Source organism: Cyanistes caeruleus, chromosome 3, assembly GCF_971803275.1.
Source record: "Cyanistes caeruleus chromosome 3, bCyaCae1.hap1.1, whole genome shotgun sequence".
Taxonomy (NCBI): Eukaryota; Metazoa; Chordata; class Aves; order Passeriformes; family Paridae; genus Cyanistes; species Cyanistes caeruleus.
Window position 1 is genome coordinate 74,270,603 of NC_141703.1, and position 72,089 is coordinate 74,342,691.

The 72,089-nt window shown below is 36.6% G+C and overlaps 2 long non-coding RNA genes across 4 annotated transcripts in view; both read left to right on the forward strand.

The window, feature by feature from the left end:
- LOC147654256 (uncharacterized) overlaps positions 1–18,990 on the forward strand; it is a 26,953-nt gene extending 7,963 nt beyond the window's left edge. The window contains exons 2-6 of one of the 2 annotated variants that reach the window (XR_015284794.1): positions 365–436; positions 2,090–2,133; positions 4,954–5,059; positions 17,339–17,393; positions 18,381–18,990. This is a non-coding gene — a long non-coding RNA (uncharacterized LOC147654256). The remainder of the gene's footprint in view (positions 1–364; positions 437–2,089; positions 2,134–4,953; positions 5,060–17,338; positions 17,394–18,380) is intronic. The other variant, XR_015284795.1, reaches the window with a different exon arrangement.
- A 30,446-nt stretch (positions 18,991–49,436) lies between these two features.
- Positions 49,437–57,800, forward strand: LOC147654257 (uncharacterized). 2 transcript variants are annotated; one of them, XR_015284797.1, is made up of 3 exons: positions 49,437–49,519; positions 53,400–55,240; positions 56,607–57,800. It is a non-coding gene; the product is annotated as an uncharacterized LOC147654257 (long non-coding RNA). The 2 variants fall into 2 exon arrangements; XR_015284796.1 differs by having other exon boundaries at positions 49,445–49,519; positions 52,708–55,240.
- The last annotated feature ends 14,289 nt before the right edge of the window (positions 57,801–72,089 follow it).

A 72,089-nucleotide genomic window follows, 5' to 3' on the forward strand; every position in this document is an offset into this window, starting at 1 on the left:
AGTGTCAAACACTCATTTGAAAGAGACTCCAGAGGAACATTTTATTCTCAGAGAAAAATAATTGGAGGGCATTAATTGATTCAAAAATTGGTCAAAATAATGACACAGACAGAAGGATTGTGGAGATCTCATGAAATACCTGTATGGATCTAGTAGCAGAGTTGCCTTGGTGAATTACGCTTAGTGAATAAGGAGTAATAAACCAAAGGATGTCTATCAGTTTTGATCATAGATATTGTTCTAAACTTTTGCTGTTAGAAATAAATGTTTACCAAAAGGGCTTTGGAACCTCTCTGCAATTGCTGTGGTTGTTATGCTGGTGCATCTAAACACAGAAGTGAGAAGTGCATTTTTTTCTACACAGGGAAACAAGAATCTATAAAAGAATGAACTGATGACCAGATGACCAATTGACTGAAAAAGTAACATTCACAGGGTATGTTCCAAATCCCTTGTTCTAATAAAAATATTGTATTATGGATTAGAAACGAATGTTATGAAATGAATAGTCTGTTAAATATTTTTGTGTGCAAATGTGGGGTGAAGAGAGGGATCTTCGCTGAACAAGTTTTACATCCTGGGAAAGAAAGAAGAACTTTATAACACTGACCTTTCTCTATGTGCATTCTTTATAGATAAAGGAAAATATATTACTTAAGTTACTAACATAATCTTTAGAAAAGTAATATATAATAAAAGAAGGTAAAGAAAGGTATGTTCAACCGAGGAGGGATTTGTGAACAAATAGTCAAAAAATGAATCAGAGGGGAAAATAATTGGCTATTGAGGAAATAGCCCAGTTATTACAGTTATTGAGGAAACAGTTACTAATTCCATAAAGAAATGCTTTTGCCTAAAATTTTGACCTTTATTTATCATAGTGTAATTATTTTTTTTTAATTGTTCAGTCATTTGCTATTTTTAAAGTTAAATTTATAGAATTAAGACAAGAGAGGGGAAAAAAATCACAGCAAGAGGTCTTTCTGTTGTTGTTCTCATTTTATCTTTTTCTCCATGTATTTTGTGGGGTATTTTTTTGTATCACTGAAGCAGTTCTGAATTCTAATGATAAAGCACTTGGCTCGAACCCCATATCTGCAATAATAGGCTTAGTTACTCAGTACTTGTCCAGAGTCTTGAAGAATTTCAAACCTTCACATATTTGGAAGCAGTGCATATCAAATCCATGGTTTAAAACAATAAGGAATATAGTGCATGCCAGAACATGGAAGTTTTAACTTGATTTCCAAACACTTAAAGCAGGAGAGACTGATTCATTTATTTATTTATTTTTTAAAAAACAGAATGAAAATAAGTTGGAAAGTAAAACAAGGAGAAAAGAACCTTTATCAGAAGGAATATGTCTGGCTAATACACTCGATGGGTGTGCTGCTGTTCAAAGGGACATCAAGAAGCTGGATAAATGGGCTGGCAGGAACACTGTGAAGTTCAATACAGGGAGATGCTGAGTCCTGCCCCTAGGGAGGAATAAGCCCAGGCTCCAGCACAAGCTAGAGGCAGCTGGCTAGATATCAGCTCTGCAGTGAAGGGCCCTAAGGGGTCATGGTGGAAAAGCTGAACATGATCCAGCAGTGTGTCCTTGCTTTAAAGAAGGGAAATGGCATCCTGTCCCCAGCATATGTTGGTGTCCAGGGCTGTTCCTGTCCTCACTCAGGACATAGCATTTTCCTTAGTTAGACTTGACGGGGTTCTGTCTGCTCATTTCTCCAGCCTGACCAGGTCACCACGGGAGGCAGCACAAGCCTCTGGTGTATAGTTTCTCCCAGTAACCAAAGTAGGGAGCTGCATTCTGAAATCTTGCCAGATTCTGAATCTTGGGGAGCTTAAGGCACCTGAGGTGACAAACAGCACTCTGCATAACACTCTCCTCTGGCTAGCTCTGAAAGAAGATTGTTCTCACACAATATGTCAGACATGATCTCTGGCATGCTAGATTATATGCAAAGGTTAGATATTTTCCCATTCAGTTGGAGAGGTCACACTTACAAAAGCTAGGACTAACTGCGTTTTATCTGTAGGAGATTAAGTTCCTTTTAGTCACTGGAAATGACTTTTTTATCTGAAGCAGAAAAGAAGTTTCTATGACTGGAGGCAAAAGGTGAACCAGTTCAGGTAAGTCTCTTCTCCTCCATCTGTTGGCTGAGCAGCTTTTTTAAAAAACTCTTCCAGCCCACAAAGCAAAGCCGGTGGAATTGAGAAATTCACCTGGAGGCAATCCCACCTGCCCACACCCAGGCCATTACCTTCCATAACCTCCACCTGGTTAAAGGTGGACAGGTAGCCAAGGTGTGGGACTCAGCCACCATCTCTCCCCAGCAATTTAAAGTCAAGTATCCTCAGTAGTAAGGTGCTCCTGGTCCTCTGCACAATAAGCAGAACCTTTCATAACTAAGTTACTAAAACAATGTTGTAGAAAAAACAGTGCAAAGATTACAAACAACAGTGCCAATGCTAATTAGGGTTAGCCAAGGTTTTCTCATTCATACAACTAAGGGAACATATGGGAAATGTCATGTTGTCAAAGCAGATTCTTTGCTTCTAAAAGTTGTGTGAAACATCAAAGCCAAGTAAAATAATAGCTGCATGCAACAAATGTGAAGTACAAGAGCTTCAGATAGCATATCTTTTTCTTTGCTGCCTGACAGGAGCTGCAGTAAGAATGCGTGCAAAAATTAAATCTACTGTGATGTCTATTGTCAAGCTGTTAGTCTGACTCTTCTTCTGAGACATTTCTCTAATTTTTTTGTGAAAGCATTTAAAATATGATTTTTAAATAAAAGTACTTTTATTCAAGCAGCACAGAAAGTCCTAGAATTGAAAATATTATTAACTGAAAAAAATGATGCCTCATAAAAGCTTAAGACACTTCCTCTTCTTACAGATGTAGCTCATCTCCCTTCCTGTAGTCTGCAGGTTTGAATTAGAAGAGTCAACAATTCTGATTGTTAATTACTATTTGTACATAGCCATCTCTTTAATGTGATGATTCTGTAGAAATAATAAAGAGGCATTCCACCTTCTGTGTTAGGACTCACACAAGAAAGAAATATTTTCAGATGTTGCTCCAAGTGGTCATGTGTATAAATATAACACTAATATGATTATAACTTACATAACATGAATATAACACTCATGTAATTTCAGTGGCTCCTGGCCTCTCTGAAGAACACTTTTCAGGAGACCAAGGGAAACTGGTGGGAGGAACCCACACAGACTGAGATGGACATCTGCTTACCAGAAGCAGATTGGTTTTTATTCCAATAAAAGAAGCAAGACACTGAAAAGTGTGTTAGATACAAAATGTGAATGAGCTAAATCTGTAGTCTTGAATTTCTTGGTATATTTTGCATTAACAAAGTTTCTGGATTCACTGTTCACAGATCCTCTGTGAAGGGAAACACAAGTAGCTGAAATGTAGACAAAGCCAGCCATTTCTCTCAATTTCTGATTTTCTACCTCTAAAACATGAAAAAGTCACATTTGCAAGGGCAAAGGTTTTCTCTTTGTATTCTGGATTACCTCATGCCATATGACCCATCCCTTTGGGCTGTGGTTTCTGTTTTTCAGCCATTTTTTTTCTTCCTTTTGCTTGGTGTGTGTATTTTGGTGAGGTTTTTTTCATTTGTTTCCCATTTAACCTGACAGAATAGAGTCAAAAACATCAGTCAACTTTAACAATGTCTGTGGTTGTACAAAATCCTATCTGCTGGCAAACCTAACAGGATGGCAAAGATGGGTCTTAAGATGTGTGTGTACCTTCAGAAGTTCAAGCCGTACGTGAGATTGTGCCGAATGATTATCAGGGAAGCTGAGCTGGTGTGGGAACTTCTGGGTAGTCTGAATATCTGAATTTGAGGGAGTAAATCAGCAGGCTGTGTTGAGACAATACCCCAGTGAAGCAGTGGGACCCCTTGGGAGCTGTTGTCATGTTTTGTGAACCACAGTTGGAGCTCTCTTCTTCCCTCAGCTCCCTAGGATATGTGATGCCTGTCCTGTGGCACTTGGGTACTTGAAGGTTTGCTGGCTGGTGTTCAGGATCAGAAAGGTTGGATGTATCTATATTGCAGGAATATCAACCACTGTAGATCATCATCCTAGCAGTGATTTTAAGGATTGAAAATAATGCAACTTCAATGTGACATTCAGGACAGCTCACTTGTTTATATATTATCTTACTTCTTAACTGAGGCCATGGTTTAGAGTTGATAAATACTACATGAAAAGCTATGTCTGCATTGTTCCAGGCAGAAATTACTAGAAGGATGGTGGGAAAACTCATTATTAATAATTCTAATATAGAAATTTGTTTGAATTACTTATGATTTGACTCACAGTTGGAAGGGTTTGTTATGATTTCTTTTTCTACCAACCCTTTCTTTTAGTTGTCTGGTGGAATATGGAAGGCAGGGTCATCGAGTGAAACTGGGACTGTTTAGGGCCTGTAGATGGCATTATGACATTACTACATTTCTGTTGACTAGCTCTGAACACATTAAAAATTATAAAATACCAAGGGGTCATAAAGGTGTACAGCAGCTGTGTCACAGCTGATGAAGTTACATGACTGCCAACCAGCATCATTTAAATCCCTTAAAATATATCAGGTGCAATGCTTAGCTGCAGTTCAGTGTAATAAGTGAATGTCATATAAACTATGAGTAATGTACTGAGTAATGCAATCTAACTGTTTCTCAGGAGAATTTGGCTGTGGTTTTAGTCAACTAAGATTAGCAAGTGGCAGATCAAAACTGGAAGCCTTTGTGTAGCCAACAGTGGAAAAGGCCAAGACGTGCCTTAGGGCCTTCACTGTAGTGGCATATAGAAAGCAAAATGACCTGGTTACATTATGCTACTGATATTATGTCCTGGAAGTACCAAAGACATGTCACTAGAATGTTATTGCTCTCTTATTTATTTTTTTTTTCTTCTCAGAATGCAGGACAGAAAATGAAGATCAAGCTAAAAATGGAAATATATACTTAAAGGAGTGTGGGATTCAGCTAGCATGCTCTCCTTCCTTCTGTGAATTAAGTTTCAGGTCAGTAGTCTGTAACAAATCCTCTGTTCCAGCGGGAGACAAGCTAGTACATTACAACACAGAAACCAGACTACCTTTTAAAATGCTTGTAAAAATGAGATTATATCTACCAGGATACATGAAGGTATTTAGCACATTAAATCAATAATATTATTCTGACATTAATCTATCCTTTCTTATTTAAAGGACATACCCTTTCAGCAGAGATCAGCTACCCTGAAATTACCCTCAGCAAGCACAGTAAACACTGAAATAACCATTATGATCTGAGATGAAAATTGTACAGTAGAGCTTATTTAAATCATAAAGCTTTCTTTTATGGTACAAATATGTTTATAGTTTGCTAGTTAATAGTTGAAATTTTAGGCAGAATTATGTATGTCAAGTATGGCTTACTATGGGGAGAAATGGAATTGCTTACCATAGGGAATTAAAAGCAGGATATCAAACTGACTGTTCTTCATCTGTAACTTGGGGGTTATACACATTTTTCATTGATCACAGGCATATTTACATAATGCAGACCTGCACCTGTGGTCTAGTTTTCTACCAGAAAAAAATTCTATCCTTATGCTTTTTGATAAGGTCAGTGATAATGTGTCAGAGGAATTAAATGGTCCTGTTGAGCCAGAACCTGAGCAAAATACAGCTGTTATCAAAATACATCTAAGAGCAGAATCATTAGTGTCCTGCTGTGGGAAAAAAAAACCCAGAAAAAACATTTTTCATACTGTTAGGTGACTGTTAAGCAGAAGTTGTATTCATATTGCATATAGACATTTGTCTATATGAAACATTTATATTTTCAGAGTTTCCACACAAGATTTTGACAAGATTAGGTTTACCTCAGATGATTTTTTTCCTGGTGTCCTTTGAGCCATGTCTCCCAGCTGACAAGATGCTCTTGAAACTGTTAGAGCTTTCTGCCTTTGAAACATGGAACTGCATTCCTGGTTAACACACAGAGAACTGGAGCAATGAACTCTGTAGGGGCATGAATCCATAAGAATGAGCAAATTGCTGTTAGGAGAGACCTCAGAAACACATCTCTGTACAACAGTAAGCACAATCCATCCTCCATTCACTACAGCGGCTCCCTATGGAGTGCTGAATAGGTGGAGCAGAACTTGCATCTGCCTGTCATAGCAGCTCTGTTGGCTTTTTCATATTCAGCTGTCTGTCTTGCATTTGTGGTGAAACATTGCTTCCTATGAACAAAGTCTGGAATCCTGGACAGCATTATCTTGCTTAAGTTCAATGTGGATTCTTTTGCCAGCTAATAGGTTATCAATATATATTCATTAAAAGTATGGGATATAACTAGAGTGAAGAAAAATGAATACTCAAAATAATTGTATTTGATTTTGCTTGTATTGGTACTATATATGACTATACCCATTAAAAGCCTGTTTTGGCTATTACTCATTTTATGCATTTTAGAAAAACTGTTTTGAAATGTACAGTGCAATATTCTTCTCAGAAAGAAGGTTAGTAAATGTTTTGCTGTGAGAAAGGGAGTTTGTCTGCAAGATAGATAGTGACTTTGTGCCTGAGCATGGTGATTGTGTCTTAATGCTGTTTCTTGTGGTGCTACTTATCTGAAATGCAGCTGATTTTTTGTGATCCAGATCTGACACTGAACAACACTGCTTCTCTGCTGTCTATCAATCTGTGCAATTTAATCAGTGGAGGATGAGCCTTGCAAGTTCAAAACTATTTAGATCAAGAAGTCATTTTCCTATGTCAAATACAACTGTAACAATTATATATATAATATATATTATATAATATATATTATATTACATATGTATATATATTATATATATATACATAGCAGTATATATAACAGTTCTTGCATACTCACATATGCTCTAGATGACTTCAGTGTTGACTGCTCTTAAATTTGTTTTGAATAAAGTCTGATGATAATTTTATTACCTCTGTAAGAGCATGTTTGTATTTAGAACAATGAAGCAGGCATTCATGAATGAGTAATAATTAGACTGAGGTATTTAGGCTCTTCTTCTAATAGAATATATAGCAAATAAGATGTGTACTAATAATGGCAGGGAAGCAATATAAACAATTCCTCTATCATATTTAAAACCATTGGGAAACTGAGGTGAACAAGGTCAATCTTTAATTATTAGTGTTACCTTTAGTGCTAAATTGCTGAAATTTCAAGCAGTATCTTAGAGGTTCTGTCCTTCTATATACTTTATCAGTTTCTTCTTCCCCTTTTTCCCCTGCTGCCTTCAGCCTAGGACTCTATGTGGTAGGGGAAGTCTTCAACTCACTTAGTGACAGCAGTCCAAATGAATGGCACTATCCCCGCTGCCTGGAATGGATGACATTTGTCTTTGGAAGTGGGTGGTTGCAAACATGCAACCATAAAACCTCCTAAGTTTTTTTTCTGAGTTTTCCCCAGTGCTGTCTTGATATCTTCCACTAATTTATTATGGCACTATGGTCATTTGAGCTCAGTCTGACCCGCTATAATATTTATTGCGTTTCTGCCGCAAAGCACTTCTCCATAACCATAGCCAGGCACTGCTGCACAGACACAGGGAACGGGGGTCCATGAAATTAAAGATGTTCTGCTGTACAGTCTCTGAAAGCAGCAGACATCACTGTCTTCTTCTCTCCCCCGCCACAGCTCACGTATGGTGTGTGGGCCTTCACAAAGCAACCAACCCTCAGATCTGCAAATCCACCAAGCAGCAAAAAATGTGAGTTACAGCAACAGTACCTAAAGAAGAGAAGTTTGAAATTTTCTGTGTAGAATAAAACAAAACTCCCTACTCTACTTACTCTACTTCTGTGTAGAGAAAAACTGGAGATATATCCACTCCACTCAGCCAGCACATGTTTTCAGGCACCTGGGGAAAGACACAAGTTTTGGGAACTACTAAACAAAACACAGAGCCTGGTGCAGCCCTTGAGCATAGTCCTATTAAAATCATGGGCTGTTGGACACAGCAAAAAAGAAGCCTGCAGGCTTTCAAAAAGAGTTAATTTTCAAGAAATTAATTGAGACTTTTCCTCTCAAAATGTTGACTTCAAACTCCGGAATTGCCTGAAACTCATTCTTAAGTGAAGTGTGGAACATTGGAAGAGGGTCAGCACAACACCTTCAGTATTCTTCTCTAGAGATCTAATTATATTCATAAAAATTTGGAACCACAAAGTGGTTGAGGTTGGCAGTAACCTCTGGATGTCATCAAGTCTACCTCCACTGTTCAAGCAGTGCCACCTAGAAGCAGGTTTCTCAGGACCATATCAGATGGCTTATGAACATCTACGAGGATGAAGAGTCTACCACCTTTCTGGCAACCTTTCTTGGTCACTCTCACAGCAAAAAAATGTTTCTGCATGTTCAGAATTTTCTCCCATATCTACTTTATTTTCTTCAGAGACATTTAATTTTTTTAACAACAGAGGCGTATTTTCTTTTGCAAATATAGATGCAAATATAGATCATGAAATGATAGGTTGATGGCTGGAGAAATGATCAAGTCTGAAAGCTCACTACAGATTGCTGTCAGATACACTCGTTACTCAAAGGAGGCCTGTCCCCTTCTCTGGATCTCCCCACAAGTCCATTCCTCAAAAAATTCAGGCAAATAGCCTCCATTTAGCTCCTTGTCTTCTTTTTCTAGCACCAAAACTATGCAGAGCTGGTTTCTCCTTGTCTTTCCTGGGGGTTTCATGGTCATTGCAATCTTCTACTTTCTTAATGGGAATGGCTAGAGAAGGAAAGGAGACCCATCTGAGGTCCTACACATACAACAGCCACTTGCCAACTTTTAACTTAAGTCGTAAAAGACAGTCACTCTCACTGACATATTATTCAGCTTCACTTCAGGCTTTATTCAGGCCTTTTTAATACAGTCTCATGACAGTACCATCCTCCTTTTGGTATTTTGTGAATTTAGTGAACCGCCTGCCAAAAAGATCCCACTTTCTTCCCCCATCAAGTTAGAAAAAGGAATGAAGCTTCTAGAGCAGATCTGTAGGCTGTTTTTCAGGCACAAGTTAAAGTACAAGACATGTTATTTGAATAGAAGAAGGAAACTTTTTCTACTGTGAGGGTGGTCAAACACTAGAAGTAGGCAGCTTTTGAGATGTTCAAAGTCTGACTGGAGGTGGTCACGGGGAGCCTGCTGTTAGTGATCCTGCCTGCAGCAGAAGTTTGACTAGTGATCTCCAGAGGTGCATCCCCAGCTCGGCTGCTCTGTATCGCTGTGATTTTCCCACACTCCAGCTGTATTTCACTTGTTTTCATTTCTACAGGAGAGTCTGGGCTTTCAGTTCTGGTTGAAAACTCTTCCAACTACTGAATTTTCCCTACAGTATTGTGCATAAACTTATACAGTACAATCTTGATTTCTTCTGGGCTTTGGCCTCTACTATGATTCCAGTGTTATTGATGGTTTAGTTTCTTAAATGCCATGTTCACTTTTAAGTGACCACTTGCATTTTTTTTGTAAGGGCAAGATAGCATGAATGATGGTGACTCCAAATTTATCCTGTTTATGTTAAATAACTGTATTAGATTATAAAATACCAAACTGCAGTTATTCTAAATGTAGTTTGTACCCTTCTTTCTAATAAGACTACTAAATTTTTTTTTACCATGATTATTTTGCCTTTAAGACTGAAAGGTGTTACATTTTTTATCAAGCCACAAGTCTTTGCTGGGGAATTTTTGGTGTGTATGTTTGTATGTGTGATTTTTAGTTTAGTTTTGTTTTACAAAAATATGTAAAAATAGAAAAAGCAAGAATAGTTTCTTTTTGATAATTTTCTTTAAAATTTGTCTTAAATTCCTGTCTTAAGAAGCACATTAAATACTAACATATATACTAAATACATAATACTAAATACATAAATACTAAATGGGGGTATATGTGTGTGTCACAGAAATTTCAGCTTCCATTGTGTAGAGAAGACCCCAGGAAGAAAGCTACCAGGGTAAAGAGATTCACATCTTTGCTTCTTTTACTGTGATGGAGTTATAAATTACTTTTAAAATTAATTTTTCTGTGTAAATTTCTCTAGGAATATTTTGCAGGATACCAAAATATCAAAATACTGTATCAAACTATGTCCTGCAGGACCAGTGCAGAGACCATCCCCCTGTACTCAGCACTTACATATTTAATATAATATGGTATGTGATAATATAATGTGATATACTCAGTATGGTGAGACAATTCTTCAAATGCTATGTTCAGTTTTGGACCCATCACTGCAAGAAAGACATTGAGGTACTGCTCTCAGTGTTGTGGTCTAGTTGCCAAAGTGGTGATGGATCAAAGTTTGGACTCAATGATCGCGGGGTCTTCTCCAACCTAAATGATTCTATGATACTGTACTTCTGTAAAACTGGGCATCCAAAAAGACTAGACTTGGATTCTAAGAAGGTGTTCTAAACTAACACTGGATACCATCAATAGGTGCTGAAGCAGGAAACTCAGTAGAATTGAAATAAACTGTTTCTGCCACATTCTGCCCATTCTGCACATAATTCCTGTTCTTCTCATTTAGTGATTATCACACTAGGAAAAAACATTTCCATATCTCAACTACCTATTGAGGCAATGGGAAGGAGACAGAAAGCAAGAAGGGATTCACATATGTTAGTCAGTCTAAACTGTTGTCATGGACTGTGAAAGGAAACTGACACTGTTATGAATTAATTTGATTTAAGTTGAGAAATTCAAATAGTTTGAACACTCCTTAGGACACATCCCAAGGATTTCAAGAATGTAGAAGAGGTTTTGCCATTCACTGATAAAATTCTAGCTGCTCTTGCAGCTGGAATAGTCTTTTAAATTAAACAAGAACAAATGCTAGAGATTTACTGTTGCAAAATAGGCAAAAATTCGTGAACAAGCAGGGAAGTATCCTAGTTTATTTCTATTGAGGTCTAGTTTTTAAAGGAAAAAAGCCAGCAAATATAAACAAAAAAGTATTAAATAATCCTAATTTTCTCTTAATATATAATAATAATGTAATATAATATAATATAATATAATATAATATAATATAATATAATATAATATAATATAATATAATATAATATAATATAATATAATATAATATAATATAATATAATATAATATAATATAATATAATATAATATAATATAATATAATATAATGTAATATAATATAATATAATATAATATAATATAATATAATATAATATAATATAATATAATATATAATAGATATAATATATAATAATCCTAGGTTTCTTTTATTTGTTTCAGCAGACCTGAGAGGTCAAAGATTCTAACAGAGATGAATACATTAGAGATCACAGTGAGGGTAGCATGGGCAATTTTTAAAAAGTGTAAATCACTTTCCATCTGATTGTTTCATTATGTATTGTATTTCATGTATCAATATGTGTTTTACTTTTCAGTTTGTAAATGGTATATATAAAAGTAGTTAGTAGGTATTCTACTGTAGTATATAGTAGTTACTACTAGTAATAGTAGTAGTTAGTAGTATAGGCTACTTATATATTACTACTATATATAAGTAGTAGGTTATATAGTATATATAACCCATAACTGGTTTTCATATACATCTTTGCTGAAATTGTCTCACTGATGGTAGCAATTTGTCAGTATTAGACAAGAGAATTAGATCTCACCCAAAAGTACTGGAAATCAAAAGCAGATTGTTACATAACACTATACTAATCTTCAGTAGTAAGGCAAAAGTTTTCCTGCCTTTATTAGCTGTAAATGAAAAATGAGAATGAAAATAAGTTCCTCTGACCATATATGAGGTTCTAGGAAGTATTTGATAACAGCAGTTAGCATTAGATTGCTCTTTCCTCCTTCTATCTAGGACAGTGAAAACCAATGTCCTTGTTATGCAAAATCTCTCAGGCTTTATTTGCAGTCCAACAGATGGTCAAGACTATTTTATCCAACCAAAAAGCAACAGAAAACAAAACTTTTTTAGAATACGGAAGAAGTACTTTCTAGCCCTCCAGAAAAATTTGCTCCCTTTACTTGGTCAGCTTTATTCACTTCCATCTTTGTTCCCTCTGATGTCACACTCCCTTTCCAAGCAGTGCCTGTCTAACCTTTTCCCTTCTTTAGGGCTGGAAATCTTCTTAAAGCCACAAGGTGACCCGATTCCCAGCACTGTATTCCTTCACAGTGAAAGAAGTTTTTCCATGTTGTGAAACGGTCCAAGTGTTTGGTTCTAGTAAAAACACTTCTGGATTCCACTAATGCAGTATTCTTTGCTATTTCAGTCATTGATATGTTACTCGATTGGATGGGCATTCCCAGAATTCCTCCCAAATCTCACCTGTTTTATGCAGTTGGACAGCATGGACCTTGGGGAGCAACAGTCCTGCTCATGATGCACAACATTTGTGCATGTCTGTTACCTCAGATGGAACTATTATGTGGGAATAAAAATCTGGGCTTTGTCTAAATTGGAAAACATGCTACAGATACAATATAGGATTACTCGATCCCTGGTTGCTCCTCAGGATCACATCAATAGCAATTATATTCAGTTAGCACAATTTTGCAAAGTAGTTTCTAATCCTAAAAATTCAACTACTTAATAAATATTTTGCTAAAAGTGTTTCAGAGTCATGTTTACTGTACATATGCATTCACAGCATAAGCATTTGCTGTTGATTTGGCAAAGCATACTCAACATACATATACATACATATTTTTGCATTATCAGCTCAAATATATATTTGTGGATATTTCATACAGTAAGAATGAGAATGTACATAATGTTTTGAAGTGTCTGTGTATTATTTTCTCCATTTATTTCACAGCTAGCGTAGCTGTTGCTTTAGCAACAGAAAATCCAGTGTAGACTCTCAAATCAGATAGAATGATTCAACCCAGTTCGACAGATATGATATCATCACTATTTCTTTCAATATTTGTAGGCTTATACAAATAGAACATTCATTTTGCTTTTGCTAATGATGTAAAAACGCAGTACTCATTGTACAGAGGTTATTGCTTTAAACCCTCACTCCCTTTCCCTGAGCACTGAAAGTCATAGTTCATGCCTTTTGAGGCTGGTAATATCTGAATACATTGTGTTCTTGCTGAGCCTTTACAGTGTTCTGCATACATTATATATCTTGTTTAGAATAATAATCTGGCACTAAACCATCTCTAGTCAGTTGGTTTCAGTGTAGTAGTCTGTCACTTCTTCACCTCAGGCCAGTGACGTCAGGTGACAAGATTATCCTGACTTACCACATTCTATTGAGTATTCTTGGGCTAATTATTCTAGTTCATACCATCTGCATCACTGTGTGACTGAAGGTACACAAATATTTTCATGTTTTTCATGTCATGATGATTAATTCCTTTAATTATATGAAAATAATGATTCCAAGGGGAAAAAATAATGCAGTGCAAATAATTCAAGGATACATTTATTATGTACCTGGGATTCAGTATTTCATTGCTTAGGTACTTACATCACTTAGGTGAACAAACTAGAAAATCAGTTCAGGGTAAAGAAATACTACATACCTCCTTCTGTGAAGGAGGCTGTATATAGTGTTTTGGTTAAAATTGATAAAAATGTACAGTAAATATTTAGAAAATATATGGATACTGAAACTTTGTTGCAATCAGTCTAGCCCTTTGATTGGCAGTAGAGTAGACAGCTAAACTAGTCACCCTAAGTGCCCTCTTTAGTAAAGAAGAAAGGAGTTTATCTATCCCTAAATAGGATATCTAAATAGGTCAATTGACTAAGTTTAGAAGACAGGAATAAAAGACTAACAATAGGGCTAAAGTGCAAAAGTTCACCACTTACTCTGAAGTTTCATGGATGAGACACTATTGCAAGGAGGGATATATCCACCTCATATCAGGTGGATCTTCCTGTGCATCAGTTTTGCCCACTTCATCTTGTTCTATTGCTTGACATCACCAAGCAGAGCCTGGCTCCTTCCTCTTGGCACCCTCCCTTTGGATACTTGTATACTTTGATGAGGTCCCCTCTCAGTGGTCTCTTCTTGAGACTGAACTGGCCCAACTCCCTCAGCCTGTACTTGTGAGATGCTCCAGACCCCTCATTCTCTTTTTCACTGTTCAAGAAAAAGTCTTCCTTCCAACATTCCTTTACCCTGTGCTCCTGAGTAAGGATCTCTGGGGTCTTGTCTTGTTAGTGAAGACCAACATGAAGAAGACATTCAGTAACTCTGACTTCTCTGTGTTCTCTATTACCAGGATGCCCCTCCATTTAGTAGTGGCCCTACATGACCTTTTGTTTTCCTTTTCCTGTTGATGTACTTGAAAAAGCCCTTTCTCTTGTCCTTGACATCCTTGGCCAGATTGAATCACAAATAGACCTTGGCCTTCCTCATCTCATTTCTACTTACTCTGACTACCTCTCTCTCTACACTAATTTCAAGTGACCTGATCCTGCTTCCATCTCCTTTATATGTCTTATTCTTCAGTAATTACAAGAGTTCTTTATTCATCCACATGGGTCTCTTGCCCCCTTTGTTTATTTTTGGCTCAAGAGAATTGTTTCTGAGATTGGATAAAGTAATTCTTGACTATCAACGAGCTTTCAGACTCCTCTACCCTGCCGAACCAGCTCCCATGGGATTCTTCCAAGAAGATCCTAGAAGAGGCAAAAGTTATTTTTTCTGAAGCCTATGATTGTATCTTGCTTGCTGCCATGCTTCCTCCTCACACAATTCTGAACTTCACAATCTCATGGTCACTCAGCTAAGGCTGCCCCCAACTTTAAATATCCAGCAAGGCCTTCACAGTTTGTTAGATAACCTTCCTACTCTTGGCAGTTCTACTCCATGCCTCTCTTTTCCCCTTATTCTCTGATGTTCAGCTTCTTTTGAATATTTTGATGACTGATTGCAGGAATCTTTTGCAATTTTATAAACAGCATTCAATTACCAGCACTTGCAGAGTATCTAAAAAATATTTCCTCTCACAACTTAATGAGCAATTTTGCAGACTTCCTCTGGTTTTGAGAAAGTCTTCATAATATTGAAATGAGAACAAAATTATAAAAAAGTCTTCATGTTCCCCCATTATTTTTGACACAGTTTGTTTGCTTTTAGTTTTGTTATCTCTATCCAACTTTCCTGTAGCCACCCCCAACTAAAAAATATCAGCCATTGGGACTAATCATTTTGTTAAGGGCTACAGATCCAGTTTAAAATCTATGACAGCTGGTATTATGTGTGTACTGCTATGAAAGTTTAAACAAAACTGATTTGCAGCTCCAGAGAATAAAATTTTAGCTTGATCTAACACAGAAACAAATTGATAAATTAGTTGTAAAGCACAGAGCCATATCTCTAAAATATCTCTAACTCCTGCCTGGAAGTGTGTTTAGTGGAAATAATTGCATAAACCATAAAATTGAAAACTTGGCTTATGTAGCTATATAATTCTGTGCAAACATTTTTTTTTTTTTTTATAATCATGTTTTATAATCATGTTCCAAAGTGCTGTACTAACTTAGATATGCCTATCTGAATATGTTTAGCAGCATTGGAATTTTGTATTACCCTCACTTGTGCGAAGAAATGTTCACAGTAGACGAAGTTCTTAGGTATAGAGATTACTATCACCTCATCAATTTACCACTGGCATAGGTATGTTGTGAAATAGCTAGAGAAGCCATCATTTATAATCACCAGGCCTGATCCTAATTGTGACTTTCCAGCTTGGCTTCATGGATTTAGTTGATGATCTGGGTTCCAGGCTGTCTCCAGCTGCCAGTCCCTATCCTGTCTCCTGGCTCCTGTTGTGCTCAGCTCCTAATTCCCTGTCCCTTAGGGAGCAGCTGGCCCTTGCTGGCTGTGTCCTGGTTTGTTCTTCATACCTAATGATCCTTTTGTTTCCCAGTCCCATAAATTGTCTCAGAAAGGTTTGGCTAATAGTGGAAAGGCGTGTTGACAGGTTGAAATAAAGCTTCACTGCTGTTCTTCCAGGCTCATTGGTCAGATCTTTGTGGGTGAAAGACTGATCTCTTTCTGGTTGGTGGTGAGTTTTTCAGCATCCCTGAGGAGACACATCATTTTCTAGTGCAGTCTCAGACATGAGCTCTCTGCAGAGGGATTTCTGAAATGTGAGTTTTCAAGAGTGCTTAACTGTAATAAGCATGTGACACTGCATGTGACACAGTCACATTTACAGCTCATAATTGCTGGCCCATTGTAGCAATTGTTATTTTCAAATCTTCTGGATGTATTCACGCCTGTATGTGCAATCCTTCCAGAGAAGGAGGATACTACAGAACTCCTTTTAGGTCTGGTTGACAGCCCTTTTTGTAAGCTCTTAATGGTGTGGCCAGGCCAGCATATACAAGTGTGGTGTTGTGAATGCCGGATTTTTGAAGGAGAATATCAAATGTAGAGGTTTTCCAGTGCAGAGGCATGGCCCTGTTTGTTACACTTATGTAGAAGCTGGTGAACTTGAAACAGTTCCAAGGTTAAGAAATAGGCATAACTTCTGGGAGCTGTTGGATCAATTAGACATTGAATTTCTTCTCTGGACTCTTTCACATGGCCTGGAGAAGAGCACAAAAATTTTCATTTCCCTCATATTATTTCCCCTATATCAACTCAAGTTGTTTTATAGGGTTAAAATAGAATTTTATTGAAATTTTGGTAAATGAACAGAAACAGGAGAAACTTAAAATTTTCAAAGAACAACTTCCTGTGTGACAATGAAAAGAAGCAGTGTTTGATCATATGCCAGCAGAATTTGCCTTTGACTTATCTATTGATAGATATACCAAGATTATTTAGGTCACTGAAGGAGGAAAATGAATTAAAAATACACTTTTTTTCCTGACCATTTTACAGTGTAAAAGAAAAGTCACAAAGAAGTTCACTGCTCAAAAAGACAACTTTAGTTATGCATTACAAGAGACCTTTTACCTCTCTTTATTTATATATTTAAGGAAGAGAGGGAAAAGATGGCAAGAAAGCCAGTGAAATAGGCAAAAATCTGTCATGGTATTTATTTTCCAAAAACCATTCCTAACAGAGAAGGCCCATAAAGCTTCCAGCTGTGTCTCGTAATCTTTGTGATTATTGACATTCTTAAATAAACATTTACAAGTTTCAGCCATGGTTTTATAATTTGTTTTATTTTTTATAATTAATTTTTTCTTTTAATTGCTCTCTGCACCATAAAGCTGGTGAAATCTATATACATTTCTTATTTATTGCTGGCTATGTTCCTTTCTGTTATCACATCCTTATATCTTTCCATAGATTCTATCCAACCTCCACCCAGGATACAGGCTACTTTCTATCCTCTCCTGGCCTGGTAAGTGATCCTGGCTTTGGTTGATGTTGCTCAAAATAAAGCTTCAATTCAAATAAGAGAATTGTAGAGTACACACTTTTCATTTACCATATTCGGCTGGAGATTTTCAGCACTGCATTCTCTGTAATGCAAGTCAGATTTTGTTTTGTCAGTTAAGGTACAGGAGTTATTCTGGGGAAGTCCACCACAGAAGCCTTGATAAGAAATAATAAAACATGTCAAACTCATACAGAAAAGGGTCTAATCAAATGTGACTTGAAAGAGTTTATATAGAATCTATTTTCACCTGGAGCTTGATGGGCTGACAGTAATGATTATATGTACTTGAGTGAAGAAAGGTTCCAAAGAGTATACTGTTATTCCATCTTGGCAGTTGAAATATGGTTGGAAGGGAGAAAAGACCACATATCTTTGGATTTGTAAATAAAGTGAATAGTTTCTTTTTACCAGTTCAATTTTTTTCTCCAAATAGCCCATGATCTTCTATGTAAAACTGAAATTTGATGTAGCTGCAAAACTGAAGGTTTTTGGCAAAAAATGTCTGCCAAATTCTGGGAAGTGCTGTTTAAATTTTATTAGTAATGCCTGCAGAAATAAAGTTATATGTAAAATTGCATGCAAAACCTCGTGTTTAAATATTTTCCCCTTTTGGACTCTGGAGCAGTAATCTTGCCTCAATCTACTTATGCTTGAAAGACTGTAGTTACAGAGAAGGTTGTGGTTGAGACAGGGAAATGTGTCTCCCTGTCACAGCAGATGTTTGTTTGGATTCTAGTCCTCTTAATGTGAGAGACAGAGAAGTCTGTGGAACAGTACTTTATTTTGCCAGCCTTCAAAAGCAAGTTTTACAGCCATAAATAAAAAACTACTAAGTAAAACCTATAAAATTTGAGGACTATTGAAACCTAATGTGCAGATTTGGCCATTTGCTTCCAATCTTCCCTTTATTGATTCTATAATTTTACTGATTCCTTTCCTTGATTCCAGGGGAACTTCTGGACACACACTGGAGGTGCACTGTACGTATCCATAGCATGACTGACTAAGTTCTGCCTTAGGAGGTGTATTTATTGTAGGACAGAAGACTTCCTTCCCTCAGTGAGTGAGAGTGTTTCAGGCCCCAGCACCAGTGTGCCTGGCAGGTGTCTGCTCTGAGCTGCTGTGGTCAGGTGGAGGGAGGGACAGCAGGGGGAAATTGAAGAGCTGTCTCATTTCAGAGCAAGTAAAGACTATCAATGGTCCTGGGTTATGTGTATGCAAGAGGTATGAGGTAGGGGAGAGAAGAGCTTCTGTGGTTGCCGAGAGGATAGATTCAGAGAAAAAGAAAAGCAGATAGAACCCAGAAAAAGAAGCTCTGGAGTCCATCCTTTGTGATTTATGATAAGAACTCCCCTCTGCCTCTGCTGTGGACGCTGGGCATATATGTGATGGAAAAATCCGAATAAACTGGGCTAAGGAGTAGAAAATCAGCTTCAATTGCGCAGGAAAGGAGGTATTGCCTCCATCAGCAGTGGCAGTTGAAAGGTACAATAGAAGCTGAATATTCAGTATCTTGTGTTCTGGAAGAGATTTGCCTTCTTACCCCCTTCTACCCTTCCTTCAGTCTCATATATATTTATCACAATTCCCATCTGATGCACAGACTCTCCCTGTCTTGTCCTAGAAAATCCTGTCAAGCTGCTAGAACATCTTCTGCCCCAAGCTGCATTACGCTTGTAGAAATTTGTCTTGTAGAGGGGAGGTGAAAATGTTCAGGTTGCTGCTTAAGATTTTTATTTTTCCTGGAAAGAGGAAGGATTTTATTTTGGCTGAGGGCCAAGGCTGAAACACTTGCTGTACTTGAGTAGGACTTTTTTAGAATGGTGGGAAAGAGGCAATGGCAGGCTGAAAATACAGTTGCCTGGACATGCTCCTTTTGACTCTCAATGGAGACTCCAAATCAGCAATCCTGCAGGAGCAAATGAGGTTATGTGATCATCAGTTTTTTTTCTCAGCTGAACATTTTCCTATTTTTTAAAAAAATATGTCCTTTACTTGGCTGAGGAAAAACAAAAGAAATTTCTCTTTAATTTAAAAACATTTTTATTATTGCAGGACAGGTAATATTGTTCAGGGTTCGCTACTAAATTTTAAAGGAATTATAGCTGTTACTTTATTCTTTTTTAGCTATAGATCTCAGCATCTTATCATAACTTGCATCCTTGGAGCTAGCATGTCGTTATAGTGCTCTGATTTATCCACTGCACTTTTTATTGGGCTAGCTTTTATTCCACATAAATATCCATTTGCTTCATGATGTTATATGTTTGCCTGTCTGTGCATTTGGGGGCCAATGATGAAGCCACGATGTCCTGGAATCACCTTTGCTGTTTCTTGTGGCTGGAGTTGTTGTAAGGACTTAAAGAGCACCACTGCCCATCTCAAACAGTGTCAAGGCCACAGGAGGAATTTGCTGTAAGAGAAGCCACCATAGCAGGACCTATGCTAAGATAAGCACAGAAATGAGGAATTTTAGACAGGAAGGTTCTAATTCCAGGCCTGGTGGAGGTGAGATCTGGTTAGCACATGCTGGCTAATGCATAACAGACTATAAAGTAAAGACATGAGATCTCTGGGGGAAAATGGAATTGCAGCTGACTGGCATCAATTGTGTGTGGCTGTCTCTCTCTTTCAGACTTTTTCTCTCATGGATCAAGCAGTTAAAGATGACTGCATAGGCTGGAAATGGATTACTGGGGAGAAGTAATGTGTCAATGACCACAACCATGTCCTTAAGAGACTCAAGCATATATTATCTCTTTTCTCTTTTCAATTTGTTCCAGACTTTTCTGTGATGAGGAATATAGGGTAAAGTGCAGGAAAAAGCTCTCACATCAAACCTCAGTGACCAAAACAAAACTTCAAATACATGCTTATTGTGTCATTTGTTTCTGAGTTTTTATTTCTCTTGCCCACCTTCAGCCCGCAACACTTCTTTTAATCCCCAGATCCTTCTCTTAACTTAGATAAAGAAAAAGCTAGAGTCACCCCCTTACTTTGTTAGGAATATCTTTTGGAGCATACTTCATATTTGGGACAGATGCCATTTCCACTTTATTGAAAACCAGATGGAAGTTAAATCCTGCATTTTCCTTCCTGACCCTCTGCTGGAAAATGCTGTTCCCCAGGGGAGAACAAAGTTGTTCAAGATATCTCTCTGTATCAGTGGTTCTGTAGTATCAAGTATGATGCTTTAAATAAATTGATAAAGCCTGGTAATTTACACCCTTTAATGCTGGCTTATCATTGCAGTTTGTCATCTATCTCTGTGTCTGTAACCTGTAGGAATGTAAGTTTTATTTTCTGTTGACATTTCATGATTCACATGTGTATGAACATCTGAAATCCCAAAAGAAATGAAAGAGATTATAAAAACATTAAATGAAATTCCAATGGGCCTGAGCTAATATTTATTCAGACTCCATGACCTTAACACTTTGTAGAATGCCTTCCACTATTATCTCTGCTCTGCACTTCACACTACAATTGGTAAGAGCCAGAGGATGAGCTTCAGTTTGCTTGTGGCAAATACTGGCATAGTGACAATTTATATGTTGTATCTGGCTTATCAACAGGCAGCAGGCAGGGCCAGATTGACACCCACAGATATGTCCCACAGTATCAAGAAAAACAGTACTTGATAATGTTTTCAGAGATGGTTTTAAATGAGTACTGGCAGTCTTTCTCTGAGACAATAAACTATAGATCTTAAAAATGTTTTCAACAGGTTGCAAGCTTGAAAGATGGCAAGCTCAAAGCATATGGACAGAATAACAGTACAGCTGATTCAATGCCCATGAACCAGTGGTATAAGTGAACCTATTGTATTTACACTGAACAAAATGAGTTTGTAAATAAAAATACACCACATGATATAAAGAAAACATATTTTGTGCTTCTGTTATTTCTGTAGGATATTACCCATATATTGCATGGTTTAGAAATCCCTTCTTTTTCTGTCTGAAGTTGCTCCTATTAAAAAAAGCAACATTTGCTCACAGATGAAGCAGGTTGCAGGGACTCAAATTTTGGTTTGGGGTTGGAAAGGAAAAATGTTTCTGTATCTTGCAGCTTTGCATTTGATACCTGTGATAATTGCTGATAGAGTCAAATTTGTGGATTTCATACTGAAAATGAAATTCTGTGTGTTCCCTGAACAACTGCCCCTTTCTTTACTGATGTTTAGTTTATTTTCTCAGTATTAAGTATAAAACCTGAACTTTGCATATTGCTTGCACCTAAAATGTACTTAATTCCCTTGTTTGGGTCTCAGCTTCTCTTTGTTCCTTCATTCTTTTTCTCATACAAAATATTAGCATAATCTTTTCACACATAACTGTATTTAATAATATTTTCTGTACCACAGACTGTCTTTACAACTGGAAATATTGAACAGCTTTCTTGCCTAGTGCAAGTGCACTAGGGCTAGTGCAAAAATCAGTAGCTAGATATTTATTTATTTTTTTTTCTCAATCTCTCTATGTCAGATTTCTTTTCAGGGTAATGGACTTTATGACTTCTTTTACTGTTGATACTCATGTCCAGTTACTGAAATATGGTTGACGGATTAGACAGCAGGGCTGCCTTAGTTTCTACTCTTTGTTTTTGGCTTCTGAAGGGAAGAGCAAACTGGATAAGCAGGGAAGTAGAAATGGACATAAATTATGATCTTTCAAGCAAAATATAATATGGGTAGATCTGAATTTCCTCCCGGGATTACCCACAGACTTCCATGGCACATCTGAGCATCTTTTGAAACCTCTCTCTTCCCCATTACTCAGGGTGTTTAAGGACATTTACTTAGAACATAAGAAGCATTATGGCACTGAATTTTAATGTGCTTTGTTCTTCAAGAGGAAGATCTGTACAAATATAAATGAACATGGAAATTTTATTTTTCTCAAAAGTAAATAGAGAAATGATCAGTAAAGCTCTGCTTTTCCACATTTGATGTTGCATAGTCTTTATTAGATATAAAGATATTTACAGTATTTGTAAGGTTTGGTACTTAACCAAAAAAAATAAAAGCAAATATTTTGGAGATCATCTGTTACTAAAAAAGAGAAAAATTAAAAATATTTAATATTTAACATAAAATAATATAATTGATTCTTATAACACTACTAGGTAAAATACTTAAGGATATGTATGGGAGGCTGGAGAAGGAAAGTACTCTGAGCGTAAATTCAGTTCCACTCCTCCTCTTCCTCCTCTTCCTCTTCTTCCTCTTCTTCCTCTCCTTCTTCCTCTTCTTCTTCTTCTTCTTCATCCTCTTCTTCTTCTTCTTCTTCTTCTTCTTCTTCTTCTTCTTCTTCTTCTTCTTCTTCTTCTTCTTCTTCTTCTTCTTCTTCCTCCTCTTCTTCCTCTTCTTCTTCTCCATTATGATTTAGCATTGACTAATATCTCTGATTATTTTGAGTGAGATAGAACAGTGCAATTTAACTGGCACCTTTTTGTTCCTTATTTTGTGTGCAGGGCTGAAGGAAAACATACAGAAAAGGGTAATTTTTTCCCCCTTGATAACATTACATCTCTTGTGATTAACTGCTGATATTTATTTAAGTGATATTTTAGCAATGTTTCTGTTGAATGTCAAAAAGCAGTGAAATCTGAGTCATACATTATTTGTTAAGCTCTTCTATAGCTTTGTTATCCACAATGAATTCATGCCATTACATCTCTGTCATTTAAGCAGCAGACTTTTTTTCTTAGTAAATACAAGGTCATTAAGTAGTCAGATATCTGTCATTTAGTAACTCTGATGAAATTAAAGATCTCACAGTTTCACCACAGTAATAATAAAAAATTTATTCAATTTTACAGTAGGATGGATGGGTGCCTGCCTTTCAATGCAGGACTTGAACAAAGCTGGAAATGAAATATCTTTTGTATGCTGAAGAGTATGTCTTATTCCTTTGCAAGAGTAAATACTGGTTTTGCTATCAGGATAATTTTTTTTGTATATCTCTGATTACAGGCAGCCACAAAGGCTGGCTGTTTGTTTCTGTTTTGTCCCTGCTAACAAATTAAAGCATTTTTTAGGAGAAACTACTCAGAGCATCCAGATGGGAAAGAAGTGGCTGAATTTCATCCCTGAGTTCATCACTGAATTGCCCTGCAAGTGTAGACAAAGCAGTGAGGTGGATCCCACTGTGATGCTGAAAGGTGGTACTCTACTAACCTGAGCAGGAAAGCTGGTACTCAGGAGTTCTTGGGCCTAACCAGAGGTCAAGTCTAAATATCATGTCACCATGGAGCAAGGAAGTAATTTTCTCCTTTAGCAAAATGTGAATCTTAAGACAAAGTCCAGTGCAAATGGATATGTGTGTAGTGAGATAAAGACACATGGACTGAAATTCACTACATAATGGTTTTGTGGTGCTCCCTTCAGTGTGACTGAGATACATTATATTAGAACAATTATAACTGTGTCTGCTGCCATCTAATAAATATCCATATAAGTGCTACTTAAAGAGAATTTAGAAATAGGATTCTCTTTTTTTCCCCTCTTTCTTTCTTTGGCTCTGTTAATTACTTAGCAACAGAGCTTCTGCCATTGCAGAAAATGAGGTCGGCAAGGCAACATTCTGTAGTTATTTTAGCAGTTTATAAATGTTGCTTTTTAATATTCACCCTCTTAAACACTTTCCTCCCCCACCCCTCCAGCCTCAATAAAAATACATATTTAAGCCCTATGTGTCTCTTTAAGAGTAAAAGTTTGCTAGGATGAATGTCCCCTAAGCCTGTTCCACTGGACTCCTGCATACCTCCAGTCTTACTGGGGATCAGGGACAGCATCTGTAATGTAAAACAAATCTGAAATGTAAACACAAACCTGAAGCACTTCATAAACTTCATAAACATTGTTGTCAAAAAATCCTGAGTTTAGCGACCTGTATTTTGATTTTTGCTCAGTATCAAGGCTGAAGTCTTTGAGATACTAGTACTAAGGAAATATTTTACCTCTGACTCAAAGCTTCCACTGTAAATTATCACAGGTGGAAAGAACCACTGAGATATAGCCTCTTCTGTGCTCTTGTCCGTGCTTGCTGCAGACAATCAGTGCTAACAGGGGCTAACAAGTCTGTTCAGGGGCACTAATTGCAGCCTTCCAGTACCTGCAAAAAGAAAAAGGAAGACAGAGACTGTTTACAAAAGCATGTAGTGACAGGACAAAGGGGAATGGTTTCAAACCGAGAGTAGGTTAGATTAGATAGTCAGAAAAAATTATTTTCTGTGAGGGTGGTAAAGCACTGGAACAGAACCTGCAGATGCCCCACCCCTGAGAGTGTTCAAGGCCAGGTTGGATGGGACTTTGAGCAGCCTGGTTTATGGAAAATTATTCCTGTCCATGGCAGGGCATTGGAACTAGATGATCTTTTAAGTCCCTCCCAACACAGAGCATTCTATGATTCCATGATTTTGATATAATAATGAATCTACTACCTGGTGTTAGTAGAGATCTCTGTAAGAAAGGTTACTTCTACTTCAAAATTCACTTCTCTGATCCTTAGCTTGTACTGAAATTGCACAGAAACCTTAAGTTCATTGATTTATGTTGAAGATGTTATTTGAAACATATATGTGTCCCTTTGAACACATGTGGATGCATAACTATATAATCTTACTGACATCCTTGCAAATTCAGTTTGGTGTTAATAGACAAGCTGTGCTGTTTTCCTGTCAATCATCATTACTACTGGTATGAAATGATAGGTTAGAAAAGCTGCATATCCTCTGCCTAACAGGAGCCAGGAGATGGCAATTTCAGAGGGAGGTGTAAAAAAGTATAAAAATAAAAAATAAGATCCTACATGCCAAATGATTTCCATAGTTACACCTCTGAGCATTCAGTAAGATTTCACAGCTGTCATCAAGAACTAAAATTGGCCTGTATGGTCTTACTGGTTGCGATGGGAGTAAAAGAAAGTGCTCTTGTTCTCAAGATTTATGAATTTTACAGTGGTCACCACTCTGAAACTTTATTAAAAAGGAGAAAAATGCTATGAATACTGTGTCCAAACATAAAAACCCACCATGACTCAGAGGTATGACTGATAATCTCTCTATTATGACTCTCTAAGTCATAACTAAGTGTGCTGGATTCTTCTTCTGTGCAAATTTACCTTGAGTCTCTACTTGGATTCATGCCATATACACACAATTGTGTCAAGCTTTAGTCCTTCCTAGTTTACCCCCATTTAGTCTTGGTCTAGAAAACAGATTGCATTTTCTTCAATGTCTTTCTGATGGTACTTTAAGAAAAAGATTTCAAATTGGTATGAAAGCATATGGACAATATATTGAAGTTCATCACACTCATGGATATGATAAGGATGTGTTTCAGGAGAAGTAGAAAATAACTGCATAAGCAGTTTTCATCCCATCTAACTTTAACCATATGTGTTGGTCTCCAATTTCACATGTTTGCTAAAGGTAATGGAGAAAGACAGAGAGTAAGGAGAATACACTGTATTATGGAAAAAAGTATATCCACATTAATCACCTTCCAGAGGTATGTAATTCTCTTCACTGAACTTGCAGGGAGATTAGAAGCTGGATTCATCTTTCCTAATGCAGATCCTGCTGTTATATATATATACATGTCTGCAGTTCAGTTAGGCTTTCTGTGTAGTCAAAAGGGATAAATGGGTGTTTCTTCAAGCGATTCGTCAAACACTAAAGTAGAGACACAAGTAAGGTGAATGAATTTTTCTTTCCATATAAGCACCCTGGAAGGTTATGTGTTCTACACAGTTGAGATAACTACATTATAGGCATGCAAAATCAGGTGAAATAGGAATTTCAGTGAATTGGAAACTATATGAATTGTTTAAATGGAAGACCTTACTACCATGGGAGATCAATTCTCTACGATCTCTTCAAGTTCCAGTCCACAGTCTATATTCCATACATAAGCAAGTTAATAATGTGTATTTGCAACCTTTTTTAAACTCTTTTCACAATGTTACTGTGATTATTGATTACTAGCAGAACAGAGAGGTCTGAAAATACTTTAGAGAACACTTATGGAATGAAAATCCTATGTGTGAATGACTGAAGTAGAAAAATAATACAATTAGGGAAGGTTATATGAAGGTTCATCCCAAAAGGAAGGTGAAGAGTCCAAATTCCTGCTGTTGTGTTCAAACATAGGAGCATGCAACACAAAACACAGGACCAGGCAACACAGACCTCCTACTTTCCTTATGGGTTGCAATCATAATGGGCCACAAAGTCCTTTATTCCAGATGGGCACAAAAAATATTATAGATTTGGGATTTCTGCTTGGACCCCTTTTAAATGAGAAATGAGTCCTAAATGGTCAAAGTTGGAGAGGATGCAGAGGTGGCTAGGATCTGTGTTTTACCCTCTTCTGAGCAGGATAAGTAACTCTGCCAATTGTTGGAAGTCTTCTCCTTTCTTTGTGGTGTTAACACCCCCTAGGCACCACACTGATGTGTTAGAGTCTAAGGAAAGGAGAGTATAAGCAACAGTCCTCAGGTCTAAAAGCTGAAGATAGATAGCTAGAGTACATCTACTGTTTAATAACTGGATTTATCTGTAATAATTTTCGGCTGTATTCTCTTTCCAAAGAGCAGGTTTCATGAGTCAGGACTTTGTCCCCACAGTACATTTTTAGTTCTCCTCTTTAGAGAAAAAAACCCAAAAAACCAAACCCTCCAGTTTGTTCAAAATGCTGATCAGCAGTTTCCTTTTCATGTAAAGAATGGGGTTTGATTTGTTGAGACATTTACAGATCTTTTGGCAGATGTATTAGTGGATATGAGATTCCTGCCTTCAATGTCTTTTGGACCATTTATTCTATACATCACATTTTTGCACTCAAAATAAAGAAACAGCTTTCTCTCAGATTTATTCTTCTTAACATAACTTCCTCAAGATTTAAGAAATAACATTGTCCACTGCCTGAAATCTGACCAAAAGTACCTGGACACCAGGACATATTTTGTTTTTTGGGCTTTTATGTCAGAGACACTATGCTGAACAATCTTTTTTAGGGAACATGCATGATAAGGGACCTATCTGACTTCATTTCATTGACAAATATATTGCTTATATGATTTTGGTGGAAGGAAATACTCCTCCTACACCAGACAATACTTCTCAGCATCTGGCTGACAGCTGTCAGTAACGAAGGTATGAAATTATTAACATAATGGATTGTTTTTAGAGGAATTCATATAAGAATTAAAGGATTTCTTTGGCAATAAAGAAATAGCTCAGAACTGAACATAGTGTATTCATATTTTTCCATGAAAAATTCCTATTATTTTAATGAATCAATATACAGTTTTTAAAATTTTTTAAATTAGCAAGAATTTGCAACTTCAATGTGAAGCAATTAAATAAAATGTTTTGTGGAAATAGGGCTAATGAACTGAAGCCACCTGAGTAGCTGTAGCCTGACATAATTTTTCCTCTACAGTTAGGACTGATGTGCCCTCAGAACCAAGGAATATTGGGGAGGGCAATGGCTTGTCTGGAAATTGCCCATCTCTGTCCTACTAGCAATTAACAGATGTCTGTTTGTCAAATCCATTTGTTTCAAAACCCATGGGCACTCCCTTCAGGTAAAGATGGAGTGACCTGTGTGCAGGTGGGTTGTCTGTTTCTTGGTGGATGTTGGCATCATCGTGCAGCCAATGAAACAACAGAGGAGGAAACAGAACCATTGGGAACCAAAGCTGCAGTCAGTCAGAGGAGCACATGCCACCAGGGACACACTTTTAGGGAGGCACTCCAAGCTGAAAGAGGTAGGAACAGCCCCCAAGGAGCTGTGGCCATGGGTGACCCACTGTGTTAAAGACACAAAAGGATAAAGCAGAAATCCCTGCTACAAACAGAGCAGTAAGAAATCAGCTGTGTACAGACAGCCAAAACCATCAAACACACTCAAACTTCTGTGCTGGCCATCTCCTTCTCAGAGTGCAAAATAAAGGAAAATTGGGGTGGGAAAGAGGGAATAGAGGGCAAGTGTTTGTGCTCTTTTACTTAATGCACAAATCAGCTATGGGAGATTTATACTGCTTGCCAATCAAATAAGCAAAATGCCCTGAGCCTAAAATCTTTTGCCTTAAGGGGTATTTAAGAATATCTCAACAATGATGTGAGTATATATGTTTATTTTTATAACAATAATTGAGATTAAAATATATTTACTCACTACTGAGAATTTCCAGTGATTTGGTGAAACTTAAGAACATTGTGTTGAAATCTAGTAGGGAATGGAGTATTTTCTAGTACCTTTAGATTCTCTGGAATTACTGTTTTCACTTTACCTGCCATAGTGCCTGAAATCAAAACCTTTTACTAGCACCAGGGGAAAAGTAAACGCACACAGTGTAATTTAAATATCAATAAGATCCGTGCAAGTTCACAAGTAAGCTGCAAGTGTGAGTTTAATGAATTCAGGTTCATGCAGATATTGGATTTATGGATGGTAATAGAGACAGTCATGTGCATCTCAAGGATTGCCACAAGCCAGGAGGGCTTATGAAGTACTTATAACATGCTGACTGAAGGTGGAGGAAACAGAGAAAATAAAATAAATATGGGCTCTGGTTTCAAAGTCCTGACTAATGAAACCATTGCAGCTCTGCCATCCTACAGTGAAGCTAAAATCAGATGTGAGCTAAGTGCTGAAGGTGTTTACAGAAACTTGCTGCTCCTGATTGCTGTTTTCATGGGCGCTGCCCCCATTAAAAAATATTTCACTCAAAGATTCTGCAGCACAATATCTGTATAAGAAGCAACCATTTTAGCAGTCTCTATAAACAGAGAAAAAAAAAAGTTATTGTTACACCAAAATGATTGTCTTCTCTTACAGAAATGTATGTTTTGTTTGTTTTGCTCAAATTGATCGCATATTTTAGAATGTAAAGAACTTTGCCTAAGCACAGAACGCTCATATAAAACCTGGCCAAGTAGAAGACAATGAGTCATATAAATGAAAAAGATGTCCTTACAGCAATATGGTAGATTTTAATGTATAAAATCAGCCCTTGTTCCTTTGCAGAAAAGTGTGTAAAGACTGGAAATTTTGTACCTTTAAACTATACAAAGCCAGACAAATGCGGTATGATAAACCATAGCATAAAACACTTCACCACGTTTTTCTGCAAGACAGAACCATTTTTAGATGCAAAACTGATAAAAATAATTTACTGGAGGAAAATTATTAAAATGTTTTCTTTTTTCAGCTTTCCCACAAAAATGATTGAAAATTTTAGGTTACTCATATTTTAATTATGTTTGAAGTTCTCTACGATTTGTCCAAATGTCCTACTTGAACAATGCCTTTCATATTGGAATAATTACATTTCTGCAGCTCTGCTTACGTTCAGTTATATATATATATATACACTCATATATATATATATAATACAATATCAATATTATATATTCAGTTTTATATATATATATACTCATAAGAGAATGTTATTTCAATTTAATCACTGGCCCTTTTTTGTTTATATATACATATGTATGTGTGTGTGTGTTTATATATTTCTCTTGAGATATTAAAAACTTGATTAAATAAGTCCACAAGGAACCTGATGCACTGGATCTACTCTGAACAAAGCTGGATTAGGTGGTCTGTAGGAGTCCTTTATAGTTTAAACCATTCTAAGATTCTATAAATATTATTTCTAAGGACAACTTGGTCATATTTAAACTAGTTAGTCGTGTGCTGGTTTGCTCTTGGCTGATGAGGTCAATCAGAACAGAACACTGTACCCACCTAAAATCATCTTAATCTCCTGCCTGTTGAGAATGATGAGAATGATTGTAGGCTCTGTGCCGTGCCTGAGAATTGTTCTGCGATTCTGTGGAAGGTACTGGACTAGGCCCAAAAACAGACTTCCAGGGACCATGTGAATGATTTCACTGGGTGAATGGTCAAGTTCCCTTACATGGGAATGTTCCCTAGCCTTTTTTGCTTGACTTGTACAGAAATAGCTCTTGCATTTGAAAGCAGTTTAGTTTAGTTCAGACAAGTGTTACAGATCTGGACAGGCTTCTTGCCAGCTGTTGTATGGTTGGTCTTTTCCCTTTTGTGAGCTCTCCCACTGTCTTGGAGCCAGGTGAACTCACAGCCCATGCTTTGAAAACTAAACCAGATTAATCACCAATTTGATTATCAGCAGTGATACTGTTGTTTTAACATGTTGGTATGATTTTAGCCTGAGCCACCTCACACTACACAAAGCCAAGGAATAACTTTGGATAGTACTAGTAAAGGTCTGCTCCTGATGGGCAGTAAGTACATGGCCATCTTACTCAGAGGACAAGAGAGACTTTAATCATGAAAGCCCCTGTCTTGTGCTTCTTGCTTTCAGAATGGTCCAGGCCAAATTTGTTTATTAACATAAATACAACTCTAATATAATTTGCTTAGAACTCAAAAGTGTTCAACAAGATCCACAATCATCTGCTTCTCTTCATTGAGAATTTTTCAACACAGACAGAAAGACTGAGTTTTACTGAAGTTTGGTATTTCTTGGGATGATTAGTACAAGAGCTATATGGTGAACAAGAGAAGTTTGAAGTCTTGCAAAGATGTATAGCTCAAAATACAAGCACTATCTAAAAGATGACCATTTGCATTTCCAAACTTGCAATATTCCAAGACAATGTACGCTGGTTACTTCTGTGATACCTCTTTCCACAAAACACAATTTTCCTAAATTTTCTTACACTGTAAGATTGATGTCTTGTAGAATAACCGATTTCTGTAATTCTGCCAATTTTGTAACATACCTCATTACTCCTTTAAATATTCTCTAAAGACGTAATGAGTTATCTAGGTATTTTATTTTAGACTTCCTGATTAAACCTTTCATTTTCAATCTTGAAATTTCTTTAAAATGTTCAGAACTCTGTTCAGAAACAGGAATATTTTGGCTTGCCCAACAATTTTTTTTTATTTTTTTGACCAAACTGTGAGAGATTATTACAAGGTTAAAGTGTTATGTGCCTTAAAGTTTTTGAAAACCTTCAGCTGCAGCATCTTGAATTATGTTTTCTGTCCTCCTAAACATGCTGTTTGGAACCCCAGAATAGCAGCAGTACATTTTGTTCCACTTGGCAGCTGGGTGAACAACATGAACAGAGAGCAGACACTAAAAGAGGACTCAGGACCAAAAATAGGCTTTTTAATTTTTCCTAGTTGTTTGCTGCCAGATGGTTTCCAATAGTATTCCTCAAGTGTTTCCTCTGATATTACAGGAAAATAAAAATTTGGAGTAGCCTTAGACCAATCTTTGTGCAGTGGATTGATGCATTCAAATAGAAGGTATGACACAGTAAAACAAGTCTGAAAGTGTGTTTACAGGAATCAACAGTATTGTTGGATATTCATCATAATAATTCTGATCATTCTGATGTTTATTTCTTACCCTTTTTTTCATTTTTGGAGAGGAGTTTATGAAAGACAATGAACATGTTTAAGTTATTGGTGTGAATTTTCAACTAAAAAGTATTTTACAGAGAAAGTAGTGCAAGAAAGGGCTGTTTGCTTGCTTATATTTTCATTCAATTGGACGTGGTAAGCCATCTGAAATAAAAAATTTGCAAGACACTGACTGCTGATCACAGCTAAATTCAAGTCTTCATTATTTATAGAAAACCAAAATACAGCTCAGCCGATGAAGATCCAAAATTCAGATCATTTGCTTGCCAAATACACTGCAATAATAGATTTCTACAGAGCTAATTGAACCTTCCTAATGTTGACGTGAGTTATGAGAGTACCAAGAATTCTCATAACATTGAAACTGAATGGAGTGATATCTGTAGAAACATAACTTCTGAACTGTAATAACTTGGCATCGATGATAATGACATTTCAAGACAGGAATTGTAATGCTGGTGGAAAAATGCAGAAATAATTTAATTTAAACTCATTTTTTCAGTAGGATGGGATTTTTTTAAGCCCTTCTACATAATGATATTAAATTAATTGAAAATATTTGTTCTTTCTTTTCAGTTCACTGCATTTATACTTAATAGATAATATGCTTTGAACTACAACAAAGTCCTTTTTCAAAAGATTTGATAGGGTATTGAAGCACTGTCATATCTGAGGGCAGCAAGATTTAAAACATTCAGTATGTCTCTAAGTATTAATAAAACCCAGCAATACTTCAAAGTTTTCAAGTAAATCATAGAATAGTTTGGGTTGGAAGAGGTCTTTAAAAGTCATATAGTCCAATTCTCTTGCCATAAGCAGATATTCTCAGCTGGATCAGGTTGCTCACAAAGCTCCATCTAATCTGACCTTGAATATTTTCAGGGACAGAGTATCAATTATTTCTCTGGGTAAACTTTTCCAGTATCTCATTAACTTTGTTGTAAAAAATATCTTTCTATAACTAATCTGAATCTACCCTCTTTCAGTTTGAAACCATTACCCCTTGTCCTGTCACAGCAGGCTCTGCTAAAAAGCCTGTCCCCTTCTCTCTTCTAGCTCCATTTAAGTACTGAAAGGTCTTCCCCAAAGCTTTTTATGTCCAGGCTGAACAGCCCCAGCTCTTTCAGCCTTCTGTCTTGAGAGATATGCCCCAGTGTTCTGATCATCTTTGTGAACCTTCTCATGAATTACTCCAGGAATTCTGCTCCCTTGACCTGCTGGCCACTCTTCTTTTGGTGCAGTCCAGGGTACAGCTGGCCTTCTGGCACCAATGCACATCCCCAGTTCATGTCCAGAATCCCCAGGCTCTCCTTGTCAGGACTGCTCTCAATCCTTTTATCTCCCATTTTGTATGAATACTGGGGATTACCCCAACCTACACGCAAGACCTTGCCCTTGGCCTTATTGAACATCATGGAATCCTCATGGGAGCACCTTTTGAGCTTATCCAAGTCCCTCTGAATGTCATCCCATCCTTTGTGCATGTCAATTGCATCACTCAGCTTGGTGTCATCTGCAGATTTGCAGAGTGTGCGCCTATACTGTCTATGTCATTGATGAATGAGCAAAAAAGTCACAGCAGTCAAGTGAAATAACCAATGACTGGAAAATAGGACACACCACACTCTTTTTCTGAAAGGATAGAAGGGAGGACCCTGTGAACTACCTACCTTGTGCATGGAAACATCATGGAACAATTTCTCCTAGAAGACATGTTAAGGCACATGGAGGACAGGCAGGCAGTTCGAGGCAATATGGCTCCACAAGGCAAATCTTGCCTGACACATGTATGGAAGCAATTCATATTATTCCTCGCATTGCCAAGGTCAGTTCCAGTCCCACTTCTTGATCACATTCCTACACAATTACTGTGTCCCTACACTCTTCCTAGGACACCTGTCCCCATTTCCTCTGCCTGTGCATTTCTTTGTCTCCCTTTAGTTTGACCAGATGTGGTCAAACTGCCTCATTGTGCCAATCTTATCTTCCTTTCCTGATGGCTTACACCTGGAGATCAATAGCTCTTACACTGTCTGGAAGATGTCCTTGAAGATCTCCAACTCTGTTCTGCACCCTTGTCCCTGAGGGCAGCTTACCAGGGGGTCCTCTTGACTAACTTTGTGAAGAGCTGGAATTCTGCTTTCCTAAAATTCTGGGTTCTTGCTTTATTCTTTTCCTGACCCATACCCCTCAGGACTGACTCTACCAGTGCTAAAGACAGGAAGTGAGAGATATCAGTTAACACACATTAATACGGATGAAATGCAAACATGTGCCTACAAAACTAGAAGAAATTTAGAAAAGAAGGTATATGGTTCACAGTTCTGAGATTTTTATAGATTAAAGAAGGGACATAGTAGTTTACCATGTGTATGAATAACTGGAGGCATTCTGACTCTAAAAAGGTGAACTACAAATAATTTAATGGCTCAGAGTTTACATCCTGGACTCATAAAACCAGATTTTGATGACAATTTTCAGTTAATTGCAGGTATTTTAATCTTCCATTTGTTGGAAATCAAGTTTGTTTAGGAACAAAGAATTTTAATTGTGTTTAACTGTCATGTTTAATATCTGTGATTAATACAATTGACATTGTTGGTGTTCCAATTTTCTAGAATTGTAGACAGTAAAATTTTGGTCCTTTAGGTACAACTAAACAAAACTACAGCAAAATTAGATGTTTCCTTATGAATACCTGAACCACCTACCTTTTAGGCCCTCAGAACAAAAGTTTGCTTTTGGTAAGAGCACTGATGCTCTCCAGTACACAGAGGTGCGTCAGTTCAGCCTATAATATGAGACATACCTAAAATGAGACAGCACAATGTGAAAAGACATGCTTTTCATGTTTTGTAGTACTGCAATAATTACAGATTTCAGCTAAATCAAAGAAACAAATATTGACCCCAGAAGCAGAAATAAAATAGTGCCATACTAATTTAAAGAAAAAATTGTGTATGTGTTGATGACCTTAACATACAAAATTGGTTTGGTTTCAATACTAAATTAATTAGAAGATTTGTAAAAGTGAGAGTGCGAGACTGACTTTCCAGCTATGCAGTTTCCTCCAGTTGTCTGGGAAAAGATGACACCTAACCTCCTGCTGCTGAGATCAGCTGGCTTTTCAGCACTGATTTCAAGAAAAAGAGGAGTTTGATATCTGCTATGTGCAGTATTGCAGTTGCACAATCTGTTGCAATTGCAACAATCTTTCTAGAGACTTCAAATAGCACCAGTCTTTATAAGGTGAAATATCTAGATTTAAGAAATAAAGTTATAAACTTGTTATTAAAGAGTAAAATCAAAAATTCCCTCTAAGAAACAACAGTGTCACAGACTTGAATTCCTTATTTATATGATATCAGTGATACAATACTAAAGCCATCTGGTAATAAAATGACCATTCAGCTCCAAATGAGACAGAAGGCATAATGCATTTTTAAAAGAGACTGAAATGCAATTTCTCAAAGAATGTTCTCTGTATTTTAATTGAAATTAGGCCATGATTTCCCCATTTTGCTATCAGCTAATATAAGCAGCAGTTATGAGTCAGTCAGCTACATAATGTGAGCAGGCATAAGTTCATCCAATTAAATTATTTGAACATAAGACTCTAAGAAGACAAAGCTCTACAAAACTTTACACAAGCATATGTTAATGTACATGGAGAAGGACGTTAACCTGTCGCCTCTTCATGCCTCGTGAGGGCAATTCTGCATCTTGCTAAAGTCTTATATATTTTTACTGACAGCTCTTCCAGTGTTTTGAAGTTTAAAAATATAAATTAATGAGAAAACAGTTGTTTATTCTTGTTTTGTATCAATACCATACCGTCAGGTCAAATTGCTGCCATTCTGAAACACACACTTATTTGGCTGGCCCGTGTAAGTTTTTCTGCTCTTCCTTTCTCCCTCAGATTTTCTAGCATTTTCCATAAGAGTAATAGCCAAAATGTTCAAGATATTGAGTTACATATGCATTTAAATAGCATGCAAGTGTCAGATAATTTATAATTTTCTTAATTAAAGCAAGACATATAAAAAAGTTTAATTTTTTCTGGAAAAGAAGTGAGGAGATTATTTATCAGGCCAATAAAACTTGACTGTGGATCACTTTTGTAGAACAAGGTTTGACATACAATGGTATTTTCAAAAATCTAAAATAAATGTAAAACTAAGAAAATTATTAAACTTTGAGACTGACTGCCATTAAAAAGGTGAAAGATTGGTTAAGAAACCAATAAAGTCAAACCAACAAACCAACCAACCAACCAGTTAAAGATATTGATTAAAATAATGATTGTAAAAGAATATTTAAAATGGATTCAGGACATTGTGTTATATTTTCTCCAACAATTTGTCAGACAGGAACTTCATGATCAAATACAGGGACTGATTCACAGATCTTGGTAAATCCAATGCCTTTTGTCCTCACACACCCCATCAAATTTCATCACTGTATTTTGTCGTGAAAGTTAATGGATTAGTTTGTATCTTGGTTACACCAGAGAAACAGAAAAAACTCACATTTGTTAACTAAATTTAACTAAATAATAACAACTGAAATTAGTAAGAAATTAAAATAAATTAACACTTTGTACAAAACCTCTGTAATCTCTCACAAATTCTCATGTATCTGAAAATTAAGAAAATTGAAGCTTATTAAAACATCCACTCTAGATACTTTATTTATACAAACATTATCTTATAATCTAAACACAAACTTCTAAAAATTCTGTCATTCCAGGACCAAAAAGATGAAGCATATTTTGATCTTTACATCTCTTTATTTCTATATTTATTATATAAATTATTATGTAAACAATTACAGAAATAATGCTAACAAAATATTGTTACTCTGTGTATATACTAAAACATAGAAAATTATTATTCAAAAATAAAGAAAAAAATATCAAAAGAGCTAATAAAATTCAAAATAACAGTATAAATAAACACTAGAAAATTAGTATGGGAGGGGAAAAATATTGAGACTGGTCTTACTAGCACAAATTCTTTTTTTTAATCTCTTTTTAATGTCTGTTCTCACAATGTGTAGTATGAGAATAGATTTATGTCCTTTGGGGAAAGTATAATCACACTTTTTTTCTAATGATTAAACACAAAATTTTAATTTTTACACAGCAACCCATGTCTTTTGGAAAATATCTATCAAAATCTAGTGGTTTCCTAGTATAATACATTTGCAACAATGAATAAAGGTATACCAGTCTGCATTTGTTCAACCTGAATATGCTTCCTAAGGCAAAACCAGTGGAGATGTTATTTTGTTTGTGAAGAATCTTCCCGTCAGGTAAAGTTCAGATATCTCTGTTTGGACCATGATCCCATGTTTCTAAAGCTTTTCTAAAGATGCAAGTGTCAATACATAATCTTTTAAAATCTGACAGAAGGAGCAACACAGGAATGTTTTGATTTTGAGTTTAGTTCCTAGCACCAACAGAGGGTCGTGGCCCCAGACCATGGAGCACCAGATGGGGACGACATCATTCACCCGGAGGTAGCTGTGCTGTTGTGGGGGCAGAAGCACAGAATGCAAAGCTGAAAAAGAGGAACTGGCAGGAAGGTTCTGTGGCCCAGTAGATGTGCTGCTGGTCTGTGAGAGGGCAGATAGAGCTTCTTGATCATGCTCTCGGTGCTCTCAGTAGTGTCTTATTTTGGTCCCACTAATATTTGTAGTATTTCTGGTACAAATTTCCACTGTAATTTTTGCTAACCAAGGGAACACAGTGAGGAAGCACCATAAGCTCATGAGCTAGAAGCTGGACAGAGTGCAGACATCATTGTCACAAAGCTGCATTCAAAGCAGAGATATTTTAAGAATTACTATCTTGGATTTAAGGTCCTACATTTTATGCTCATCCCATTTGCTGAGCTAAAGCCTTCTCTCTGGATCTTAATCTCTGTAATAATATATCCCATCTCTGTGAAAAGCAAAGAACATCTTTTCCTTGCAGCTTTTAAATACTTTGAAGAAAATTCCACTGAGTACAAAGGGGTCCAGACTGAAGATACCTTGAATACTAATAGGACTAGTTGTATTGTTTGCTTTTAGTATGTTGATATATAATGCAAAACATAAGTTATAGAAGAAAGAGCAGAGGAGTACAAAAACCAAGATCAGAACTTTGAAAAATCTTAGTTAATTTCAATTAGTGGAATGTTTCAGCTTCAGCATCAGTTTTTTAGAAGACTTGGAGAATGAGTTAACAAAGATTTTTCAATTATATGATTCCATGAGGTAGGGTTTGATGACTTTTTAAATTACAAATCTCCCTCCATTTTAAAGGATAAAATGACAGTTGAAGTTTGTTTTCCTCAACTGAATGTGCTTTTTCTCCCACAGCATTAACTACATAGCATCCACAGTACTGACAACACGCTTCTTGAATACCCAGCCTTTCAGTGCCAAAAGAAAATAAATTATGCGTTATTAAGAAAATCCCCAAAGTTCTCTAGCAATGAGGGAGTACACTCATGGATGCTGTAATTATGTAAATAATCATTTATATTCAATGTTGCCCAAGTGCCACTAAGCTATTATATCTGCATGCTTGTAGATATATCTGCAAACATATCTGCATGCAACTCATTCATAATCAGAATATGTATTTGATCAGTTGAAGTGCGCTTTTGGAAGGCAAATGCCTTGCTTATTGGTAATGAAATGAAGGCCTCAGAGTAGCTAATAAAGACTTAGCTAGTGGAAAGCTTTTTTTTATACATCCATGTGCCCTCAGAACTCCTGATGAACTGTGTGGCCCAGATGATCAGACAGTGTCACACAGACATTGATTCACACTACTTGTGATTCTTCCCACATGCTTGATTTGCTCCTGTGTTAACCCTTCTTACAGCCATAGTCCAATGGGAATTACATCTTCCACTGACATCTTCTTGTGAGATAGGAAACTAATGTCTTTTTGCCCTGTAGATGAAATTTTACACTTTGCCTTCAATAACATTTGAGAAATGGTTTAGACAACCTTTTATTATATACTGTGTCCTGGGCCCTGGACATATAATACATGATTCAGTTGAAAATGAGAATATTTAAGTGTACATATTGAAATAGAACTGTAACTGTCTGCATAGTAGTACTGGGTTTGTGAGGACAGCTTCTGGGAGCAGGGGATCAGTAGAGGCACCTTCTGTGGGAAGCCACCAGAAGCTCCTCCTGTGTCCAGCGGAGGACAAGTGCCAGCCAGCGGGCTCCAAGACAGACCTGTGACTGGCCAAGGCTGAGCCCATCGGCGATGGTGGGAGCAACGCTGGGATAACAGATTTAAGGAAAAAAATGCTGCACCACAGCAGGTGGGAGAGAGCAGTGAGAATGTGTGAGAGAAACAGCCCTGCAGACACCAGTGTCAGTGCAGAGGGAGGGGGAGGAGGTGCTCCAGGCACTGGAGCTGGAGTTCCCCTGCAGCCCATGGAGGAGCAGAGATCCACCTGCAGTCTCTGGAGGACTCCACACTGGAGCAGGTGGATGTACCCTGAAGAAAGCTGTGAACCTGTGGGGAGCTCATGCAGGAGCAGGCTGAAGCAGGACAGGTGGACCCCAGCAGAGAGGAGTGCATTCTGGAGCAGGTTTTCTGGCAGGTTCTGGGATCCTGTGGCTGGGACCCATGCTGGAGAAGATTTTCCTGAGGGACTGCACCACATGGGAGTCCCCATGCTGAAGCAGTTTGTGAAGAACTGCAGCCTGTGGGAAGGAATCACACTGGAGAAACTCCTGGAGGACTGTCTCATGTGGGAAGGATCCTGTGCTGGAGAAGGGGAAGAGGGTGAGGTGGAGACAGCAGTAGAGACAGTGTTATGACCTGGCTAGAAGCCCCATTCTCCACTTCCTTGCACAGCTTATGGTGAGTGGTAGAACAGTCAAGACTATGGAAGTTGAACTTGGGAAGGTGAGAGTGTGGGGGAAAGATGTTTTAAATTTTTTTCTATTTTTCTCATTATCTTACTGTAATTTACTGGCAATAAATTTAATTAACTTTCCTAATTTGTCTGTTTTGTCTGTGACTGTAACTGCTGAGTGATCTCCCTATACTTATGTTGTCCCCATTAACTTTTGATTGTATTTTCTCCCCCTGTCCTGTTGAAGAAAAGGAGTGATGGAGAAAGTTGGAGTGCACTCAGCAGCCTGCCAAGGTCAACCTCTGTCTCTTCCACATTATTCTGTGTTGCAGCAGATATTTTGCATCAGGATTTCTGATAGGGAATATGATCATAATATATATAATAGTTAATTTTCCCCATCAGTTTTAATTTTAATGTTAATTTTAATGTTAATTTTAATGTTAATTACAGTATTAGGAGTATGAAACACTAAAAATAATTATTACTATTTTTGTCTCTATAGTTATTTTTGTCTTTTATTATGCTTTTTCTCTGTGAATTGGTTCCTTTTCCCATTAACTCTTTCCCTTCTCCCTTCTATTAATCAACCATTCTATAGTGTATGTTGGATCACTAGAGAGTAACTTCACACTAATCTGTGGGACACAACTAGATTTGTATGCATTTACTGGCTCATATTCTTGGTATCCACAAAGTAATAATTTCTGGATTGCAGTTATTCAAATGGCCAAGTGACATTAAAGTGACACTAAGTGACTATATCTGGGTAGAAAACACATGGAACACAATATTTTCTGAGAAACAGGGCCACTAAATTCTCATAATTGTTAACTGTGTAAAGGAACACCAATGACTGCTAAGCTGAAGGGAAAAAAAGGAATACCACTTCTGTAGGATAGTATCCTAGTTTCAGCAGTTCCTCTGAGCTGACCCAGTGAAAATATGCTCTGTGCAAGACCATGTCTTGTGAAACATCAATGTTCTGTGCCTTGTGTGTTCTGCTTCAAAACAGAAATAATTTATAACGGGGGGAAAAAAGTTATTACTGTTATGAGCAACCTTGTTTAATACTAACCACTTTGAGACCCACAGGGAAGAGGGAAACATTAATATTTTTCTCATGCATCCCAAGCATTAATGTATAGCTTCACGACAGTTAATCTTTCCCTTTTTTGCTCCTGTCAGTCCTACAACCTTTTTTAGGGAAAGATGTATTGCAACATCAGCCAGGAAAAATGAGTAAGTCATTTCTTTTCCATGCAAGAGGAATGAGCAATCTATCTGGATAGGCTCAGGAAAGAAAGATGAATAATGAAATGAATTGTTAGTTCACTAAAAAGTGCAGTGTTGAGGTCATTGAAATGTCACTATTCCTTGAAATGACTTTTTAATAAAGATTGTTTTGAAAAGCTCATGTTTTGATCTTGATCTTTTAAAGCAGCATTTTTCAGCTTTTAATTTTACCATTTAATTTCAGGATTCTGTCAGTTCTGGTCAAGAATGTAAGAACTGGTTATAAAAAAATAACTTCACATTAAATTAATTGATTTTTTTTTCTAAATTATGTAAGAAATAAACAAAAAACATTTAATAATGGCATAAAGCTTTACCGAATGTATCTCAAGCAAAAGTATGTGTTAATGTTATCTCTCCAAGAAGTATTGTAATACAGTTAAATGTATAATATACTCAAAAGATTTCATTTCTCTAAAATGCTGATAGCAGAGGAAAATAATGAACAAAGTAGACAAATACATCTAAACAAATAACAATGAAAAATAATTATATTGGTTCTATCTTACTAATTTTCTCATCTAGTTTTTAATAAGAAATATGTTCATGTAAAGAAAAAGGGAGCAGATAAAGACCATTAATTCATCAGAAAATTAACATGTCAGAACAATAATATCTACAACAATAAAATCTTGGAAAAAAAATTCTATTTGCTTGTATACTGACTTCAGAATCATTGATAAAGACTTGAAATGCTGCTGTATGCATGAAAATTTGTCTGATATTTTTAAATTCTGATGGGAAGGCTTCCTTGGAGTGTTAAAATCACTAGGTTTAAATTCATTTAATAAGGACGAAACATATCAGAACATCAATGCATTGTTACCTTTTTTTCTGAATCCAAAACAAGGTGGAAGTAAAAGGTCTTTCTGGTCTTGAGAGTAGTCTTCTAACTATTAAAAGAGAAGATGAGCTAGTCTGATGTCAGCCAAAGCAAGTCAAGGCAGAACAGAGAGAATGAGATAAGTAGTCAAGCAGGTCTAGAAACTATGACTTAAAATTAAAAATATATAGGAGCTGTGAATAAAAACACACTGGAGTTGTTTTTTCTTTTAATATTAACAGCATAATAATTTCTCTAAATTATTAGTGACTGTTTTCTTAACTTTAAAATATAACATTGCAAGTTAGTAAATTCTAGAGTAGTATTCTATTGTTTTTTGGGGTTTTTTAAAGATACTGAAGAACTGATTCAAACCTAAAAATTAATGATGATTATCATGAGCCGTCATGACTCGATTATGCTTCTGTGGAAACCAATAACACAATCTCTGGTGCATACCAGGAGCTAGTTTCACAGGCATACAGATAATTATAGGCTTAGTCAACTGGTAAATAGAAATTAAAGAGAAAAATGTGAATAATTATTGGGAATTACTTAAGAAGACTTACCAGCTCCTCAAAATAAACAGCTATCTTAAGTCTTGTGTATTATTTACAATTATTTGCAGAGAATTAACACCTGTACGTATATTCCAACCAAAACACTCAATTGTTCACTCTCGTAATATCCTCAAACTCCAAGCTAATTTTTTCCATCCTCAGCTTTCACTCTTTCAGCTTCACGTTTTCTGCTAAAATCCACTCTTATGTGCTTCTTTCCTGTAGATGATCCAATGACCCATTTGTGTTCTTCTTGTTGGACTGAGCTCCTCATGTTCTTCTTTCTAAGGCTTTGTTCAACCCTTTAAGAAGCCTCGTTGCACTTCCCTGAGTCCTCCACTCCACCGTGCTATGAGAAATGTCATTGCCTTGGCCACCAGCATTAGCATGAATACATGCAGGGGTCACATTAACTGTTTAGGCTCTGGCACCAGAGTGGACACAGATCTTTCAGAACACCATCCACTGATGTTTTAAGTCTTTTCAGGTGTCACTGTTTTCCCATGAAAGTCTTCTGTGTGCTGCTATGAGAGGTATTCCAATCTTGGGCCACATCAAAACTCAAACCTACGAATATGTATATGTGCACATTAAGTTGATCAGTTTTTTGGTTATCTGTGTCTGTCTGATTTCCTCCTAGCCAAACACACCTCTTTGATGCTATCTGTGGATGGCAAAATCCCCTTTTTTTTAACTGACAATGATTTTGCTTTTTCAACAATAGCTGACAAAAGCTTTAAATTATAGTCTGATCACTTTCTTTCCTTCCTAGATTCTTCACTAATCACCTAATTGATGAGTTATTAAAAGCTAAAAATAATCTTGACATACAGACCTATTATTTTTGAACATGCTGTTTTATTAGTGTTTAAACCATATGGTATGCAGCACACTAATTTTGTGTTGCTCAAGTTTCTTAACCCTAAGGTGTGATGTAAAATGCATTAAATAATTCTATTGCATTATCACTTGTGCATCTGCCAGATAAACTATACTCACATAAAAGTGAAGTGAAGCTGTTTTGGAATACCTATTTCTCAAAACGATGTGGGAAGTAACACTCATTACATTAACATCTTATCAAGAGTCAGATGCTCAAATTCTGAGGCAGCACAACAATCATTACTATTTTCAAATTCAATGACTAAACAGGAGTTGGGAGCTCATCTTTGGAAGTCATTGCTGCTGGTATATGTGAGGTTAGATTAGATGGTTGCAGTTACTCTTCATTTGCTTAAAAGAATCAGGTTAAGAAGAGTTCCTTAGATAGAAGAATTTACAACAAAACAATTTCAAAATTTATGAGTGGACAGCAAAAAGCCTACATACCAGGACACACTGAGCATACAAACTATCATTTCTGGTTCAAATCAATAGTTAGTGATCACAGGAAAAAGACTCCTTCCAGTAACTGAAAAGCTTTAAAAAAGAAAAAATTCCCAGCTGATTTTCAATGGGTCTTGATTTTTCAATGGGTATCATGATTTTGCCATACATTAAGCGTGCTTTCATACATTAAACGCGTTACAGTAAAAGTAAGTGATGTTTATTAAGCATATAGGAAGCAGCCTTTGAGAGGAGGTGAAAAGTGATGTGCCTGGCAGGATATGCTGAACACCGGCCCAAAACAAGGTAGTAGGTAAATACAGGTTTCTTTCAGCTCTCCCAGCTGAATTCAACTCTATGGGTGTGATTTAAAACCTATTATTTTTAAATTTTGGTTGAGAGCAGCAGTGTTGCAGGCAGCTGGAAAACTCTGGGCTCTGCCTGTTTTACACATAAGTGTCGACCAAGGCCAAGCACTGGACTTGCATGAGCTGCAAGGACTGGTGTGTGTTGACCAGTTGTGCTTTGGCAGCTGAGTCCCAATTACTCTTTCCAATATTTTGTACTGGAATATTTGGCCACAATGGTTTTGAAGTGTTAAATCATAGTGGGGTTTTTTTCCACATACTTTTGCATTTCACCAGCAGTCAGAGTGATTTCCATGCATTTGCCCATCTGATGCATTCTACTGCAGAGTTGTGCTACTCTTTGGTCCCAGTGTATTAGATAATTGCTCTATTACATTGGTGAATATTAAACCTATAATTTTAATGCAAATTTTAATTTTCCCAAGAACATGCATCTTTGGCATAACCTAAAAGCAGCAGGCTTTCTGCTCAAACCGTTTGAAACTTTGATTCCATCAACAATTTAAACATACTCTTTAATCAGTTTTTAAAGTTAAGCGATACTTTTTGAACACATTTATGGCTTAAAGGGTTTTTTCCCCCTAACTCTTTGTCAGGACAGGAAAATTCATTCTTTATGGGCAGCTTTATTTTTGAATCCTCTGCCTATCTGCAGGCAGGAGAGTGTCTTCTGGATTTTCTTTAATTCCAGTTCCTTACTGAAATTATACATTTTAACTAAACCAATCCTTTCAGTGACAATTCAGATCTAATTTTTCCAGAGCTGGAGAAATCTTGATGTGAGGTGAATGTATACTGGTATAAGAAATTAGTCACTTTCCTCAATATATTCTTCCTGATGAATTTGTCTTTGATCCTATCAAGACCTTCAAAGCTTTAACATAAGTTAAAGATCTTCAGAAGAAAGCAGCCTGAAATTACATATAAAGGAAAATTATTAGACTTTTTCCTAATTACAGTTTGAGGCTCATTTAACAGGCATCAGGGGATTGAAGCATTTTAAAATAGGCTGAGAGGAATTACAGCACTTAAAGGCTGTATTTCTGCCTGCTAGAGATTTAGTTGTGATTTCAGTGAACTCTTGTGGTAAGTTAGAAGATGTTGAATATCTACCAAAGGGACAGAGACCCCAGGCAAAATACTTTGGCAGAAATCCTGTGGGAGGAATTGTATATGTAGCATGGGAATGTGCCCTGACATTCAGTGCACAACCAGGTTGAAAAAAATCCTTTCCCTTATCTAACCAGAGATTCCTGCAGGAACAACCTCTTCACAAATGAGTCATGTCTCTGGAAGGACACTCATGGGGTGTACACTGACAAAAGCTGCAGTAAGGTATCTCTAAGTATCTGAGAGGATCATGGAAAAAGAATAATTTTATGGAAATAAAAAGCTTTACCATGTTTTTTTTTTGTTTGTTTGTTTTATTTTTTTGCTTAAAACACAATTCTTCACAGAGAAAAATCAAACAAAATAATATAACTTGTGCCTGACACTTCATGACCCTACCCATTTTTCTTTTTTAGACTGATGTCTAATATAGTCCAGTTATTAAAGGTTAACGTTAACACACAGGCTAACTTACATCTTCTGATCCTGAAACTACATGGACATGTCTAGGAAAAATTAGATTGGTTTTATATATTTTCTCAAGTACAGCAGAATGTAGAAGTAGCTCAAAATGTTTTAATAGTATGCTGTATTTTCAATATTATTTTCTTTCATCATACTGTTTTCCCTGGCATCAGAATTCTGTCTGTTATTGAGGTGGAGTTTTTCCACTATATAGAATTTAATTTCCATCGTCTGTGTTACTGTGTTACTGTGTTACTGTTTTTCTTGACCTCACTTCTGTTTCCTTTCTCAAATATAGTTTGCAATTTCAGACTGTCTTTGTGAACAAAGTTTCAAATGGAGATGACTCTTAGCCAAAGAATAATTGCAATATAATGTCATTGCTTATATTCTTTAAAAGATTTGGAAATAATAGTGATGGTATTGGAATGGACCTGGGACAAGAAAAAGTACAGAAGTCTCCACCCACCTTGAAAGAAACAGTGGATTTTTCAGAACAAACAGAACATATATATGAAAAAATATTATCCAGTATAGTTCATGGTAAATGTTTTTTCCTGTTTTAATTTCATGTAATAAATTTGCAGTCATTTCCTTATCCTAAAAGTTCTTGAAATTATGTTTTATTACAGAAAAGAAGGAAAAATTACTTACCTTAGCTTCTTTCCATACTCCTTTCCATACTCAGCTGCATTTTCTTTAATTTTCTAATATGCAAGGCTTGTTACAATCTCTGCAGCTGTTAGTCTAATTGGATGATTTCCTGTTTGAAATGCAGAATAATTTAAAGTGACTAGCAGTTGTTCAGGGAACCTCCCTTTCTAGGACATAACTTAATCTGACATATTCAACGCTCATCAGAGATTCAACATCTTTTCAAACTGATTACTGCTTCCTCCATCACACTCCAAGTTCCTTGACTTCCATTTAAGTGCTCCAATTTAGAGTTTGATTATTCAGATGAAACTAAGAGGAAAAAAATCAGCCTTTTTTTTATTTTTTTAAATGTGCTTTCTCAAAATGTATACTGCATGCAGTCCTCTGCAATATTTGCTAGATATTTCATCTTCCATGATGCAACAGCAAGCTCTGTGTTGAGGGTTTTATCTTTTCTGAGATTCAGAACAGTGATGTGGGAGAAACCTATGTTGCATATGGCTAATATCCACCAGAATTTATCATCTAAGTTTGAATTTTATCACCAAAATTTAACCACCAAAGTTTAATTTTTTATAAAGGAGCAACAACAGTTTCTCTTGTGTCATGAATTTCATTAAGGTGTAAGTTTTGCAAAAAGAGAAAATGATAGAAAAATGTTATTTCTTTATACAACCTTGAAACATAAAACTTTGAGTCTGATTTGTCAGGCCCAAAACTTCACATGAGTCAGGACACTCTGGACTCTGAAAATGTTGACTGTTTGAGAGAGACTATTCCCCTTACTCAGACAATTACTCAGGCACATGTTCTTCCAAAGAGCTTAATTATATCAGCCTCCTGACAAAATGTTGCCTACCTTCTGACTTGTTTGCTTCTACTGGTTTATTTTTGTTTGGTTTTTTATTTGGCTATTTTTACTTTTTTTGCTATATTGTACATGCCTACAGAATTTTCCTCTTGGTAAAGACACAATTTTTCTCCAGAACTCCCTGAAAAGATGAAAATTTTTCTCAAGTAGTTGTTCATTATTTTTAAGGAAGTTACTTGGCTTAAGAATTACACCTGAAGAACAAAATTTGAATGGTATGTAAATGAAAAAACACTTGCAAACAGACTATGTAAAGAACTCCAAAGGAAGAAATGAGGTTTCTTCTGTGTGGAAGAATCTGGGAGGCATTTACTGAACCATAATGGGAACAGTTCACTTGAGGTTTCGTCTGGAAAATTTCATGCTTTGCAAGAATGTCTGTAACATGAGCAGGTCACTCATAAAAATGACTGGAGAGTTCTTGAGACATACACTGAGTCCATGGATATCACTTGAGCTCAAACAAATACAACACATTAAAAGATTAAATTAAATTAATGCATTCTAGTACAATGCTTGCACGTGTGCTCATGGTGAAGGAGACCAAAACACCACTCCAAGGACAATTCTCTAGCTGGTAATATTTTCTGGCTGTCAACTTGGCAGACTTATGATGAGAAGTGGCAATCCTCTCTTGTTTCAAGCTGCCATTCCCTTTTTACCTTACATTGCTGTGAGGCAAGGTTTTCCTCAGAGGCAGCAATGAAAAAAGGAGTTCAAAAGTTGAAAATAAAAGCTGCCTGAGGTATAAAATATTGCGGGTGATTTTCTTCTTTATTCCTGGTGGGTAGAACATGTTTCAACTCTTGGCCATCAGTGGACAAGTACATATGCATTATATATATAGATTTTCTGATTAGTTGTATGCATTTATTTCTTACCATAATGACTAAATTTTACCAGGTCAAAACTAAAAAACCCAGGGAAACCCAAATCCCTTTTGTTGGTGCTAAGCATAGTGTTTACCTGAATAATGCACAGGCAGAGGGTGTGCAGAAATCTCATTTTTTTATGGTCATCTTGGGCAGTCAAACTTTTTTATTTAGACTTAAAGCTGTTATTCATTTTTAGTAATTTCTTTTTTAATTCAATTTTGGCATCATGCATGATGAAAGAAAATGTTTGTTCACTGTTGAGGCATGGATTACACCATCTGTAAGGAAAACAACCGGCAGTGAAATTCTGGAGAGTTGGGTTTTTTGCAGAGGAGCGGGGTTGTTCATTTGTTTTGGGTTTTTTTTTGTGGGGGGGAAGCTTTTTGTTGTTTTTTCTTTCTTTACTTCAGACTAATTCTTCTTTAGCCTGATGGATTGAGTGACCATTGGTTGACAGAATGAGTGCACCAGCCATTCTCCTGGAGCTCCTCTTCCAGTTTAGTTTCATCTAAGGTGAAGCTTCAGCATCTCCATGGACCACTCCTTGAGAATCCAGAAAAGAGCATGAATCTCACTTTGGAAGCCCACTGCTGACACAATCTATTTAGATCTAATCTGTTAGCCCAGAGCTCTACATGGCAGCTGTAACACATTGATACTGACACCTCTACATAATATTTCAGGCCTCTTCTCATGAAATTAATCAATTTTCTTTCCTATATTCTCTTTTCACCATATTCAAAATTAAGGAAGTGTCAAGTGAGCTGGATTTCCACCATTATTGATGATGGGCTAGTATTTTGGCTTTCTATTTCTGGAAAGGAGATAAATGGCATTTTCTTAGGAAAAATTCTTATAAAAGAATGGGGTTTTTAAAATTTTCATCAGTTTCTTTTGATCCTCATAATTTTTTATGAGGCATATTTCAGATGTGGTTGTGCATGGAAAGATTTAGACAAGACATTTAGAGCCATTTAATTGACACTGCTTTACAGGGTTTTTATTTAGTCAAATTAGAGGGCATTGCTTTAGTCTGTTTAAAGGGCCCATTATCTTGCAGCTAGCATCCAGTAATTTGTCTTACATAAACAGTTAAAGGGTGTCGGGATCTCAATATAGCAGTTTGACAGAAGTGTTAAATATAGGTATCATCTAAACTCACTGGAAATGGTGCTTGCTTTTCCTAAGGACACAGTCCAAAAGCGAACAAAAATGAAAGGGGAAAACTTCCAGCAGGCTTTCTTGGCTCAAATCATAACAACTGTGTTAATCAGAGCTTTGTTTTGCACTGCCTGCAAATTGCCTTTCAACAGTCAGTACAAAAGTTAGCAAAGCATAAGCATTCATGTGACAAGAATAACTCCCCTAGGAGTGGGAGCTGAAGCTGACCTTCTGAGGAGAGGACATTGCACAACTCCAAATGTAAGTAGTTGGGGAAGGCTTGTAGCAGGGTAATTTTTGTAAAAGGCTACAGGTATTTGGGTCTAATTTTCATGGAGAAGAACTTCATTTGTTTCTGTGCACCATGCAGCCTAAAGTGAAGAAAAAGGAAAATATCTGTTATCAGATGACTGTGGCATTTTTTATGGGAACAACACTATCTCAGATACAATTTTGTTTTTGTTTTTTCCTCAAGTCTCTGAAGCTCCTTGGTATTACCAGAAATCCCTCACCTTAGAGATTGCTCACCTTACTATTGTGAGGTCACACAAATTGATCAGAGCAGAGACACAAATAAGTATCCCACAATATACTGGGGGCAGAGGCTCAGAGTGTTCAGGAACATTTAGGCTGAGCTCCTTTCTTGTCTCTAAGCTATTGAGTGGGTTTCATAATAAGCTGAGAAAATACTATTTTTTATAATATCATAAATACAATAAAAGGTACCCACTCTGCCGAATCAAGATGAGAACAGCACTGATCCTGAACTGTCAATAAACTTGTGCATGCTTATAACAAGGCCTGCTTCTGTACTGTGATGCACCTTAATGCTTGAAAAGAAAATTTAAAATCCATAGTAAATAAAGCAAAAAGCATCCACAAGGTAATAAAAATAACATGCTCAGAGTTTGAATAAATAAAGCAAAAAAAAAAAAAAAAGCAAGCTAATAAAAATAACCTACTTAGGTTTTTATTTTATTAAAATTTAAAAAGGCATAGATAGCAAGCTAGACAAAAATGAGGCATATTGTCTGTGGTGAGGTAATTACATTTTAACAGAAGAGGTGGGAATCCCTATTCTGATTATGATGGAAGTATTCCAAGTTCCCATAATAAATTCCCTCCTCCTTTTGTGTGTGTAGTTGTTTCAGGCAGGAACTTTTCTGGAATGAAGAGATAGGCATTCAATCTAAAGCAAGTAAGATAACAGATAAATAAGAAAAACTACAATCAGAAATACAGGCTTTCAAAAGGAAAGCTGGTAGAAGTAGAAAACTGAACAAAGGAAGGCAAAATTAGTGGGTGGAGTAGTTTTACCAATTAAATGTTTTATCAATTAAAACAGCTTTCAAAATAAAAAATAATTTCTGATGGAAAACATCTAGAACCTTATTACTTGAGGAAAGAACCTACCTTCACTTCACCAAAAACTGAGTGGCATTTATAAGTAGTGCAATTTCTGCACTTCATACACCGAGTAATGTCAAAAGTAAGTCGTGTCCTGCTGATGGTCCTTTACTCCTTAAACAGTGTCTGGCTATTCTTAGGTGAAAAATAAAAACATGCTGAAAAACAGTCCCTGAATATCACCTCTGCAAGAAAGACTATCTCTTGTGCCTGAAACATATTAAAGACCAAACTGAAGAGCAGGAAGACACTTACAGCAGTAAGAGTTCAAGAGCACTTCTGTAAATCAGCTTTCTCTGAGCTACTTTCCCAAAGAGCACAATAACTTTTAAATTAGTAGTGATTAAAATATTTGGTATTTTTTTCCTTTTTGTTATAATTGATACAGGATTTTTTCCGTTCTCTCACTAAGCCACTGGAATGTTATATCAATAATGTCTTTTTAAAAAAAGCAAAAAAAAAGATGTTAAAACCTATAAATCAAACTGTACATTTATACATTTACTTGAAGTCTGAAATCTCCTTACAAACTTACTGTCTTTGATGACAATTGTTTTTTTCCGTAACAGACTTCCACTCAGAATGTGTCCCTTAGACTTTCTCTGAATACAGTACTGGATCTTCCCATGATAATTTGCAAAAGTAGGGTCTTCTTTTGGCCCCTGTTTTTGATATAGACCTTAAACTGCATTATTACCTAGTAAATTGAGCTATTGTTAGAAATTACTGGAATATGACAGCACCTGTGACAATTTCTGAGACTTTAAAATGCAGTTATAAAACCTCAGAGAAAGAGAGAGAGAAAAATCTTGTTTTTATGGAAAAAATAATTGGTGTAAAAAGGTTTACTTTTCTTTCACATTTTCATTCTGACCTCTCCCTGTGTCTTCAGCAGTGATCAGAGAGTCTTCCTGGAAAGGCATAAACCTTTCTTTGGCTAACATCACCAAAATCTGTGTGACTAAGAAAAGACTGTCTTTGCAAAGTTTCTTTTTGACAGTCAGAGGGAAAAACAGTTTTTTAGCAAAAACACTGCTGCAACTCTTTCACAGTTTACTATTCTTCTGCTGGATAGCAGGTGGCTTTCAAAACTTTGTATAAATTTCTCTTCAAAAAAAGGTGACTTGCCAATAATATTTCATTGAGTAAAATCAAATAAAAAAAATCAGAAGATTAAGATTTTTATTGCACATTTAGTTGGTCCCTGGGTACTTGTTGGTAGGAAGGAAGGAAGCAAAGTATACAGAACAAAAAAATATAATAAATGGTTAGCATGGGAAATGTCTCAGCACAACCAGAAGGCAATCTTTCTAGGATAATTTGTAAGAGTTCTGCCCTGAAAAAAATCCAGAAAATTAATTCTTTATGTTATTCTCAAGGGATTAGGGCTTACTTGGAACAGGGAGCATCCCTGCAAACTCTTTACTAGTCAATGGATTTAGGCTCCAGTGTGATCATAGAATAAATCTGTCTTTAGGTCTTGTGGTACGAGATCAAAAGGAAATCCCATGAAGGAAAGTAAGAAGCCAATTTAAACTCATTCTGTATGGTCAGTTTTGCTCAAAAGATGCTGCTTTGCTGACTTTGAAGTCTCAGGCTTTCTCCTGGAATAAGTTCCAATGCATTATCTCTTCTCCTACATGCCTGAAAATAAAAGGGTTTAAACACTGTATTGTATGCTTCAGTGCTCATTTGAAGAAATGCCAGCAAGCCTTCCTTCCTGCCCTTCCCTGCCCTCACTCTGGATAAAATTTGTATTGTGAGTTATCTGGTAGCATACAGATGCAATATCATTGGTTATTGAAACATGAAAATAAGGGATAAAAATTACTATTCTTGCTATATGCTCAGCCTTTTTGCAAACAGAACTAAGCAAATGCCTGTTTATGAAGTTGAGGGACTAAAGGTAGTGATTCTGCATTGTTAATTTTTTTATATTGCATCTTGGTTTTTATTCATGAATCCTGTGTCTTGTCTCATTTGCTTGTTAATGAAAGCTCCTATTAGAATTTTTCCAGCCTAATGATGTATTTTTTTATTAGTTCTGCAGTCTCTGGACTAAAATAGGGTGCTGTGTATGCCTTCACCACATTGTAGAAAGAGACAGGTAATGAGAAATGGCCAGCAAATGAAGAAAGAGTGAATAAGCACTGCTGCCAAGCTGACTTCACAAAAAAATTTCTCTCTTTTAAAAACCGAGTAAGGAGAAAAGTGGTACGAGTGCTACAGCTGGGGTTGTCAGAGAAAACCCACTTCAGAAAGTAAAACATACTGCAGAGATAAGGCTTTTTTTTTTCTAACTCATCAGAAAGGATGTTCCAAAAAGAAAATGCAGACCTCACCAAATAAGTAGACAAAAAGAGAGAACCATCTGTTGTATCCCTTTCCCCCTCCCCTTCAGGGGAAAGGGAAGACCTTCACAATCTGAGTCAGAAACCAACAAATAGGAGACCTATGGAAGGGGCTTTATTTCCTACCCCAGCTTGGAGAATTTAAAACAGGATGGGAAGAGAAGAACTAAAGTTAGAGGGACAGCATGAAAAAGCAATGAAATAAAAATAATTTAAAATTATGTTAGTTCCTCTTTATAGACATTTGAAGATGCTATTTATAGAGAGCAGTATTTACAAACCAGTATCAAAAAAGATATATTAGGAGATGCATCCATTGTTGCAAATTTCACAGGAAAATCGGTAATTTTGCTAAAAAATTGATATTACCTTGGGTCTATCAGTTTACAGTGAACTAATGGCATCAAAGAGTGGATTTCTGCTGAGAAAACACATTTCTTGAATGATTGAAGACCATTTGAAGATGTAGTTAATATTATGCCGTTGTCTGGAACATTCTTTAAAATCTTTAAAAATGTAGGATAATACGTATTTTCTGGAAGCAGTAGTCAAGAAAAGGGGTAATATTACTGAAGTGTGAAACAATCAATCAATGAGAACTGCTGTGAGACTGTAACCTCCATTTCACCTTGAGGCTTCTGTAGATGAAATTTCAGAGTATAATGAGATAAAATATTTTTCTTGAAGAGCTTTCAGCTTATGTCCCACAACTACAACCAGGTCCTACAGGGCAACCTGGTTTGAAGCTAATGGAACTCTGCAAGGATGTCTGAGGTCACCCCTTGCCAAGCCTCTGGGAGAAACTCAGCCTGTGTCAGGGCTGACAACAGGAGTGATGACAGTAGACAAAGCAGCCCTGAGGCAAAGTCTGAATCAAAACCAGGTCGCATGTAGAGGAATCATTGGGGTTTCACTTTTTGCATCAGCTGGGAATCTGGTCCTCAGGGAAAGAAGGGTAGTGGCAGATGGCAGAGGTTCTGTGGATAGACTTCAGAAGGGCAGCAAAACCACACAGCAATGATGAAGATCTTCGGAGTCAGAATGAGTAAAAGTGAAATACTGGATCTTGATTTGTCATACTTTTCATTCTCATCTTCATTCCCTTCTTGTACAAGCCTTTTATTTATTTTATATATTTTTTCTGTTTTTCACTCCAAGATCTATTTAAAGGTAAATACTTAGACTGATGTTAAAAAAATGTGACATCTTTCACATTGAGCTCAACTAATATGTAAAGTCCTTCAAATGATACTGCTAAAACAGCAGAAGAAATAAGTACTCTGCTGCAACGGACTTCATAAATGACAGCTCTGCAATGTGGTCAAAATCTGTGATAAGCTATTTGAAAATGAAAGTTAAAAAATGGAAAAGGGTATCTATTTTTCCTTCCAGAGTAGAGTAAATTAATATCACATTCCCATCCTTACAGAGTACTAAACAAATGGTATTCAATTAAATCAAATCTTCTTGAACCATAGATGGCTAATTGACAGGACTAACAAGCAACTATCTGCTATTACAGATCTGCATAGAATGGTCTAAAAATCTAACCTTGAATAATGTATCAAGAAAAAAAAAAAGTCCAGTATTTCAAATTATATCCAGTAGGAAGATTCCAAGGACACTGGCAAGGGCATGGAGCCTGGCAGAGCTGAGGAATCTGGTAGACAGAACACATCAGCAAAGACACTGAGTTGCTTCCTGACAATAAGCCCTTACCAGCCAGCTAAAGAGGTGAATGCAGTTGAAACCTAAATCCTTCCCTATCAGATGTTTGCCCTGAAGATAAAAATAAAAAAATATTACAGGAAAGCTATTTGAGTCTTGCATGGTGTCCTTTTCTTGTGAAGGGTTTTAAGATTCTGTCAGCAGTAATAAAGTTATCACAATCAACAATATTTATTTAATGATGGAGCTAAGGTTGCTATCAGAGGCACCTGTGAAAGTGGTTTTGGTGCTCTTAAAACTACATACAGCTAGAACAATGACCGCTTTCTCTTCTGGAGTATGCTATACATGAGGTCTGAAGCACATGGAAAGAACAGGAACACAACTTTGCAGGCACCACAAGATGCTTTTGTCAAGAGCTCACTCTATGCAGTCATACAACTGGAAATCAAGGCCTGAATGAAAAATGTGTCTGCCTCAGGATGGTACCAAAAATCTCATTGTGAACACTGGAAGCCAGGACAGAATTACAATTAACAACCAAAAAAACTGTCAGGTAAGATCTTCCTTTTTCTACATTTTTTCTCCCTCATATTAAGTCTTTATCTTTCCCTTGTGAGATTTAAACTTTAAAGACTCTTGCTTAGAGTCTGCTTCCCACACTAATTACATACGCTAAGCATCTGTCGGAATGTCCTCTGGTTATCACTGGAATTTAAACTACCACCATTCCCCACAGTATAGTAGTTAAATCTTAGTGGTTTAAGTCTATATCCCCTTGTACTTAGTATGCAGTGAACCAGTAGATACATCTGAAATATGCAGCTGAGTTCTAAACACGTCTTTTCAAATGAAATACCTCAATCTCTCTATTCAGATACATAACTTCTAATTATTGTTTGCCTGAGAATTGTCCATACAATACAAAGTCCTCTTCAGCTTTTGATTTAACTGAAAGAGAAACACCAGATCTCTGTTCAGTACTGCAGCTTAATTCTTCACATCTGTTTGATAGTCTCTGAAAGTTGTTTGCTTTCCTTTTGGAACTGCATAGTGATTAAAGAAAGCCAATTTGCTCAGAAAACTCACTGGTTTGTCTTTCAGATATCTCTGCAAATTTTATTCTGCCTTTAGAACTGCAATTCTCAAAATATTCAGTCTTGGCTTTTCTGTTTTATTCAGATACGGAAACAATCAGAGCTCTATTAATTTTCTCAATTCCAATTCTATTCCTTGGAGTTTATCTGCTTTACCTGAGCATGCAATCTTTCAAAATAAATGTTCCTAGTTACCAGCCTATCAGGCATTAGACACAACATTTTGGATTTGTTGTTCAGTTCTCCAGCTTCCCTCACTCCCAGCTTGATTCATTATCTCTGCCCTAAGCTCATTCAGGTCCTGCCATCTCACTAGCTCTTTCTATTACACTGTTATGAAATGTTGTGGTCCCTTCATTTTATTTTGTATAGGAGCTGGGCTATTACAGTGATCATATCAGTTTTTGCTTCTTGCAAGACATTTATTTTGCGTAAGATATTTGACCAAAATAATTTTTGGCGGGGGTGAAACAATATTTCCAACAAACAAGTCCCCTCTCTGTATCCCCAAATTTCTATCTTAATGGAGCCTTTTCATCTCAGCCACACAGACTCTCATGCAAAATGAAACTTAGGTATCCTAAGTCAGATTTCAAAATTTTCATACATGAATACAAAATCAAGATTTCCCAAATCAGTCACTGAGTTGATAACACATCCTAGGACCATCTGGCCTATATTAATATTGCGCTTTTTAACATTCCTGTCTTTCACAATATACTGGAATATTCTTATCCTAAAAATGTGTAAGACTGTCCTATCTCGGTTAAACCCTCTGCAAAAGCAACAGCAGCAACAACAAAAGGCATTTCTCTTTTTATCTAGCTAGAGGAGCCTGGTTGTGACTTTGTGTTCAAGGATGTCCGTCTGTCTCCCGTGTGGTCCCGTCCCAGGCAGAAGCGGGGTCCCAACGCCCGCCAGCCCCAGGGAGCCCTGCCCGTGCTCCGTGCCCGGCGCATCCGTGTGCTCCTCACACCCGCTCAGCTCCACGACGGGTGGCTTGCTTGTCAGAAGTGACCGCTTTTAGCAATAAATTTGTTTACTTAAGCCTTGGGTGGTGATCCCCAATTACATCCTGCTCTTCACAGCCCTTTCTGGAGCCATCAGAAGGAAGACAAATTAATTAAAAAGACTTAAAGTAGTTTTGAAAGTCGCTTAATCTCCTCAACAACGTAGTGACCCGCATTTTGAAAGCTCCTGAACTTTGCACTGATTAATTTTATAGTCACTCAAAAGTGGCTGTTATAAAATGAGAAATAAAGCATCACAGTAACTTTCTGGAGCTAACTTTGACGGGGTATTGCCTGGCTATATTCTGACTATATTAAACAGTTGTAGGTGTAATTGCGCTTTGCTGTTCCAGTTTCCTGTTCTTCACAGCCAGAGCTGCTTTTTTCAGTGCTGGCCTTTGGATAATGAATGACAATAATATCTGTGAAAGAATCCTAGCCTACACAGTAAAGCCCACATTAGGCTTGTTTCCATTTATATACATTTAAAATGAGTCCTATTATTTCAGCTGTAAATGGGTGCAAGAAAAAAAAAGAACCCACGGGAAAAACATATGAAAAAGCTATTTCTTCAGTTTCTTAATTGCTGAATGAATTTTAAGCTTTGTTTATGAAGTCTCCTAAATGCTTAATCTGTTCTCATTTCTTGAAAGCAGGAAGATATTTAAGGTTTAATGACACAATAAAATATTTGATAGAATACTTCTGTCTGTTAAACGTATTATCTTTTTTAATAATAAAATTTAATAGAATAGAAGAAAACCTTTCTTTCATACATTTTACGTTTACGGAAAATGATTGTTATATTCTTAAATCAGTGAGGTAGCCTGTGATTTAATGAGATCTGAGCTATGAGTGAGGTTTAATGATATTGTAAAATTGTTGTAAGATGACTGAACCACAGCTACTAGTTAAAGGCATGTTCACAAAACTGATTTCTATAATGCTGTGTATATGTGGAAAATGTTAGGTGTATAAAAGAAATAAATAAAAAGATACAAAAGCAAAATATGCTGTAATCACCACATTAATATTCATGAACAGTTAAGTCTTGGGTGAATAAAAATTTTGTGATAAAATTCAATGGATTCATGGTCCTCCCTGTCAAGATGAAATCAAGGATCCTGGAAATGCCATTTTGGACCACCACTAATAAATAAGAGGTTTGTACCACTGAGAATTCCAGCCTCACCAAAGTATTATTAGAGCTCTGAGAGAACAGAAAATGTTCTAAACACATGGGGGCTATGTAGAATTAAGAGACATAGAAAACATGGGCAGAAGAAGCCTGAGCCAGAAGAGGACAGCAAAAGGTCAGATTGTGATGCTCAAGCTGTGACAGATATTTTCTAGGCTTTGGATGGGAGGAAAAGCAATTTATGCGCTTCAAAGAGAAAAGGCATATAATGAATAGTGCATATGCTTTTTTTCCTTCAGGGGACTCTTTTTTCTCTTCCTTGGGGAGTAGAAGCTGTTGAACACAAGGGGAAGAGTTGCAGCACAAGCAAAGGTGAATTCAAGTGAATCCCTCCTCAGGTGACTACATTGTAACTGCATTGTGCCTAACTACTCTGGATTGTTCTGCTTCCTTGGTCTTTGCCTCTGCCAGGAAATAATTTGGAAATTTCTGATATGCAGAGAACTTAAAAAAATTCTCATTGGAATCTGAAATCCTCTACATTTACAGCAGAGTATCGATAGTGTTTGAATCCATATCTCTTATCACACAAGAAAGACCTAAACATTTAAATATCCTACCCTACCCATATCCTGAGGAATGAAGTGAGAGGAAGATTCTTAGGTCCTTTCAGTGAAACTGTTGTTCATCTTGGCACAGTTGAGTGTCAGAAATGAGTGGAAAGAGAGAAAATGAACCACAAGTCTAAAATGTGTTGATTGGATAACCCACCTAGAAAAGGGAGGCAAGGTAAATTCTCTGTCATTGCCTATTGAATACTTAATATAAAATCAAAATAATAAAACAATGGCAAAATTTCAGTTTTTTTCCTCCTCCTGTATCCCAAACGCTTAATTACAATTACTTTTGTGCTTATTTTCTCTTTTTCTCATCTTAGTGTGATTAATATTTATATATTCAAAGTAGAGAGATTTCCAAGAACAGCAACTGAATGTGTTTATTTTCACCCTTTCCTGACATACCAAATAGTTCATGTACAAAAAGATGTTAAAAATATGAAAGGCCTGGGTAAAAGAAGCTTTCAAGCAAAGCAGCCACCTGAATCTAAGAAGTCCTTAAGATGAGTAGTGCCCTAGATACAGTGCAATTGGCAGATGGACATGTGTGCAGACACATTTTGGACAGAGCAGAGTTCTTAGGCTTGCTCTGAGAGCACCAAACAGATGAGACCCTGCAGGCAAGGGTATGATGGCTCCAGAGAGAGAGAGATCTTTACCTCTTCCCAGGGTCAGATGACATTTTAAGAAAGCAATGGAGATTATCACAGAATCATAAAAACACAGACTGGTTTGGGTTGGAATGTACCTCAAAAATCATCTAATTGCAAGCTCCCTGCCATGGGCAGGCTGGGAGAATTAAGGTTATGTATCCAGGCTGCTTGCATTCTGCATAATTTGTAACTTTGTTTGAAGAGTGAATCAATTTTCTTAACAATCCTAAACTTTTGTTTCAGGTACCTAAGATCATTCAATTCAATGGCTCTATTCTGAGTACTTTATAATCCATCACAGCAATCACCTATAGCTGTTTGCTCTAGGTGATAGCATAGACTGCATTCAATTCACTTCCAGAAATCTTTCTCTGGGGCGGGAAAAAAATAAAAAAAAAAAATCATAGGAAATTAAGCAATGGATATCAGCTTTTCACCTTCTTGGCTGAACCACTTATTCCTAGGCCATTGAATCAGGCACTGATTTCTGCAGGACCACTGTGTCCTCCAATCTTCTATAAGATGCATTTTATCACCTACTTGCTCTAGGAATTGGTTCACTAGATACTATCCAGAAATTCCAGATAATGGCCAGATAAGGTATGCAAAATACACAGGTAGTCTTCCACCTGTTTGCTCTGTATGATGCAGAACAGGTCTCAGATGTGAGGTCTGGACCTGCCAGAATTGCTGGTAGTAGCAGTTCTGGACCCATCATTTCCATGTATTATGTTGCACAGAGGACTGGCTCCGATAGGAGGGGTAGACTATCCACCAGAACACAATATAGACTTCATGCACTCTTCTGAAAAGCAAATGTGAGCTGCAACCCACCTAGGAATAAAGACATCAGTAGTAGAATCATGGAATGGTTTGGGTTGGAAGGAACCTTTAAAGATTGTCTAGTCCAGCCCAACTGCCAGAGACAAGGATGCTTTCTACTGGAACTAGTTACTCAGCACCCTGTCCAATTTGGCCTTGAGCACTTCCAGGGATGGCCCAAATTTTCTGGGCAGCCTGTTCCTGTACCTCACCACCCTCACAGTAAAGAATTTCTGCCCAATATCTAATCTAACTCTACCAGATTCTCGATTAAAATCATTATTCCTTGACCCATAGCTACATAAAGAGTATCTTATTGTCTTCCTGTAAGCCCTTGTTATGTAGAATTATGTAGAAATTCTTGCCAGAAGGCACTGAGGAGCTGAAAACACTTGAGCTTTGGTTGAAGAAAAAAGGGTTAGATGGAGAATAGTGTATGGAGAAGGGTTCCATTTGTGCCTACTGAAGTGGGTGAGCCAGTTGCAGTTTCCAGCTCAGGTGTTGCCAGACACTGGGTCTGGAGAGCACCAGTGGCCTTAAGAGCCCTGCCTGGCCTCCTCCTGACTCTGCCCACAGCCCACAGCTGCTCCTGCAGGATGTCAGCTGTTACCCAGCAAAGCCATGTAGGGATGGTCTCCAGCTTCCAGCTGCCCATGAGCTCCCCTGAGCCAATCCCAGCTTGGCCTTGACTGATCCCAATCCTTATCCCCCAGAGCTAGGAGCAGGGGCTGTCTTGGCTGTCCTAGATGCCCTGGTCCCTGTCTGGGGCTGTGGGACCAACCCTGACTGCCAAGCCCTGCCCTGTGTCCTCGGGAGAGGAGCCCTGACAAGAGCTTCCACAGATTGCTTCAGTTTTTCCCAGATGCTTTAGTGTGACAAGACAAAAGGAAGGGGATGGTGACTCTTGTGACTTCGCAGTAAGAACATACTTTTTTCCAAGCAATAAGGTAAGAGACTTTCCATGAGTGATAGGTCAGTGGATTTACAGTCAGATTGATTGCCTCATCATTTCAACAAGAAACTATCAAGGTGTGATGGAAAATCTTTTCTTTAAAGAGCTTAACACAGAACTGATCATAATTTACAGAGGCAAGACTCAAGTTAAATTTTCAAGTAATAAGCTGCCTGTAAATATCCTCAGAGTTCATTCCAACATCAACAAACTGAAAAAATAATAGAAAAATAAAAGTCTTTCCAACATTATATACATAAAATAATAGAAAACCAGAAATCATGTCAGTAATCTTCTGTTCAGATGGCACGAATCAGAAAGGGTACACTGGTTTTCATTTCTCTGAAGCTGTTGCAGGAAAATCTCCTGCAGAAATATTCCACAGAATAAGACAGGCATTACAAGGATTATGTGAGCAACAGAGGACTCCAAAGCCATAGCCATAGACAGAAGTGATGAACAAAATATTGCATTACAAGACACAAGGTCATAACAATAATTAAAGTGTTGATAGAAAATTGGCTCAGACAACCGTGCTGTAACATACTGAATTCTTCTTCAGCAAATCCGTGTAGGAAGGCTACCAGATTATCAAGTATCTTCTGAAAGTTCACTTCAGCAGAAAAAAAAGTGTTATCTTTCCTAATACTGGTATATGGATTGCCACAATTTGCAGATTATGATCCGAGCCAAAGAGGAGACACAAAAATATCTAGGCAAGGAGCAAAATACATAATGGTAGCTGTTCTTCAGTAACTGGGAAAAAAGCCCCCAAAAACACAAAAAGGTACAAAATAAAAAAAATTTTTAAAAAAAGTAAAAAATCCCACCTCTTAAAATACTATGACCTTGCCAAAAATATTTGAGTCTGGAAGATGACCTGAGACTACAGTCTCTGATGATTTCTAATAATAATTAGTATTTCTCTAAGTGTTAGGACTAGTAAAACTTGGAACCTGGTATTGTCTTTCTTTCCTGTGATCTTAGACATTATAAAGGCTTAGTAGCTGAAGGATCTTTCCTCTATGCAACACCCTTTGCATCTGAAGATCTTTGAGACCTCTACCTCTTCAAATTTTGTCCAAATCAGAAGAAAAAAGAAATAAAACAGAATAATCAAGAAAGAACCATACTTGAGGGAACACAAAGAAGAAAAGATGATGGTACAATGGTACTCAGAGTCTTTCTGCATTTCCTTATAAGCTCATGCTTAATAAACAAAGACATTGTGAAGCTTTCTGCTTTTGGCAGGCGAGATTGCCATGTGCTAAGTACACCTTCTGCACAATAAGACAAGGATTTTACAGCCTGAGTATAATGATATTTGGTATCCTCAGGATAACCAGATAAATAGAATTTAAATCTCTTTACACTTGATCTAATAAATGGGTGAGAATTAAGACCTGGTCTCTCAGTGTCAAGGGCCAGGAACAGAAAGGATCAGAGTAATGTTCCCAACTGGAGAGCACTCAGCATATGCAAAGGCCAAGGCACAGGAGGGAAGCAGTTTGTGAGCTTTCCATGTTTTGCCTTTAATATTTATCCTTAGAGAACAAGGAAGACAAATCTTCAACCAGATCTCTTATGCTGAGTAGTGAACACAGTCATATCATCAAAGGTTTGCTACTTTAGGGTGTCTTATAGGGCAGAACCATCAATGAAAAAAAAAAAAAAAGCTGTTTTTTGTGTGTTGAAGGGAATTTAGCTTTGAGAAATTTGCTACTCTACTAACTGCAAACTCCTCCTACGCTTTTAAGAAGGGAACTTTCTCCTAGTGCCATCTGATACTGTCAGTATTACATACAGAATATAAAAGCTTAATGTGTGAGTGACCCAACTGAATTTGATTAAGATTGTAAATGTGTTAAGGTATTATTTTTTTTAACAAAAGAGTTTTAAAACTGCCTATTTGTGATCTTGCATTGATTTACAGCATTTTAAGGAAACAAAACCTTTCTTGAAAAAAAAGTCAGACTGCTTGAAATAAGACAAAAAGACTTAAATATCCATAAATTCTTCAGCATTCAGAATGGAGGGAAGTAAGCTTTGTTGCTAGGAGACAGTGACTAGAAGGAGAGATTGCTTTGTTTCAAAGATTAGAATCTGTAAGCAAAATACTTAGCAGATAAAATAGCTATATATGAGTTCAGTGCAGACCAGGTGAAGTATGAGGCAAGTACTAGAAAGCTTATGAGAAGAGCAAATCTTAAAATACTCTTCAGCTATCTTGGCATAATGGCCTGATAAAAGAAGCTCCTTATTTGCCTGCTAATAATTAGGATGACATTTCAGTTGAGATATGAATTAAAGAATAAATATTGATGAATATGTCAAGAGACTGTGATTTACTTTTGGTATTTACATGGTACTAATTTGTAGGTCTCTGAGTTTTTAAATGAATACCAATAAAACATGTTGCATCTATAGAGAAAGCATGCTGGTTGCAGAGAAAAGAGGGAATTATTCTCAGTTATATCAGATTTGCCAAGTACCTTCCAATAAAGAAAAGAAGTTTGAAAACTTTGAAGTTTTTCCTGTCTACACAACACAAAGATCTTTACACTATTTATATAAAATTTTGACTTTCTAAAATTGTAATTTAAAATGTTAAAAGCTAATTGAGAATTAATAATGCATTTTATTTTGTCTTGAAAAAAACAAGCTCATGGTTTTTGAGGGCTTTTTTGAGTGGAAAAAGGTGTTATTTTAATTAAAATGTTTCAGTTCTTCCACTTCAGTGTGATTCAATGAATGCAGAGGCAGAGCTTTCATGGGATATTAACTATAGAATTAATTTTAAAATCCCAATATCCTTAGTTTGGTAGCTGTGACACATCTCGTGCTGGTGTCCACACCACTTTGTGGCAGGAAATTTTAGATATCCAGGCCCACAGAATATGTGTGGGAACCCTGTATATAGGCATATGTAATTAAGTATTTCTAAAGTTGAAATATTTTGAATTATTAAAATATTATGAAAATAATTTGATATAAAGTTTTGTTGAAAAATTGCATTGCTCCTGAAATGTCAGAACAAATATTTTGCTTAATTGTAATTAGGTGGCATTTTTTCACTCCTCCATCATTCTCAGTTTCCATCTGACATTTCGGATATTTCGCTGGACGATATTAGAGAGGTGTTTGTTCTAAAGATATAGTGAGAAAACTTGTTCATATATGAAAACGCTCCTGAAAGAGCAAAATAAAACCCCAGCGTGGCATATGACTTCCCTCGTGCAGTCAGTCATCCTGAAGCATCAGGGTGGTTACTCATGTTTTCTGGTGGGTGGACACCCTTCTGCAATTTCTCCTTCCCTGCCAAGCCAGCCTGCTCAACACATCAGCCAGACAGCTACACAGAGGCCCCCTCATGGAAGAGTCACTTGGAGATTTTAACTTTGCAGTGTCGAGCCCTTGTTCACAGCAAGCCAGATGATCTTCCAGCACCACATGGTAGTCTGGTAGCTCATTTTCAGTTGTGTTGTTGTACAAGGTGAAATCGTAGCTTCTCTTTGAGTTGTTGTACTTACATCCCCATCTACCTTTTGGAAAATACTTTCAAGTTCCCATTAAGTTGAATAATGGAGATGATTTAAGACTAGTTGCATTTACATTTAGTATTCTTTAATCCTTTCCTATCCTTTAGCATTGTTTTTAGAATGTTACCAATTGAGAAATACCAATATTGAAAAAAAAACCAGAACTAACACAAATTTAAATTCTCTGCATTAGTGAAAATCAGAGATCTACAAGTCTAAATTTACTTCTCTAGACAGTGGTAAGCTGAAGTATTCTGTGATTCTGTGATATCCTCAATCTTCTGCTTTCTGAAAGTATTCATCAAGAGGAGACACATTCTCAGCAAATTATACAAAGTCCAAAATCACTCAAGTGTTTTGTCTTAGTGTTAATTTACTTATATCTTCATTACAGTGATAACAGCACCTAACAGCAAAGTGCAGTACTTGCATTCTCAAGGAGGATGAAATGACAGAAAAATATTATTTTTTGCTTTAAGGTGTGGTTCTAGTTGATGCCATTGGCAGAATGGGATGAGTGTTTTGGAGTATGTCTGGACACTGAGATACCATGGCAACTCACACATATATATAAATATGCCACTAAAGAGAAACTATGTTACTACCAGAAAAGAAAAAAAAAAAAAAAGAAAAAGAAACCCCAGTTTGGGTCAAGAAAATAATATATTAAAATAAATTTAGTGGCTTATTTGTTAAAAATTTGAACATGTTCATGCCAGTTCAGTGCTTGAACTGTTCCACATCAAAACCTGATTTGTATAGAAAATGAGAGAAGACCTTATCTTGGGAACGTACGGTCCATACATGCTTAGAAAATGGAAACAACTGCAAAAATAACATAGTTATCCTCAATTTGCATGCAGGAAATAAAGCACAAATACACAAGTGGCAGGGATCATTCAAAGAGCTGTAGTTGTCCATGGCGTAGGTATTCACCTGTAAGCCAATGACTTCAGGGTCCCTTTTAAATCAGGACTGAAAAACAGGCACTTCTGAGTTATAATTCTACTCAACATCAACCAAGTATCAAAGGATCATATAAATCACACAATAAAACTCTCTTTTTCTCTCCACTGACTGTAAAGGCAACTTAATGACTTTATCTCTGTTCACATTTATTCTTCTTCACAGCTAGGTTTGGTCCAATTAATTGCTTCTGTATCAGTAAAGTTGCCTAATAAACCTATGACAGACTTGAAGATTGAGTCAACCTTGCTGGAAATCCTTATCAGCTCCCTGTCAAGCCCATCTTTTTCTCTGCAAATGATTCTTGATCATTTGAAAGGCAAATTTGGATGCAATGTGTGAATTCCTGTGAATTTTGTCTTTCACAAACTCATTTAAAGATTCTTTAAATTTTTTTCTAATTTCTTAGGAAAACTTATAGAGTGACTACCATTTAATTTTGTTCTTCACCAGCAGGTAGCTGCCAAATCAAAGATCACTCCTCCCAAGGAAAACAAACAAAAATCTTTTTCAGATTCATTGTGTTTGGTAGAAATATTTCATGCTCTCTGATCAAGGTTGTTGGGCACTTAAAATGAGTGCAACACATATCCACATATCTACACTACAATGTGTTTTTCAGAAATTGCAACTAGACATATAGCTGCAATACAATTTGTCTTTAAAAGTGTTTATCTGAGATAACAGGTCAAATTCAATGGCTAACATACAAGGTAAAATTTCCTGTAATTTTAATTGTTCATTGACCTTTGTTAGGACTGTAGCATTTTGGCGTAGAACTGGGGCCATTGACCTGTGCAGATCTCTACCTAGAGTGGGTTTTGGGTCTCAGTAAAGTAAAACACTCATAAGAAATCTTTCTGTCTCAGCTATGAAAGCATTATGCTGTGATCAGAGGATAAAGCCAGCCTGTGACAGACAAGTCAGTCTCAGATTGTTTGTGTCACTGTCACTTATGCATTTTGAGTCTGTAGAAGGAGAAGTGCAGCAACAAGAATAACAACCTAGCTTGTACAATTTTGGTTGGTTTAGTTTTCCAAAAAAACTTATACAGACCCACCAAACAATCAGATATCTTCAGTTAGTCCAGTTAGGAGGAACTTAAAGAGTCCACGAATTCTCTTCAGTCACTTTCAGGGAGACATTATGCCAGAGCAATTAGAAATCTGTAGGAGTGAATTTTCCTTCATTACCTGCAATGAACCATTATGGCAAGAAGGTTCTGTCAGGTAGTCTGAAGTAATTGCATTGCAAAGAACAAAGGTTTTAAGATGAATAAATTAAGGTATTAAGTCATCAAAATATATTGTCTGAAATTTCCTATCTGAAAAGTTGTATTTTCTGCATCAAAGGAACTGAGCTGATAACAAAAACAATTGCAGGTATATGGCAGTATTTGTTGCAATGTGTATGTTTGAAATCCAATAAGCCTACCCGTGTTGTATGGTATTCAGAATTACATAAAATACAAATTTTGATCTAACTTGCATCTCAAAAGTTTGCTAGTTGATGTATTGCTTATTTCATGACTGCTTTACTAAAATATTCTCTAACAAAGAATTTGTTTGAGCAAGTTTCCTGAAGTAAAATGCTTCCTCAGGTTGCATAGATGTAAAGCTAATCAAAAGACTTCAGCTCAGTAGCTACTTCAGATTTTGTGATTTATTGTAGACAAATAATTTTCAAACATTGTTTGGGTTTTTTTTTAACTTCTAGAGGAGTCAACTCCAGCTATGGATTATACAATAAAAAAGAAAAATTACCAGTATTATTGCCATAACTGATACTGATAGTCAGCAGTTATCAGAGCATATTGTCCGTGTTGTTGTTTTTGTAAGATGTGCTATTCATGGCTTCAGGACAAGGGTGTATGTGGTACTGTGCTGAGCTAATAAAACATTTGTTGTATGAACTGAGAGAAGCGTGGAGGATGCTGGAAAAAAAAATATTTCCATGGACACTCAAAACACAAGGTTATAAGGCCTTGAAAGTATGAGCACAAGATGGTAGAAAAGGCCACAGAGCTCTAAATGCAGATCACAAATTATTGATCACTCACTGATTATTAAAGGAATACATCCTGGAAACTGGGTAAAACTGGATTTAAGGATAATAGAAAAAGAACAAGATAAGGTGATATTTGCAAAAATATTAAAACTTACCTAAAGCAGACTCAGTATCTTAAATGAAGACAAGATCAGTTTCATAGTTCTTTAAAAAGTTCAGTAAGAACTTGGGTTGGAGATGACTCACCCTCACTCCAGCTCTTGGCAAAATCCTTTTTGCCAAGCTTAGGATCTATGGCAGAAGTGAAAGGCTGAGCATAGTATCACGGAAAGAAGGCACAGCAGGAAGTCTGTTAGTATCAATTTAGGCTAAATTATTTTGGAGAAAGGGAGGTAAAATCAGATTATTTGAATGGTAAATTTTACTGTCACTATAACCCGGCAAATAACTATTTTTATAAGAATTTTTTGACAAAAACAAATTCTTGCCTTCATACCTAAGGTTTATTACGGTAGCCCATATAAGTTGTATGTAATGTTTGGTATGGTACCCTATCCTTGAGGCCTGACTGTTAAATCTGAATGCAGAAATTCATGGAGAATATGAGCAATCCACGCTTTAATTTGCAAGTAACAGCTGGTGAAGGATATGGGCATCTTCAGCTGATAAAGTTTGGATGACAATCAAGAAGAATTCCTCTTTGGCCCAGTGCTAATCAAGTACTTTACTGGAAGCAAACATAAAACCGTAATGAAATTTGCAGATGAATGAAGTTGGTTGAGAAAAAAGGAATAATCATGTGTGAAAATCGGTTCCTAAGAGCCCCTTGATGTGCTTTTCTCATTTGAAGCCAAATACAAGTCCATATGCCTAGTAACCTAGAATATAGGTCATACGGGCCTGGTATGCACTTTCCTTAGTTGTGGCTGAGGTAATTGCTGGCATAGAAAGAGAATGTTATGTAAAGAGTTACTAGGCCAATTTCTCTGCCACATAAACTGATTAAATCAATGGCCCCTATTAAAGGAGGTCAGAACAAATGTAGAAAAAAAACTCATTTTTTTTATAAATACTTGTAGGACGAGATATCTCTGTCCATTTAATTTAATTTATCAAAGAAGAGATTTAGTAGTCATGAAATGAGGACAGTACTACTGTCCAGAGCTATCTCACAAAGCAAAGCATACTGGCATCCAAAGGCTGACAGAGAACACTAGGTAAATTCAGGCCAGAAATCAACATCTATGAGACAACCAGTGTGATTAACTACTAGAAATACTACAAGAAATTCGGACAGAGGATCTGCCACTAAAGTTTAAAGTTTAAACGAATGCTGTTTGCCTGTTTAGGAGAAGAACAGTAGCTCACCCAGAGATCAGAAAATTACTGGGTGAAAAGTTGGTCTGGGCAATGTAGGAGATCAGAATAGATTGTATAGTATGCCCCTTTGTCCTTAAATTCTATGATTTATAAATCAGATTTTTCATTAGCTGCTGTCAGTATATTAATAGATTTGAATTCTGTGTGCCTTGATTTTAAGTTTTTTTTTGCTATTATAAATTTTCATGACTGTAAATTCTGTTAGACATGTACTTTTGAATGAAAGGTTTGGCACACACTGACCTATAAAAGTCAAGAAAGTGATTTCAAGGTACTGCATGCTAAAAAAGACATAAATCCCACAAAGAGTTTATCAGTAGTCAGAATTAAAGACTATGAATTTCACAGAGGACCCAAAACATATCACGTTTAAAACAGACTTCTTTCAACTACCAGTAGTAGGTGACCATTAGCTGCCCATGTCCATTTGCCTTTGTGTTCACTTGTTGCCCAGGAATTGTGGACAAGTTCTCATTTTCAGTGGCCTAACATTGCAAGCCACCAATCATTCATATAATACACAAGAATTCTGCTGCTGAACTGTGGAAGATTTTTTGGTATGCTTGAAGTTACATGTAAAAAAATTCCTATAAAGCTTCAAAACTAACCTGTAGTGATAATAGATGGGCAGTAGGCAGGAAGAGAGATTCATGGGAAAAAGAAATGCTTTAAAGTCTGTGTAGAGAGTAGCAATTCCCCCACAATGTTTCTAGTTGTTTAGATGAAAGCTAATGCAATATAAATGTACCTCTACCTAGTATGATATCATATTACATTGATATGTTTCTATTAAGTTCAAAAGAAGACATGCCATCATGTGATTTTTCTTTTGTGGAAATCCATACTCTTATTTTCAAAGGTACTAAAGAGAGATGTAGCAACCTTACAATGATTTTCCTTCCTCCTCATAATCAATGTGTTTCTCTGTGTCTGTTTGAAGGCTGTAAAGGAGCACCCAAAGCACTTGTGGCAAATACAAAGAAGTTCAGTAAAAATAAGGTCTGGAAAAAGGGGCTCTTTCTAGTCAAACAAAGATTTAACCACCTTTCACTGTGCAGAATTTATAGGAACAAAAATCCTCAAATAAACTGGATGACTGCTGCCTTTCACTTGTATTAGTTTCAATTAAGTTGGGGGAGTCTGACACATTTAAACTTAGTTCTGTTCTTCAGTCTCCCCTGTGCAGAAGAATAGGTTGTGTTTGTACAAATCCATTTAGGCATTTTTGGTCTGATATTTTCCTTCTGTCTTCTAAAAAGAGTGAAGGTAAAAGTTGCTGATGCACTTTCCACATTTCACATATGGTGCTAAAAATCCATTAGCTGGAGAGCAGTGAAGACACAGGTTGATCAGAGAAGGTTGAAGGTCAGATTTAAATAGATGTATAACATCATCCAGGCTTGATTGGCCATGGCTTTAGCATGTATCTCTGACTACTGACTATTCAAATATTGATGCTGAGCAAACAGAGAATACTGAGTGCACTACTTGAAATTAAATCAAATACAAAATAGTAAAACATTATCTTTGGACAATATTTTGAATATATTTATTAGAAAATGGTGGGTTAAAAAAATATATGCATTTTGTAACAGAAAAGAGGATCCTTCAATATGGAGCATGTACTCTTTTTCTGATGTGGTTTTGCTGGTAAGACCCTTTTGCTGTGCTCCTGGAAGTTAGCAGGAAGACTTTTTTTTGCCACTGGATGTTCCTAAGGGAACTATGGAAAAGCTGACTCAGTACATCACTTCATTAAACTTTGCACTGCTTCTTAAACCTGACTGCTAGGAGGTCATGAAGGAATCCCTTGTGTCACCTCACAGTGTCTTGTATCATAGTTAGCTTTTTTAAAACTAATTTGCTGATTAGTACTTCTTAAGAAAAATCAACATGCTGGGGAAGGACTACAGGCAGAGTTGAACTCTGAATAGTGAGAAAATAATCATAAAACCTAAAAGGATTATTCAGCTCTCCTTTAAGAGCTGAAACCTTATTATAATATCTTTGATGAAGAAAAATATTTTCTCTTTTTCTTGTCTATTTATCTGCATTGTCCTTCTCATGGGCTAGTCCCTGGTTTCTGCAATTTATTTCATTATTTTTACGATAGCCTTTTACTGTCATGTTGATGGACTGGGCTTCTTTCCCTATTGTCTCTTATGTTTTCTTAGCTCTCATTCATCTTCTATTCTGAATGGCATTCATGTTACTGCTTGAAAAAAAGGTCATCTTGATATTACTCTTAAAGCTCATCCTGAATATACTGGTCTTCGTTCGTCCCTCATGGCTGATTAATGACTTTGGTTTCTTACCTTAGAAATTACAGTATAATAAGCTTCTGAACAAGTTTTCATAAACTCCTTCAATCAGAGCTTTTGAATTAGTTAGTACTTTTTTCCTAACAAGTTAAAATCTTTATGAAATCTTGAAAAAACATTTTTGGGACAAAATGCTAATCATGCTATTTTTCCAAATATTTTCAAGGTTATAAAAGCAGGTAGAAGCATTTGGTCATCTCTGCTGGATTTCTACCACAATGTAATTTTTGTTCCAAGACGCCAATCTTGATAGGAAAACTGACTTATTTCTTTTAATATTTCTCTCTCTGAAGTTATCTTCCTTTTGGGACATTAATCACATTATTCTTTTGTCTTCCTTTCATTGATGAAACCACTAAATTGTTTTGTTTTGCTTGCTATTTGGTCAGTCTTTAGTTTACCATCAATACACAGAACTGAGATAGGAAATGCCATCAGAAAAATCAGAACTGTAATATCCTCATCAATCCTTAAGTTAGTTTCTTTATCATGAAACACTCAAACTCCATGAACAGAAAAAGATACAGAAAAGCCCTAAACTGCACTGGTTGTCACTATAAACCACTAAAGGATATTTTCCACCATCTTTATTCACAGTGTTCTATTTGTTACAGCAGAATATCTTTCCATGTAGTCTACAGCATGCCATAATTTTCTAGACATCATCTCATGTATTCCATAAAACTGCTTGATAAATGCAGATATTTTATCAAAAAACCTTCCTGTTGATCTATATCCATTTCAGTCTAAAATGTCAAGAATTTGCTCTGCATACATAAAGCACATACTTTAAATAACTCCTTTTCTCTACTTTTAGCTTTAGAAGATCTATTTACTTCTTTATATTCTGTGATGCTGAACATTTTGGACACACATTGAATCTTGTTACAGTAGGTATAGTCA